Source organism: Bombyx mori, chromosome 15 (genome assembly GCF_030269925.1).
Source record: "Bombyx mori chromosome 15, ASM3026992v2".
Classification (NCBI taxonomy): domain Eukaryota; kingdom Metazoa; phylum Arthropoda; class Insecta; order Lepidoptera; family Bombycidae; genus Bombyx; species Bombyx mori.
This window is the reverse complement of record NC_085121.1, coordinates 16,845,044-16,917,132: the sequence shown is the minus strand read 5'-3', so window position 1 is coordinate 16,917,132 and position 72,089 is coordinate 16,845,044. Positions and strand designations below refer to the sequence as shown.

Here is a 72,089-nt window from a genome sequence, read left to right as displayed (position 1 = left end):
ATAAAAACTAGCCTCCGTCCTGAGAAGAACTGGCAAGAAACTCAGCGGGCATGTCTTTTTTTTATTTATTAGTTTTTTTTTTTAAATATTAGAATTTTTTTTAAATATGCATTTTTACCATAAGTATTATAACGTAACAATTATTGCAATATTGAAATGCCCGGAGCGAGCAACTCATTCCCACTTTGTGCAATCTTCTAGGTCAGTATGGCTTTAACTCAAAAAACTTGTCTATTTCTAGTGATTGTCATTTCTTCGGCGTATACCGTAGACTAATCCCAGTTCGATACGAACAACGCTCATCCTATAGCCTCATTAGGCAACTTGGAAATGATGGATTTATTTTGCGATGCCACATGTCGGCACCGTAGTTGGTTTTTGTAGAGCTGAGAAGTTTCGATGTAAAATATCCTATTTATAACTATACCAGTTTCAAAATATGGTTTCAAGATTTGCCTACCGATGCCAACTCCTCAGTTATCGGCGTTCCTCCAACCACCGCAGGCTTGGCCCCATTTAGCAGCTTGTTCCTTGCATACAGCACTCTTTCTGCAAAGATAAAATTTTGCTTAGATATGCACATTCTATACTGAGGACCATGCTTAACGCCGTGGAATTTGGAGGGCCTCTGTCCAGCAATGGACTACTAGGTATAGGCTAATGATGACGATACAAAATTTAGTAACTTTAATATTTCAATGAAATTTTAGACGGGCATAATCCGACATCAAGTGGTTACTGTTGGTCAAGGATTTTTTTTTATTGCTTAGATGGGTGGACATGCTCACAGCCCACCTCGTGTTAAATGGTTACTGGAGCCCATACACAAGTACAACGTAAATGCGTCACCGTCAAAAATTGGTACCCGCCTGCGGGATTCGAACACCGTTGCATCGCTAAATACGACCGGACGTCTTTCTACGACCAGACGTCGTCCTTTAGGCCATGATGACTACAAATGTAAAATGCCATGGACCGTGTTAAATCAAATGGTGTTTGAAGACGACGGTAAGATCCTAAAAATACTGTAAAAGCATTTTATTCTAAGCTTGATAAAGTCACAAATACATAAAAAAGGCAAAAGCTATTTTACACCAAACCATATTTGCATGGCATCTACACTTATATTCCATACCAATTTTTTTTACAGATGTATCGTTTGTAACAATCACAGCCAATCCCCTGGAACTCCTTCTCTAATTAAGTTAGTACCAATGAAACGTTACAAACATATCCCCTAAGGTCCTACAAAGATACCCCATGTCTTGACAAATCCTTGCCATCATACGGTACCCGTACAATCCCCTTAGTGACCCATTGTTGGGGTCACAATACCTTCCAATTAGGAAGGTCTCAAGAAAACCTTGCGCCAGTAAAGTTCGGGATAAAATGTGAAGCGGTTATGATCTAATTTGATGTGTTCGTATTTTACGAGGTGCGAATTTCATCCTTTTGCACCGTTTTGTGGTCTTTTTGTTGAGTAAACGGGACTCATGAGCAAGAAATAGTTTTTTGTTTTATTTGCATTAAAAATAGACCTAATGATAGAACAAATATTATCCATAATCGTTTGTATTTGGATATAAACTAATTACAGTACGACTTAATATTATAATTTAATAGCACTTTTGTAGATACGCTATATCTCGACTCACCGTAAACTTCTTCCTGGGAAGTACCTAAAAAACTTTTTCTTGGCATGACATTCATTTTTGTTAAACAATACACAAGGAGACTATTATTCAAATAATTTTAATATTTTTCGAGGACTAAATGTTTAAAGGCAGAGAACAAATTTTCAATCTGGTGGTAGGACGTCTTGTGAGCCCGCATAGGTAGGTACCACAACTCTGACTATTTCTGCCGCGAAGCTGTCGTTGCGTTCTGGTTTGAGGAGTGGGGCAGCCGTTGTACTATAACACTTATCTCTCGAGACGGGTGGTGGTTTTTACTTGTTATTAATACTTGTGATGGTAGTACCAGACGCGAAGTCGTTCATCAACGAAGAACGTTAAAGGAAAAAAAAATATGTGTGGTATCCTGGGACACCGGATAGGAACGAAGTTCTTTATTATAAAAAATAATAATTTTAAGTTCTATTGGAGGTATAAAGAAAATAAAACTGGAGGTTTCGCATCAACCCACGGTCATTCGGTAACTTACGAACTTATTGTGGTACACTTCATTCACGGTTGTTTGCATAAGAGTTAGTGTATTGCGCAAACGAACGCTCTAAGATTGTGGCAATAAATGATAAAAAAATATGTTATTTTTGTACGTTATTACAAAGTTAAGTCATACACTGTGTGTATTATGTACTAATTTATACGTTTTTACAAAGTTAAGTCGTACACTGTGTGCATTACTAATGAAAATCTTACGTTACGGACGTTTTTTCCTGGTTAGGGTACCCCTCCGCATCGTCCCATAAGGAATTTGGTTCCAAAATCCCGTTCTTCGTTAAAAAAGCATAGTTTTCTTTCCAAATCATCTAGATTAATTTATTTCTTAGAGGTATTTTTCAACGTAACATTCATCTATCTTTTAAGATTAATCCCAAATTGAACAGACAGCTAGACCTTTAGATAGAAACTGTTACTTTGCTCTGTGTTCAAAGAAATAAAATGAAGTTGAGTTTCTTAAATGCGTAAGGCCGGCAGACGCTCTTTCAAATAATTTTACAAAGAAATAAGTAAGATTGAAATTATGCTCATGATTTTATGAGTAAAAATTTAAAATTTCACTAGCTCACACAGCTGCAAAATAAATAAAATGAACTTAAATAAAATATGTTTTCCATTTCAGGATTGACGTAAAGAAAAACAAGGTAACCACATTTTATTTTAATCCGCGGAAAAAGGCAGCGTCGTAGATTTTGTCCATATTTCTGAAACTCCAAAACAGAGGAGTCACTTACATTTGTCTAAGTCACTCGGTGGTGCAGTACTTAGCGACCCGGACTGTGGCACTGAAAGTCGTAAGTTCGATTCTCACCTCGGGCAAACATTGTGTGATGAATACATAAATATATTTATTATTATATTAAACATACATAAATATATTTATCAGTCTCTGGTGCACAACACACAGGGAATCATAAATTGGGGCCGGATGACAGTGCAATTTGTTTCCAGTTACTATTATTATTATATTATTACTAAGTGTGTTTTTTTTAAGTTTTAACAGTTTTTTTACAGTTTGTATCTTACATATTATTACACATTAGATCTTATAACTGTACGTTAATCATGAAAAAGTTGGATTAACACTATGGACAGAACGATTCACTTGTCATTTACATAATTAATGTTACTGTGATATTAATTGAATTTGTATTTCTAAATAGGCTTTTTTTTAAATGTACCTGTTAGAAAACACACTACGATCAACGAAATTTGTTGCCGTATCAGTCAAATTTATAGGTAGCACAAGTATACATACAGATTTTACTTCTTACTCTTTTGACTTATAAAATTTGTTTAGCAAGAAAATATCATTTACTATGTTTCTTTTGAACACAGTGAAGTCCAGAGTCCGATAACGACGACCCAAAGTGTACTTGTAACGAGGGAAGTGAGTTTGGGCCTTGTTCCGTCGTAAATTGAACCTCCTAACAAGGTTACACGGAAAGAACTAAGATGTGTAAAGAAATGTGAGCTTTACTTGTAATTGTGTTAAGACTAAAATTTGGATAATACACACGACGAAAGTTAATGAATGATTTTTTCGATGACTAATCGTATCCACAAGAAATATGACATATTACATTAATATTATATTATTATATATTTTATGGTGGTATCATATACCCAGTATTACTAGTCTGCTGGGTATATCTCGATAACTTTTCTTTAGTGCGAAACTTTCGTGTGTATAGGCCTGAAGAGTAAAACAACAGTATAAACCTAATTTAGAAATTTTACTTTTTGTCTTAAACTAGGAGGCAAGCACAATTAGGTAAAACATGAATTTGTCGGTAAAGATAATAATAATAATAAAACTGTCTTTACGGTTTAATATCGAGTTCGTTATTTCCGATATTTCGAATACTTTATTTAGACTTTTCATGGTCATGTTCAATGTTGTGCTAACTACCGTCATTTTATTTATAAAAAAATTAATCTTGATATTTACCTTTCTTTTCGCACAGAAAAAAACTAGCAGTATGTCTAAAGAAATTATTATTACTAGTGGTCCCGCAGTAGTCGAAATTCGACTATAATTAATTGAAATTATAAGTTTGAACGTTATTATGGTTCTAGTGACAAAGACTTATTATACTTCTATAATAATATAATCACAGATTTCGCCAAGACTACACTATAGACAAATAAAAAATATTAACCTATTCTCAATTTGATCACAGACTAACAGAGCAACAAAAGTTTGACAATAAACATAGAGAACTCATATGCGTGTGTGTCAAACATATGGTAGTGTGTGTAATGTTTTCTTTATTGATTTAAAATATTTTTGATGCATTATTTAAAAAAATATTAGCATTGTGCACTCCTTCTCTATATTCTCTATAAGTGTGAGAAATTTCATACTCCTCCGTCCGCGCAATTTTGGTAAAAAGGGGTACAAAGTTTTGCTTCACGTATTAATATATAGATTTATGCGCCCAAATTATCAAATGACGTACAAACTACCCATGCGAACAAACCGTTTCAATACTATATAAAGAATCGTTTCGTACAAATGCATCAGTTTTAAGAGAGCTGTCGAGAGTGAAAAATGATATAGATAGTCTAGATAGTCAACCGTATGCCTACTTCGTGCTCTGCAAGATTTCCGCAAAAGCCCTGATTACCTGGAAAGCTCATCTTTACTAGCAAGCTAGGCGGGAAAAGGCCTAGAAGCCGAAGCCCAATTCGGTGGTCTGATCACATGACTCAGAAGCCAGGAATGCCCGTCAAAGAAGCACAAAGGCAAGTGCATGGTATCAGTAGTTATAAATATTTTTTGAACTGATATGAGTAGAAGGGTTATTTTGATAATATTCTGAAAAGCACCCCACGCTTTTTTACAATAAAATCATTTTTTCTTACACTATTTTTAATTCAAATTTATTAAAATTTATTTTGTATTTTTTAGTTGGATTTTCTATAAAAGCGTATTTTGTTTGTTTTTTTAAATTATTATTTATTTTTAACTTTTTAATTGAATTTAATTTTTTTTATTTTTTTTTTAATATTTTAGATTAGTGGTTAAAGTTTTAATTATATTGGGCAGCTCTCTTCTAAGCAACCTCACAACACGTCCAACCAGGAATGTCATAAGCAAAAATATAACGAATTAATCTTACTTAGCTTACTATCGTAATCTCAAAGATGCAAATTACTTTTTCTTTAATATGCATCACAAACAAATTCTAAAGCTCAGGAAGCTACTGACAAAACCACTTCTAAGAATAACCGGCTCTGCACTTTGCAAAACCGGGCGTGACTGTTACTTCGCCGTGCAGAACCGGGCGTGACTGTCACTGCACACAAAACCGGGTGTGAATTGCTCGTGTCCATAACTTCCTATTCACATTTTGCGTAGGGTTGACACTTTGTATGTTTTTTTATTTATTTATTTAAATAAAAATTTGCTTTCATCAAACGAACACGATGTGCGTAAGAAGGGTAATAATGAGCCTCTTAAGTAATGGATTACTTTACTTTAGACAAACATCTCTCAATGTTTTACAATTTTTCATTCATATTACCATGAAATACGATTAAAGATTCAAGTTTGAAAATGAAGAAGAGGCAAGATGAATGTTTTTTCTCGAAAGGTGTTTCTGCTCAATAGACCAACGGTCCAAATGCTAGCAACTTGTACAGTTATAATATTGTAATAACTTTGTATGGGCTTGAATTGTTTAAGACCCATATGAGAATTTATGAAGTACCAAACAAAAGGTTTTTTTGTTATTAAATTTTGGAAGCTCTAGGCTTGTGTGTGATCGATAGTTAACAAAATAATAATTATATACATATACTAGCTGTACCCGTCCGCTTCGCTGGACATTTAAAATTAACATTATTACTTCTCACCCCCACAAAAGTTCTCATTATTAACGCCCCCGCAACTGGTGTAGGGAGTCCAACACTCATATAAATATTAGCCTATCCATTAAATAGATGTATTTTCTATATGGAGACCAAGTTTTAAGTCAATCGGATGCATGGTTCAGTAGTTATAACGGAACATCCATAAAAACCATTGTAAATTTATATATTAGTATAGATATATCGAGGGGTGAAAGGCTCAATTTGGTTTAAGGGACATCTTTGCAACTCTACGGGAGAGTCATTTAAAGTTTAAAAGTTGGAAAAGAAATCATAACAAAAAACTTGTTCAGCTATTACAATGTATTAAACGTAATTGAAGTTCAATTAAAAACATCGAACTGTTAATGTTAATCACTACATAGTAAAAAACAAAGTCGCTTTCTCTGTCCCTATATCTGTCTGTCCCTATGTATGCTTAAATCTTTAGAACTACGCAACGGATTTTGATGCGGTTTGTTTAATAAATAGAGTGATAGAAGAGGAAGGTTTAAATGTATAATAACATCCATTAAATAGTGGAGAATTCAATAATAAATTACAGTTTCCGAAGCGAAGCGAGGGTGGGTCGCTAGTACCAAATAAAACGCACCTTTAATTACAAAGATAAATGTCGCGTATTAAGCAAAATGGCGCTTAAGCCAAATAGATTTTCACCTTTCGGCACAGACTGTCATGAAAATGTTTTTAACGTGGTTCAGGTTTTTGTTGGACTTAATATATCATGTGATAACTTCTACTGAGCTGCAGATTGGGACTTGGTGGTAAAATTATTTGTGCCTAAAAATAGCCTGTGCTTCTTTGAAACTACGCTGCTAAAAGTGCTCCTGACAAGGAAACTTTACAAATTATAATATTAGATCATAACATTTACATATAAACAATTTCTGACGTCAAACAAGAATCCTAAATAATAATTTAAGGCAAAGTAAAAATAAAAGTCTGAAGTATCAGCCCTAGTTGAATCAAATCTACAAAACAAGCAATAGTTCAATAGAACTGCATCGAATCTACGACTTTGATAGGGTCATTTACTTCATCCATGCGATGTTTCAATTTACTAGCTTTTGAAGATTGCCAGAGTTTCACAGTGGGTTTGCTTAAATGAAGATGTCATGTTTTTTTTGGAGTTTACTCCTTAAGAATCGATTTACATATATAGGCCCGGGGTATGAAAATTATGGGGACCAAAATCGTACTAGAGAGTATAGCATGTCACACGAAATGCGTTATGCGCCTGATTGGCCATGGTGATGCGTGCGCGCGCCAATTAGGAGCCAACGCGCGGCCGCGTTATCGCAGGTGACGCCGGGCTGCTGCGCCGGCAGTCCGCCACAAAGCCTCGTACTGATCGCGCGTTTCTCTCATTATTGTATTTTCATATATTTGTTAGTCGTTTGTTTTGTGTCTCGTTAATTTGTTAATAATCTGTAGTGTATCGTGTTGTCGTAATATAGAACTATTTCTCGTATTGTTTCGTTTAATTTACCGACATCGTTTTGCTTGTGGCCGGACGCCGTTCGGGTTCGATTCCTGAACGTATCAACTGTTAGTGGGTTGATACCCGAATATAACCCGCTACAAATCATTTATTAATAAAGCTTTTTTAATAAATGCATATTTTACTGTATTCAACTGACACAAATTTATATTTATATCCAGTAAACTCCAGTCGTGCGTCGGAGCGGACACACACACTTTTTTTTTTATCTCAATGTCGTTTTGGTGTGGTTGGAAAGGTGAGTTGATAAGTGCACATCTCGGTATGCGGTACTGTGATGTTATTTGCAAATAATATTCACAAGCATCTAACCGGATAGCAGTTTGTCAAGCTTAATGACACAATGGAATGACCTCGCGGTCTTACTATACGTACTGCCAGTACTAGTAGTAGTACCTAGTACCCAGTATCCAGTGCCTAGTACCCAGTACCTAGTACCTAGTACCTAGTACCCAGTACCCAGTACCCAGTACCCAGTACCCAGTACCCAGTACCCAGTACCCAGTACCCAGTACCCAGTACCCAGTACCCAGTACCCAGTACCCAGTACCCAGTACCCAGTACCCAGTACCCAGTACCCAGTACCCAGTACCCAGTACCCAGTACCCAGTACCCAGTACCCAGTACCCAGTACCCAGTACCCAGTACCCAGTACCCAGTACCTAGTACCCAGTACCTAGTACCCAGTACCTAGTACCCAGTACCCAGTACCTAGTACCCAGTACCTAGTACCCAGGACCCAGGACCCAGTACCCAGTACCTAGTACCTAGTACCCAGTACCTAGTACCCAGTACCTAGTACCCAGTACCTAGTACCCAGTACCTTGTACTTATTAGCTAGTACTTAGTACCTAGTACTTAGTATCTAGCACCTAGTATCTAGGTAGTTACGAATATCGGATTTTCATTTTTATGTAATTGTTAATATGATTTAAAAGGTATGTTGTATTTGATGTTTACAGGAGCAACGGTGACCATTCCCTATCAGATAGACCTAATACATCCTTCCTAAAACTGATAAGTTGATGACGCGGTTCATAAAAGTGAGCCATGAAAAAAATAACATAGGAAGCTTAACATTGTACAGCAATATTTACTGTAAAAAAAAAATTAAGACGCAATGGACACTGAGATTTACCTTCAAAAATAGAAGAAACGGTATCACAGGGCGAATGATGCATTTCTTTGATTTCTATAAAACAAAAAATAATCAAAAATAATTTAACATCTTATTCATTTTTATCACGATTCGAAGTATCAAAACCATTTACTATGTAGTTTACTTTATTGCTTCTATGTGTCAATAAAATAGTTATTTTTATTTATTGAATGTTTTTTAACAATCTCCTTCCTATAACTGGCTATAGTTCTAGTATTTTTTATTCATTTAATTAGACATACGAGTTTATAGTGTGCCTGGTTGTGGTTATAGGAGACCATGGACATCATAACGTAAATGCCATCACTCGTATTGAGACATGAGGTCGGAAATTTGATTGCATATAAACGATCTTTAGAACTGGCTACTTCACACCAGATTGACAGATTGACAGACAGATTGGTTGCATTGAATCGTGTGTGCTAAAATTTCACTAAATAAATTTTGCGGACTTATCACTATACAACGCTATTCCGTCATTGTCATTCGTGGGCATATAAAGCATACATTGAAATTGCTAACCCCAATACCCTTGACAGTAAAATCAGTTCTGACACCGACACGAATCACACCCAATCAATGTGTCACAGCAATCATTTTCCTGTGATTCGGAAATCACTCATAACACATCACTCAAATCAAATTATGCTTATTTACAACATCGGCGGAATAGTAGTGCTTATTACTTACGCGGTAAAGGTGTTTGGGGTTGCACTTCGCAAATCGGCGGCACGTCAAGCTCACGTAGATGATTGTTTGAAAATGCTAGCTCTAAACTTTAAAGTAACGAAAGCGAATGTGTTTGAACTTTATAATGTTAACATGAATTTTGAATTCCGCATTTTTAATTTTGGACGAGGCAATCTAAATGACTTGATAATTAACTTTAATTTCACTAGCCTTGCACGCTCGCAATTTTCGAAATTCTACAATTTCAATTTTTTTTTGTTTTGGTGGAAAAACGAATTGACTGGCCGCCGAATTTCAAGTGACTTGAACAAAAAGAAACCATGAATAAAACGTACCAAAAAAGCATTTTTTTTTTATTGCTTAGGTGAGTGGATGAGCTCACAGCCCACCTGGTGCTAAGTGGTTACTGGAGCCCATAGACATCTACGACGTAAATGCGCCACCCACCTTGAGATATAAGTTCTAAGGTCTCAGGTATAGTTACAACGGCTGCCCCACCCTTCAAACCGAAACATATTACTGCTTCACGGCAGACATTGCAACTCACCATCAAATCATTCAATCAGTCAGTCAGTCAGAGATCAAAATACAAGTTTTATTTGAAGGATGGGATCGGCGTGGTCCTATATAAATAAGACCAATATCTCTCAGTGTGGTAAGCGACATTATTATAACAAAAAAATGCTCCACGTTAAGATGTTTTAAGATACATAGATGATCGGGGATCGGATGTCCGTCCACTCTCGAATTTCTTTCATAACGATCTGTGACGTCATATCTACTTATAATTATTATATACTAGCGACCCACCCTCGCATCGCTTCGGAAACTGTAATTTATTATTGATTTCTCCACTATTTAATGGATGTTATTATACATATAAACCTTCCTCTTCAATCACTCTATCTATTTAAAAAAAACCGCATCAAAATCCGTAGCGTAGTTTTAAAGATTTAATGATTTAAGCATACATAGGGATACAGGGACAGAGAAAGCGACTTTGATTTAAACTAGGTAGTGATCTGTTTAATTAATATAATAGAATACAAAATGCCACATCGCAGTTTTATAGCTCGTATATCGCACTACCACAATACCGATAGCAAATACGTATGGAAAGATTGCAGTCCCGCCACATGGCGACCTTAAAGGAAATTAAGCTTTTATTTTTAGTTCCCATACGTGTTGTTCGTGAGTTATTGCAATAATGCACGGGCGATATTCAAAATGGCAGCTTAATGGCGTAGGATAGACATAAAAAGTAGAAGGTTTTTATTTTTTTAATGTGTCTATTTTTGAGCTTCGGTGTTGAAAATTTCTACGTTGAACGTTTGCTAAGTAATGTTTTTAAAAATGAGAGCGCATCTTACAGTTTTGTATGTTATTTGTTTCACTAGATTTTTGTTACGTTGAAACTATTTTATCTTTATAATTGAAGTGAAACTTCCTTATCGGCGTTGGAAAAAAATTTACCGTCACATTTTTCGGTTACGCGTCACATTTTTCCGTTACGCGCCATCTTTTTTGTATTCATGTCTATGATAATAAAATCCTTTTGTTTAAACTTTATCTAATTTAACTTTTTTGTATTCATGTCTATGATAATAAAATCCTTTTGTTTAAACTTTATCTAATTTAACTTTATTTAACCAATTTCTAGAAAGTTGCATGTAGATCATTTTTCGAAAAATAAGGCCATAAAGAAGTTTCACTTCTTACGTGTGTACACTAGTACACGCACACATTTTTTTTATAAAAACACGTGTGGCACTCGGGCACTGTCGCGGTAAAGCTATTACATAGCATTTTTTATCAACTTATGCAATTATGCATAAGTTGATAAAAAATGGTATGTAATTAATTAGACAATAATAATTTAATTTTAAAACAATAATAAAATAATACCACGCTATATTTATAAACATTGACAAAAGCAAAACATTAACTGTCCCCTTCACACTCATAAGCTAGACTGCGCGAGAGAGAGAGATGGACAGACTTTTCATGACGCGAATGCAGTGCGTCGTCATGCCACGCGCTTATTCACAAACACTACACAAGCACAACGTGTGAATGTGTTGAACGCGAGGTACATGGTAGGCGGAGTGGGGGGGTGTTAGGTTTTATTTTGGTTACGGAATTTCTTAATTCGGTCGCCGCGCTCAAAGCCCGCGATAAAAGCTATGCAATAGTTTAATAAGTTTGGCCACAATAGTATGTTAGGAATAAAAAAAAAATGTGTGCGTGTACTAGTGTACACACGTAAGAAGTGAAACTTGTTTATGGCCTTATTTTTCGAAAAATGATCTACATGCAACTTTCTAGAAATTGGTTAAATAAAGTTAAATTAGATAAAGTTTAAACAAAAGGATTTTATTATCATAGACATGAATACAAAAAAGTTAAATTAGATAAAGTTTAAACAAAAGGATTTTATTATCATAGACATGAATACAAAACAGATGGCGCGTAACGGAAAAAAGTGACGCGTAACCGAAAAATGTGACGGTAAATTTTTTTCCAACGCCGATAAGGAAGTTTCACTTCAAAATTTTATTAAGAATGGTTTTTAGGGGTACTAGTACGCAAGATTGCAACAAAGACGCTTATAGACGATAATGACTAAGAAACATTGAATTGAATTCTGAAAGTGTTTAAATACTTACCTTTTTGCATTGTAATACAAAACTGTTTTCTTCCGTAGGTGCGGTTTGAAGCTCTTTCAAAAACTGCAACGCCTCGGAAGGGAACTAACGAAGTAAGCTTTCCGTACTTGAACTTCATAGAAAATGATGTGGTGAAATTCACGAACTTACAGCTTTTGGTTAAGAGAGACGAGAGTATTTGAATACTAGTACGAGTCGAGTAACTGCGTTGCGCTCTGATGGGCGGAAAAGCCGGTATACTAATTCAATAGATATTTCCGTCGTGTTTCTCAGAATTGGCATCGGTATTTCTTTTGACACCTATAGATATTTGGTAGCTGATAAACTGGCAACCTAGCAATATGATCGCCTGAAATGCACAGGAAAAATAGACGATACAGAGAAAAAAAAGATTTTAAATCGCGTGACTCCATATATTTGAACTTGAAAAAAAAAAAGATGACAATGTGTGGTGTCGTGGGACACCGGATAGGAACGGAGTCCCTTATTATAAAAAATATTAATTTTAAGTTCTATTCGAGATATAAAAAAATATAATTATTATATTTTTTTACTACGATTTTTTTATTGATAAAAACAAAAAAGTACTTTACAAAGTAATCAACTTTATTTTATTCACAATGATTTATAAAAAGTATATTATAATAATATACAAAGAAACAGCTATTTATATCTATACTAATATTATAAAGAGGAAAGATTTGTTTGTTTGTTTGTTTCGAATAGGCTCCGAAACTACTGGACCGATTTGAAAAATTATTTTTCCATTAGAAGCCGACATTGTCTCTGATGAACATAGGCTACTTTTTTTAATTTTTTTTAATTTTATTTTTTTGGTTTCATGTGTGTTTTAATGTTTCCGAAGCGAAGCGAGGGCGGGTCGCTAGTGAATAATAATAATAATAATAACCGTCATCACGTAGACTATACTTACTGTATAGCCACCATACTAAGACTATATATAAATAATAATAAATCTTACGTTACGGACGTTTTTCTCGGTTAGGGTACCCCTCCGCATCGTCCCATAAGGAACTTTGTTTCAAAAAAACAGATATCCCCTACTATTTTTTTTTTTAATCGAAAAAAACAAGTTATCGTATTTATATTATTATACTCGAGATGTGTCTCTCGCGTCTTGCGTTGTAAGACCTCGAACGAACGCTGTTATGCTTTCATCAAAGTAATCGACAAGATAAACACGAACTTCGCGCTACGTGAGATCGAGATATCGCAGTATTGCTTTGAATACAAACCTAACGTTTGAATATTCAGCGGAGAATTTGTAATTTAGTCTACTTTATCAAAATATTACGGATCAGAGCATACCAAACGATAGTATCACTGTCTATTTATCACTGGCTACGGATAAGCTACCACGGTGTCAATCGCTTCACGCCTATTTTTTACCTCCAAGTTCCTAAGTATGCTTAGTGCGAATTTTTAACTTCTCGAACGCGTAAAAGTTTTTTTTTTGTTGCTTAGATGCGTGGACGAGCTCACAGCCCACCTGGTGTTAAGTGGTTACTGGAGCCCATAGACATCCACAACGTAAATGCGCCACCCACCTTGAGATATAAGTTCTCAGGTCTCAGTATAGTTACAACGGCTGCCCCACCCTTCAAACCGAAACGCATTAAAAGTTAACTCAAATTTGTATGGAGTTGGAACAACTTCCCTTCGTTTGCCGCTAGGGGCGCTGTTCCAACTCCATACAAATTCGAGTTAACTTTTACGTGATCGAGAAGTTAAAAAATTCTCACTAAGCACTCAGTATTTGACAAGGCTTATCGCGAGCCGTCTGCTCTCTCAATCTTGCACTCTTGTTTAAACAGCGGTTGTACTAATATTTGAAAAGAATGAGCCACATTATTGACGCCGTTGTGTTTAAGGTATGATCTTTTTTGCCTAATAATTTGCTAGTCGTCTCAAAAGGCTATTCAGGCGATACGACGATACTTGTCTTAATAATGTCTTAGCAAGAGCAGTGCTTCACCGAATTGTAACCCGCTGAGAACATCCAGCGAGAAGCTTAGTTATGTATGGATGGTAACCGCTCTTCATAAAGTAACTCGTGACGTCATATGGTCATAAATATATTTGGTTATTTACGCGCCAACCCTTAAAAGCGTGGGCAAGCTCACGGCCCACCTGTTGTTAAGTGGTCACTGGAACATAGATATCTACAACATAAATGCCACCACCCACCTTGAGATATGAGTTTTAAGGTCTCAGTATAGTTACTACGACTGCCCTTCAAACCGAAACGCATTACTGCTTCACGGCAGAAATATTCAGGGCGATGGTACCTACCCATGTGTGCTCACCAGGTTCCCTACCGAATACTGCCTCAGCAAATCATGATAGCTCGAAAAATTAAAGAACTTTTTAATTAAAGAAAATTCAGGGTTTCTAGTCTTTAAAAGATCAATAAGTTAATCTAGAGTTTCAACAGTATTGTACAGTATTGTTAAAAAAAGGTCAGTAATTATTAAACAAAAAAAGTGACAAAACCCATCGGTCCGCAAATTTTCTTTTGTTTATATAAACCTTTTTTCTGTTTACTTTTTTCGCGTTAAAGTATCACAATCGTTTTGCTAGAGTAACGAAACAACAGGCCCTAAACGAAAGTCGTGATTGTAGGAAAGTCGAGAATCATCGAGACGTTATTAAATTTTCGAATGAAAATCGATAATTGAACGCTAATAGTTTCATTGTACTATTCACAACTTACTTCCGCGATGAAGTGGTATTGAGGGTAGCCAGAAATTAGATTAAATTCCCTTTTTTTCCTACCTTTTTTTTTATTGCCCTTGTAGGCAGACGAACATACGGCCTACCTGATGGTGAGTGGTTACTGTCGCCCATGGACTTCAGCAATGCCAGGGGCAGAGCCAAGCCGCTGCCTACCTATGCTGATAGCCTTGAGAGGCTATTTCAGCTTCGCACTAACGTGTGTAGGTGAGCTCACGGGGCTCAAACCGGAGGTGTTGCTAACACTGGCCCAAACGAGAGCAGTGTTTCACAGATTCTACCACCAGATCGGAAACGCGACCCACTGAGAAGATCCGACGAGAAACTTAATGAACTGTGTCTGTGGGTTAATTTACTAGTCGAGCCCTTCATCGCAAGCGACGGGTTCGACAAGAACGATGGCCGGTGCTTGAGGTATCTAAAAGCACCGTTGGATCGTGAGGATCTGAAATGACGTGAGAATTAAATTCACAGTGAAATAGAAGATGACTGGATTGGATTGAACGTTCGATATACACCAGAACCGCAACACAAAACATCTTACCTTCGCTATTTCCAAGATCAGGTGACAAAAGAAGTAATCTCTTATCCAATACTAGTTCTGGTTCGTTACTATCTTTCTTCTTGTCCTCATTTTTTTGGGCCCTTACCGCATCATAGTCCATAGCATGTTTATTTTTGGGCGTCCTATTGTAAACTAGGTATTTCGTTAGTTGATCCATTCTCGATAACAAAAGCGTAAAGCTTATTTTAACAAGCTTATTCTAAAATGCTATGTACTTGATGATGTCGAAGAGATAATCTAAAAAGTTGATAAAATATTTTTAATGCCATTTGCTAAATTTTTAGCTCATCTGATTCGCCCCCATTTCTTTTATTAACAATTAATATTTGTGTTATCATTTATTGCCTCTCATGGAATTAAAAAAATACAGCAAATGCAAAGGCAGCTGATGCCTTCCGAGGTGGTGGCATGGAACAGCGCTGATTGGAGTCAGAGATATTATAGTCATAGAAATATTGTACATAATTACAAATATATTTTCTATAGTTCAAGTTTTTAGATGATATTTTTATGATTTTCTGCACTGTCTTGAAACTAGAGGAACTCGTTTGAATACTTATTGACATCATTGCAAAACACAGCCACACTTATTACAACAGACCATTTCTGAATATCGAATGGCAGTGACGTTACGAGCTGCCATAGTATATATGGTACCAATAATAACCATGGCAAAACATTATATAATATAATTAGTATTAAAAGCACGAATACTTAAACGCATCACGTAAACAGGTAACGCGCAACGCTTGCACCCGTTGAGCTTTAAGCTCCTATAATCCATGCAGCGACGCGGAACTTAGAGATTATGCAGAGCTTTGTTTGTACATCATTTATCGCTTGATATAAATCTGATTTTAATTACAAAATAAATATTTTATCAATTATTGCGATAGTAGCTTACTGTTAATAATATTTACAGGCTGCAGATATGAGACTTGTAAGAGCCGAACTAGTAATCTATATACATATTATATATAAATGAATTGCTGTTCGTTAGTCTCACTAAAACTCGAAAACAGCTCTACCGCTTTGGCTAATTTTGATCTTGAATTATTTGTGGAGGTCCAGAGAAGGTTAAAAAGGTAGATAAATATGAACATGCTCGGAATTAAATAAAAATCACAATTTTGTTTTTCCATTGATGTGTCGTCCCCGTCGGACGGATTCCTTTTGTTTGTTTTAAGTTTATTTTACACAAAAGTTTAGGTCTTTTATTTATCGATTGAGGTACTACGAAGTCTGCCGGGTCAGCTAATTTTAATAATATTTAAGGCTCTTGTTTGCCTCTGTAATGTGGTAAGGCATGAAATACATAAGCATATTTTTTTTTTATGTTAATTTATTACATTTAATACCTCCTGTATTTTACTGTTCTTTTTTCCCAATCTATTAATTGGTAGCCCAAACCAGATTTTACTGGTGGTATCAGTCTTCACAAGGTGGTACCGCAGTCCTGGTTATTTTTACCGCATACGTGCATTCGGTTCTGAGTTACTATTCACAGACAACGACATAAGATATGCAATACTATTCAGACTTTTAGCTCATTCATTAAGGTAGGTGGCAGCATTTATTTTGTAGGTTTCTATGGGCTCCGGTAACCCTTTAACACCCGTTGGGCTGTGACTTCGCCCACCCACTAAATTATAAATAAAAATACGCAAAATTGGTAATCTCGCTTGCTTATAAGCGAGCTACATAAACCATAATATGGTGCTCCCGCATGGAATCAATCTGAAGTATTTTCGAAAGACAGAACTGAATTGAACTCACAAAGCTGAAGACTCACAGTTTATAAAGGAAGCTGATGAATCTTCATATCTTTGAATACCGCATACATTCCACATAAAACTATACAAAGGTATTGTCGATTCGCGCAAGTATTTTTAAAGAAACCTCAGAGATAAGCCTCTTAAGCATTATGCGTTATGCGCCAGATCTAACTGAAATGCATGACAAGATATAAGCACTAAAGCTTCTCATAGATATAGCCCACTGAGTTTCTCGGATTTTCTCAGTAGGTCGCGATTCCGATCCGGTGGTAGACTTTGCCAATCACTGGTCTTGCTAGGGCTAGTGTTAGTAAATACTCTCAGGTAGAGCCTGTGAGCTCACCTACCCGTCCGGGCGTAGTTGGAATAGCCTCTTAGGCTACCAGCGAATAGGTAGGAAAAAAAAAACTAAAACTTCCATACGATTATTACTGGTCGTAGGACCTCTTCATTACTGGTGGTAGGACCTCTTGTGAGTCTGCGCGGGTAGGTACCACCACCCTGCCTATTTCTGCGTTAAGCAGTAATGCGTTTCGGTTTGAAGGGTGGGCAGCCGTTGTAACTATACTGAGACTTTAGAACTTCTATCTCAAGGTGGGTGGCGCATTTACGTCGTAGATGTCTATGGGCTCCAGTCCACACCAGGTGGCCTGTGAGCTCGTCTATAAGCAATAAAAAAAAAAAAAAAATACGATATCATAATATTATTATCTCTTTTTACGAAGAGCCCTGTGGTGATTCAGAATGCAGGAGTTAAGCTTTATGTAACCACGTAAGCCACTGTTAATTTCATACTATCTAATTAACATTGAAATTTAATCGGCGTGCAAACTGAACAGCTACACCGCTTATCGCAGCGCAACCCTGGGCCTTTTGGCAGTGACGGTTTTATACTGCAAATACCTGGTTTTGATACTTGCATAAAAAGCTTAAATTAATAGTGGAACTCAAAATGAAATTTATTTATTTAATTCATTAATCTATATATATAAAAATGAATTGCTGTTCGTTAGTTTCGCTAAAACTCGAGAACGGCTGGACCGATTTGGCTAATTTTGGTCTTGAATTATTTGTGGAAGTCTAGAGAAGGTTTAAAAGGCGAATAAATATGAAAATGCTCGGAATTAAATAAAAATAAAAATTTTGTTTTTCCTTTGACGTGTCCCCCGCTGGACGGATTTCTTTTGTTTGTTTTTAATTTATTTTATACAAAAGCTTAGGTCTTCTGTGTATCGATTGGGGCAGTACGAAATCTGCCAGGTCATCTAGTGTAATATAATTAATTATTGAAGTAGTTTATTTATTATTAATCTATATATTTATTGCTGAGACGGCTCAGCGAATTCACGTACCACAGACATCATCACAACAAGAATATCATCACACGCCTTGATACTTTTATTCTACGTATCTCAATTGTATAGTAGTTACGTAAGATAAAAAAGTCCGGGTTTGATTCTTCCTTCATCGTGTACTTTCATCCTAAATGCCATTCGTTTACTGGTATAGTCGCATGGTTGACCGACCATGAGCCTAATCGTTTAGGCCCGGACAACTTTAAATGTTCAGCGTAAGTTTCGTGAGACCAATTGAATAATAATAAAATACCTCTTCTTTAATAGAGAAAATGGTTGACGCTTATTTAACACCTGGAATCCTCCAAGCATAAAAATTAAGATCTAATTAAAATAAACTGTCGCACCTCAAGATACCATCAGTTTCTGTGCGCAAAGTAATATATTTCACAAGATTAGACAAAAATAGACGGTGGTTGGCACAATATTAGTAAACGTAAAAATCAAGTATCAAGATTTTTTGACATTATCTTAAAATTAGAATGATTTGTAATTACCCCGTACCTAACAAAGCCTAGCATCCGCTAAAGCTGTATTTATAAACCTAGTATACTATATGGTAGTGTACACAATAACTAGGATGTTTATAATTTTGAGCTTACAGTTTGAACACGCAAAGCCACTGGACATATTTTGTTGTAAATTTCTGTGCGATAAATGTAAGCTTACGCTGAAACTTGAAAACGCATACACAATATCTTGCATCGGGACAGTGATAGAAATGCTCTTGTAGTAAAAATTTTGCATCTGTTCAGATTGGATGTTTTCTTATTCTTTGGAATATATTTGAATAGATTTCTTTAAATTGTATATTTTACTGGTAGTAGAGCGTCTTGTGAGCTCGTACGGGTAAGTACCACTACCCTTTTTTTTTTTTTTTTTTTTAACGCTGGGGAATCCATTTACGGATACCCGGTCCGGGGGGTAACGAACCGGGTTATGTCGGACTCCGGCGCCTCCTGAGAGGAAGAGGGGGACGAGAAGGTCCTCCACCTCCCCGAATCCCTCGCAAGAGACTACGCCTTGAAAAAGGCGCGCGAAGCACTTGCCCCGCAGAACGACTACCGACTAAACCCCATCGAGCTCCACCACACCGGCTACACCAGACCTACGGTACCGCAGTGCGCGCCGAAAGTCCGCCTTCGCCGGTACCCGTCCTGATGATAAGACGGGATTTCATCTCCGGGAAAATCCCAAAGGACGTCATTTCGGGAGATACACCGTGAGCGGCGCACAGGAGCCACCTTGCACCGCCCCACCACCGGACCGACAGTCGAGTACCGGGCGCCCCCGCACCCGCCACCTGACAGTCCCTACGGGGGCTGAGCGGGAGCTTCACGCCCGCGCCGGCCATCCCGCCTTCTGCGCTGAGGTGCTGAAGAGGGATCCCACTCCCTTTCACGCTCCTTAGCCTCACGGGACGCCATTACCAGGTCACAAAACCTGGCCATGGCCTCCCACGAGCCCTGATCCTCTAACATGCGGGCGACGACAGCCCGCAGGGAGAGGTTTCTCCCCAGCACCGCGACGAGATCTCGCCGCGAGTGCTCCCAACGCGGGCACGTTTCGAGCGCGTGCTGCGCGTCATCGTCCGGGTGCCCGCACTGGTGGCAGCCCGGATGTGGCTCTCTCCCGCAGACCTTCCACAGGTACCTCCCGAAACAGCCATGTCCCGAGAGGACCTGCGCAAGGTGAAAGGAGAGTACGCCGTGACGCCGATCCGACCATGCCTCCAGCACGGGCACCAGGGCCTCGAGGGTGCGACGGCGGGTGGCTGAAGTTTGGCCAAGTTCCTTCAGCAATCGCTCTCTCCACTTAGCGTATGCTACATGACGCGCAGCACGCTTCCACCGACCGACAGCCGACGGGCCGGGCGACCGTCCCCGACTCAAGGCCTGCGCCTTACGCCGATATACCGCAGCCAAGATTTCGGCCTCGAGGTCCCAGGGTAGGGATCCGGCGAGAGCGCAGGCCACATCTTGAGAGATGGTGCGGTACCCCCTGATGACCCTCACCGCGAGCGCCCGCTGAGCTCTGAGCAGCAGAGACGCGTTTCTCGCGGAGAGTGCGGGCGACCACACGGGAGCACCGTACAGGGCCATACTGCGCACCACCCCAAGGTACAGTCGCCGAGTACCGGCGCTGCATCCTCCGACGTTGGGAAGAAGACGGGTCAGCGCACCCGCCGCCCCCATGAGCCTCGGAACCAGCGCTTTAAAATGGTGGTCGAATCTCCATTTGCTGTCCAGCACGAGGCCCAAATACTTGAGCTTCGGCTGGACAGCAATGGTGACACCCCCGACTACGAGATTCGCGCCTTTAGGTGGCCCTTTCCGAGCTGAGTGGAAGCACACTGCTTCGGATTTTTGGAGGGCCACCTCGAGGCCGAGTCTCTTTATTCGTCTTACCACAGTTGCCACTGCAGCCACAACCAGGACGGCTGCTGACCGGTAGTCGTCTCCGCAAGCCGTCACCAGCGTGTCGTCAGCGTAGCAAACCACTTCGACGCCAGGCAGGTTAGCCCCGCGGAGGACCCAGTCAAAGCCTATATTCCAAAGGAGTGGACCCAGTACCGACCCTTGTGGAACCCCACGCGACACTGTTTTTCGTCCCCACCCACTCCGCTCGGGGAAGATCACCGCCCGCCCTGAGAGATAATCCTCAATCAGATTACGGAGACCGGTGGGGACGCGGTGAAACCGTAATGACTCCACAATCGTGCTCCAGGGGATCGTGTTGAAGGCGTTGGCAATATCAATCGACACAGCCAACAGTACACCTCCCCCAGAGCACGCCTGGTCGGAAAGATCGCGGACCCGTAAGACCGCGTCCACGGTCGACCGACCTCTCCGGAAGCCATATTGGCTGGACGCGAGATCCGGCCCAATGTTCTCGAGGTGCTGAACAAGATGCCCGGCAACCACACGCTCAAGGAGCTTACCGGCCTCGTCCAACACTACTATCGGGCGATATCCGGAGGGCTCGTCTCTAGGGCGACCGTCCTTCGGGATAAGCACCAGCCGGCCCGTGCGCCACGGCTCCGGGAACCTGCCCTCGCGGAGGCACCTGCTAAACAGCGTTCGAAGTGCAGGTCCCAAACCATCCTCAGTTAAAGCGAGAGCCCATGCTCGACTCGACAGGCCGTCGGGGCCTGGTGCTGTACGCTTCACGCGCATCCTCGCCACTGCCGCCTCAAATTCCGCCTGGGACACACCTTCCAGCTCTCCGCCGTCAGCGACCTGCGCCGTTGCCATTACAGGGGGGATGAAGGCCGTTCGGGATGAGTCCGGAAATAGACCCCCGACCACCCGGTGCAATGTCTCGGGTGGCAGTGTGCTGGTCGTAGGGGGAGCCCATGGGCGAAGCGCATTGCGCGCTAGCCTGTAGGGCCGCCCCCACGGATCACGATCGAGCGAGGCGAGCAGATCATTCCAAGCGGCTTCCTTCGCCTCTCTGATGGCTATGCAAAGGGCCCTCACCTCCGTCCTGTACACCTCATAAAGGTGGTCCTCCTCCTCAGGGTCCCGATGCGTCCTTCGACGTCGGCTTCGTTGGTACGCACGTCGACTGACGTTGCAGGACTGGCGCAGGCTGGCGATCTCATCAGTCCACCAGTATACGCGGCGCTTAGGAGCAAGAGTTCTGACGCGAGGCATAGCGGCATCGCATACCCGCGACATTGCCTCGCGCATACGCTCCGCCCCCACGCTTACATTCATCGGCTCGCCGAGGGAATCGAGGCGCCAGGCCTGGACGACAGCCGCCTCATTCAGCCGTTCGACATCGAGGCGCTTCTGGGCCCAACGAGGACCCTCCACGCCGCCGCCGCAGAATAAAGGAGTTGATGTCACTTCTGGGGCTACAGCAATGCTGAAACGGATGTAGCGATGGTCGGAAAGCGTCTCCTCACCAACCATCACCGTCCAACCACGGATGCGACTCGCGACATCGGGAGATGCGAACGTGACGTCCACCACGGACCCGCCTAATCGTCTCACGCACGTAAGTTCCGTGCCACGGTTGAGAATAACGAGGCCGCCTCCGACCAGCCACTCCTCCACCGCCGTTCCTCTGGGGCACGTCCTCGAGGAACCCCAAGCCAATGACTTGGCATTGAGGTCCCCAAGGACGAGAATCCGACGGGAATGTGACCTCCCAATGACGCGACCGAGCTCAAGGAGGAGGCCCTCAAACTCGGCGAGCGTCCTGTTGGGGGAGAAGTATACTCCCACCACGATCATCTCGGCCCAGAGGACGGCGACGAAGCCGCGACCCCTTTCAACGAGGTCGAATCCGGGCGGAGCACCCACACAGCCACGCCTGACAATGGCAACCCGGCCGTCAAGGTCACCTGCCCAATCGGGACCCAAAAGGACCCGGTACGGCTCTGCGACCACCGCAAGGTGAGTCAACCCCTCCGCCATGCTCTGAACCAAAAGATCTTGAGCTCTGGCGGAGTGATTGAGGTTCCCCTGGAGGAAACGAAGGACGTCTGTCATATCTGAGCATCCATCGGTGTCACCGAGGCCATACCGGGCCGATTACGCACGCCCTCAAGCGACGCGAGATCCTGCCGACGTTGTCTCTGTCTCGGGGGCTTGGCACAGGCCTTGCCCCAAGTACCACTACCCTGCCTATTTCTACCGTGGAGCAGTAATGGTTTAACGTGTGGAGCAGCCGTCTTACTGTAAAAACGGAGACCTTAGAACTCATTTATCTCAAGGTAGGTGGCGGCATTAACATTGGCGGTTTTGGGCTCCAGTAACCATTCAACACCAGGTTAGCCGTGATATCGGCCACTCATCTAAGCATTAAATAAGTAAAAAGTGTATATCGGTGAATTAGCTGGTGTTACATGTCATTGTCATGATTATAAAAAAATGAGTTTGCAATTTGAGTGCATTTTGCAAATAGAACTTTAAGAAACACATGGCTGAATCAGGATAGATAGATTTTTTTTTGATACTTCACTGCATAATAATGAGATCCATGCTGAACCCAATTGTCAATACTTTACACTTACAAGACTATTCTTAAACTAATGATCTTTACTTGCTAGTGCTATTAAGGACTGGGCCTTTGCTGTTGATCTCCCAATGAAATTATATTAAATGTTGTATTTAACAAGCTTTAGTTTATCTCTTCTCACTACCCTAACCTTTTTATCCGACTTCGAAAATATGCAGCCTCTCCATTCTTTTTAATACACTTTTTTATTAGCTTGACATTTATCGATCTAAAGAAATTTTTCAAATGAATTTTCACCAACTTCGTTACGTCCAGCTAACTTAAAAGCACACGTATCAAGTACCGTCGACAATGCAATAATTACACTCCTTATATCTAATACCCTGACAACGACAAAATATTTTTTAATTTCACTTTTAATTAAAACGCGTTGCTTCAGATGTTTTAGATGCCGCCAAAAAAAAATTCATACCGATATTAAAAACAAAAAAGATTTCACTTGAGAACCAGCTTGATTAAAAGATAATAGTGGATGGGTAGTCTTACCGCTTAATATAACCGGGAACATTTCTGATTCAAAATCGTAGATAAATGCCTTCAACATCTTTTTTTTTTGTGTTAGACAATAAAAGAAATTCTCGAAATTTGTATTCGCGCGCTGTAACACAGGCTAAGAAAACTGCTTTCAGAAATTCGGATTCCCGAGTCGGAATTCGGGTCTGTACTAAAAGCCTAGGTTGCGTAGCTACCTTAAACTATCAAAATTTGGATACGTCAAGATAGATATTCATGATTTTTTACATAGTCTATGATGAAAATTCATATTGGAACGGATGATGCAACTTTATATGAGATATCGCACGCTTAATAATAAACCGACCTAACTCAAAAAAGCTGTTTTGTGAAATCGCAAAAAACGTTTTGTCATTTACGAGTTATCCCATATCCCATAACTCGATAAAACGTTGTGATAGTAACAAATTATGTATTTTATTGGTAGTTAATCAAGTGATTAATGGCATTTAAATGTTATTTTGAAGAAATTTTATTATTTATTATATTAAATATTAGTTTAAAAATTATGGCTCCGATAGAAGATAGAAGAAGATATTTTCTTTCCGAACTGTACTGACTATAAACATTACACATTTAGATTTTAAGCTCACATCAATTTTAATCTTTGAAGTTATGCACGGTGCAAAGAGTCTATCGCCAAAGTTGAAACACATTACTGTTAGCCTAATGAGAACGTTAAACATTATTCATTGACGAAATAATGACAAACATCTATTTTTATAATGTTCAGAACCGCAAATGGATTGCTAATTCTATTAGATTTTCGTGCGTGCAGCCGGCTCCATCGAATTATAAGACGTTGTCACGTCAATATGTACTTATTACTGTGCAATATAAATTATTGTATAAAATTTTTCTTTAGAACATTTTTGATTATATCATGTCATGGCCAATTGTTTTCATCTCCAAGATCACTTTTGCTACGGCTTATGCGAAAATTTTAACAGCTTTCACACAAGATCATAATTTCGTTGTCATAATAATATACACAAGTTGTAGGTTCGGCGAGATCAATATCCTAGTTCCAAGAAAATACTACTCAACATTGTGAGCTTGCTTAGTTAAAAAAAAAAATCGTATTTATTTCAGAATATTTATTAATAAGTTCAATCCATAACTTGGATTCTACTTTTAATTTAAGTAAAATTAAGTACCTTAGTGCTTATTAAAGTTTCATTTTTTGTTTTATTTATATTAATAACAGCGTTACCTTTATTGCATTTAAGTTGAAATAAAAATTAGTAAACGTTTCAAATTCTATTAGCACCAAAAATTGAGATTCCCTTAATTTCAATGTACCATTAATTTCAACCTACCAGACCCGACATAATTATAATATATTCTGATTTTATTTAAAAACACATATGCCGTATCAAATTTCATAATCATTCCACATACAGACCCAGACGATCATATAATTTTGTATGTTGGTTATTATTTAAATATTTTATAGGTGGGAAATGCTTATAGGACGTGCCGACACGAACGAACCTAAATACAGCATATAATATTTCTATTTTCGAGTCACCTACAGGTATCATTGACTCTTTTACCGGTTCGAAACGTTGCTATAATATATTTCCGAAAGTTTCCGGGAAGGTGTCTTGTTTGTTTTGCTGGAGTTTGGACTTAATTATGTGAGTTTATTGTCTTTGAAAGTAGAAAAAGTAAGCACCTAATATTAAAGAGCGCTCATAGAATAGACAGTTTTTTTTAAATAGACAGACGAGCTCACGTAATGGTGAATGGTCATTGGTGCTCATGGACATCAGCAATGCCAGGGACATAACCGAATTGCTTCCAATTTTTTTAGGACTCGTTACAAAGCTCGGTTGAAGGAAGAAAGCACTGCGGAGTGAAGGTTTTATTAGTCCAGATGGTAAATGGACAAAAAAATATCTCTGAAAAAGTAATGTGGATGAATGCAGTGTTCCCAGATACTTTATTTGCAGTAAGCTTTACTTCAGTGGCTAGTATTGCGATGGTACAATGGAGATCATTAGATCATCTCAAACAGATACTCAATGCAAAACAATTCCCAAAGGAACGTATTGCTTAAGTGGTAAAAAGAACAAAAAAATCGTGCGTACACTCAGAACCTCTGAAAGATCCATGGAAATAGGATTATCGACAATCCAAGGGGCCCTCTTCTATATTGAGTAAAATAAAAGTATCTGGTATTTAGATGCCCTGGCCCAAAGAAAGGACCAAATCTCCAATAAAGGCCGTAACTTTGATTAACAAAACTTAAGTATTTATATCGTTACGTAACGTATGGCTTTGCTCTATTAATGATACTCAAACAATTTAGAAGACAGCCTGCGGCTACCTTTCATATGACTCGTAATGAACGTGCAAACCGGTGTCTCTAATAGGTTGAAACGAACTAAATTTCAGTTCCCCCATCCTAAGATCCATCCCAGAGAGCTCTCGGCTTCAGGTATAAATTTCGATCGTCTATTCTAAATCTTGTTCCAAGAAAATTCATTAAGATCAAGTCCCCTTGGACAGGTGCTATTTTTTCTGCATAGTTATGGCCGTCACTGAGCTTAGTGTACTTGCTTAAGTTATTTGGGTGGTTAAAATAGAATTGGATTTAAATTTTTAAACAGAATTGTCAACGTACCATCTAAATGTCATCTACGTGAAACGTCTTACCTTCATGTTTATCTATCTTCCGGCCCACAGACGCCCACTTCTGGACATAAGCCTCTCTCAAGCTTCGCCACAAGGACCGGTTCTACTGGGCCTGCATAGGTCAACAGGTCATCGATTCAATTCGTAGGTGGCCCACCCATGCTACGTCTTCCAGTACGCATTTAAAGAATATGTATTTTTTAGTTAAAGTATGCTATCTATTTTTACTAATTCTCTCTCAAGTCTAAAGTTAAAGAGGATCTTTTATGCCGTAGTGTAAATTTGCTCCAATACATAACCCAATTTGCATTACATAAGTTGGTAGACATTAAACAAATCAGACTACTAACCTTTGTCCTTGCTTATGCTGACGATTTTATTCAAGCACGATGGCTCTTCAGTCACTAAGCTATGTTTCTCTTTATGACTCAAACTCCTAGTGGCGGTCTTCCAAAGGCTAGTAGCGTTTCTATTCATTTTGCTGAAGAAGAAGCGGTCTCTTTATCATATAAATAAGTTCGCTTGTGTCTACTGCGATCTTCATTAGGCCATATTAATCTGTTTCTAAGCATCTTGCTTATTTACACTTACCACTGCGTTCTCCACCTCAGAATCCTTCTTCATGTATAGCCGTCAATTGTTCGCGAAATATGTTACGTTTTAAAACCTAAATATTTCGTTTCTTTGGACTGGCACCGTTTCTCGTCTCATAAATTTCTCAAACTCGTGTTGTTAACTGGATATTTAACAACTGAATGAAAATGTTCTGTCGATCGTTGCTTTATTGAAGTGGATTTTTCTATGAAGTGTTAAGCGATTTTCATTTATATAGCGTATCTAAAGAGTTTTGATACTTAGTTATTTTTGCATTATAGTTAATGTAATTTTAGGGGCCGCAGAATAAATATCTTTAGGTTTTTTATAATGTTCGAAGGCAGCTGAGTGTTTCGTCCAACTGGTAATGAGTTATTGCTATCGCTCATGGACATCAATGATACCAGGAAAATAATTAAGTAAGATAATCAGCACCCTTCAGAGCTCCTTTGAATCCTCATTGTAAGACGGACATTATAACTTTTAAGATATATAATGGAGGAAGCTTTATTCCAGAGCTAGATAGTATGTGGTAGAAGCAATCACTGAAAATCACTGTGGATTGGTGCACTAATCCCATTTAGTATAGATGAACTCATCTTCCAGTGGCTGATGCTATGCTAAAAAGGAGATGACAAGTTCCTCTCAAACAAAACCTCGGAAACTTCAAATGATAGAGGGGCACGTGGCCCACCTAACTCTAACTCTGCGCGTCCACAGCAATTACAAAAACTACACCAAAAGGCTTCTTGATAAACAAAACATTTCAACTTGACACACTGAGAAACGCTAACTCGATGAACAAAATTGGTCCGATAATCAACTTTCCTTCATAAAGTATCAATTTTTTCGATTCAACTCTTTCAAGTGTCGTACAGTACGGTATTTTTGCATACAAAGGTCACGATCCGAAGCCATTATGGGCAACACGAATTGTATGCATCGGAAAGCTTAGAAAACTATTATTCGTCTTTAACAATGAGCTTCGTTTCTTGTAAAGGGCTACCCTCATTTGTACGCGTCGGAACGATATCGAGATTCTTTTAAAGTGTAGTTTATTGGTGATTTGAATCGTGTTTTCGCCTAAAATGTTTTTTTTTTTATTGCTAGATGGGCGGACGAACTCACGGCCCACCTGGTGTTAAGTGGTTACTGGAGCCCATAGACATCCACAACGTAAATGCGCCACCCACCTTGAGATGTAAGTTCTAAGGTCTCATTATAGTTACAACGGCTGCCCCACCCTTCAAACCGAAATGCATTACTGCTTCACGGCAGAAATAGGCAGGGCGGTGGTACCTACCCGCGCGGACTCAGAAGAGATCGTACCACCAGTAACAAGTAACTAGAAAATCTATAATGTTCTAGATCTGTATCCTTCTCCTTGCGTAGATGATCCTCAATGTTGAGGGTTTTGGCCTCCTCTAACAACTTTCTCCTGTATTATCCTGTGCCATTCCTGCCTATCCTCGGCTGTGTGGATAGCAATGTTGACTAAAGTATTGAGAGTGGAGCGTATGTGGTCCGACCAGCGCATTGGACTACTGCCTCTGGGCTTTTTTCCGCATATCTTCCCTTTTACCAGAAGCTTTTCCAAATTGTCACCTCTCTCCTCTCATCATACACACTATAATAATAGGAAATAACCTCCCAAGGCTCAAGGCTCAAGAGAATGCTGTACTCGTTCTCCGGTAAATCTCTTAGTCGTCTTTCGGAAACCCACGTGAAGAGATGAGGTAGTGCCATTTATCTTATATCTCACAGCCAGCATCTATTTGCGACTATTCATAAGGCGTCTGTACACACATATTTTGTACCTTTTGTCTTTCATGTATTTTAGTTAATTTCTATATTCAAGACAGACGTGATAGTATATTATGAAGAAGAAAAGGTGAGTTCAAAAAGTTTATCTGAGTTGTACTGCTATAAGCCTCAAAGGCCCTCGCGGGTCGATACCACTATTCCGTCTACATCTGCCGGGAAGCAATCATGCATTCTAGTTTAAAGGGTCGTTCGTCAAGACTATAGAGATTACAATCTTACGTCTTATTGACTGAAATGGTGGTGCTTTTGCGCCTAGGTTAGTAGGTTCAATTTTCTGATCGGGCAAACATTGTTTGATGAACAGGTTTGTTTGCGTGTTTTTTTGTTTAAAAACAAGCATTTATAAGCATGACTATCAGTATGCTTACCTCTGTGCAGAGTGGCTGGCTGGAGGTGGATGAGGGAAACCGAGGATTGTGCTCAGTGGCGAGAAATTGGAGAGGCCTATCTCCAGCAGTGGACTGCTGTAGGCTGATGATGATGATGATGATGATGATGTTTATCCATAGCAAAGGAAATCCCAAATTGAAGCCGGATGATTGGATTTTCTTCCTAGTTATTATTATTATTATCAGATAAGCTTTCACTAAAATTAAAGACTGTCACTTCAATTAAAATGTATGTTTACGTAAAATTATTATTGTTTTTATTGCTTAGATGAGCGGACGAGCTCACAGCCCACCTGGTGCTAAGTGGTTACTGGAGCCCATAGACATCTACAACGTAAATGCGCCTTCAAACCTTGTAGGCAGACAAGCATATGGCCCACCTGATGGTGAGTGGTTATCGTCGCCCATTGACTTCAGCAATGCCAGGGGCAGAACCAAGCCACTGCCTACCAGATCAGCTGCTTATCAGATAAGCTTTCCCTAAAATCAAAGACTGTAAAATGTATGTTTATGTATTAGTTCTATTTAATCCAGACTAAGAAATTGCCTCGTTAAAATGAATGTGCATTGTCCCTAAGTAGACTTTAAAAAGCTTACTAACAACAAAACTTGTAGCAGAGCTACTATAGACCCTTACTTTTTCTGCAAGTACAATAGATGAAAAATAAAGTCTTTACTCACACTAATGATTACGTAGTGATTAGACGAAAACTTTGCTTAGGGCTTTTGTAGGTTTCTTTTTTCAGCGAATTCTGAAAAATACAATCGTATTTTTCCACATTTGCTAGCTGTTAATTTTTTACGATTACTTAGAAGTAGATTTTAATGAAGCGGATATCAGTATTTGGTCTGAATCTGATGAAAATATAATTAGCCATAACGATATTGAAATAGTTCAAAGTTCCATTATCGATGGCCCCAAGCTAGAACCATTTATTGGTATCTCAATCCTATTGTACTAACTAATATCGTAGCCACAAGGAACATGAAACCATAATATAGACTGAAGTCATCGTGGCCTAAGGGATAAGACGCCCGGTGTAATCGTATTAAGCAATTAATCTCAAGCCCCGAATATCTATAGGCTTCGGTGACCGCTTAAAACCAAGTGGGCCGTGCGCTGGTCCACACATTCAAGTAATACAAAAAATAACCGGTGCTTCCATTTTTACGCGATATGATGTCCACTGCATTCTTATTCCACCGTAATTATCTTAATATACACGTTGTTGCGAGAAAAAAGGGTGACAATCTCGAAAGAATTCTCATCACCGGCAAAGTGGAAGGAAAGAGGCCAGGGCGTAGTCCCATGCGCTGGTCCGATCAGATTAAGACGACTTTGGACTCCAGCATTAATGTCGCTATCCACTGCGCGGAGGATAGGAATGAATGGAGGAACATAGTCCTAACAAAAGTGCTCCGTAAAGGTCACGGCCCACAGCACTAAGGAATACGACGCAAGGAGGGAGGACACCTTGGCTTAAAGCTCGCAATCCTTCAAGTTCAATCAATCCTTAGGATTGCGAGCAAGTTCAATCAATCCTTACTGGTGGTAGGACCTCTTGTGAGTCCGGACGGGTAGGTACCACCACCCCGCCTATTTCTGCCGTGAAGCAGTAATGCGTTTCGGTCTGAAGGGTGGGGTAGCCGTTGTAACTATACTGAGACCTTACAACTTATATCTCAAGGTGGGTGGCGCATTTACATTGTAGATGTCTATGGGCTCCAGTAACCACTCAACACCAGGTGGGCTGTGAGCTCGTCCACCCATCTAAGCAATAAAAAAAAAAAAAAAAAAAAAAAGAGTATAGGTGATTATAGTATCCAGATTCAGTCTATTTGCAACGTACCGGAGCTCTGGGGAAAACCACCCAATACTTACTGGTGGTAGGACTTACTTAGAATAGTTTACTGGTGGTAGGACCTCTTGTGAGTCCGCACGGTAGGTACCACCGCCCTGCCCGTTTCTGCCGTGAAGCAGTAATGCGTTTAGGGTTGAAGGGTGGGGCAGCCGTTGTAACTATACTGAGACCTTAGAACTTATATCTCAAGCTGGGTGGCGCATTTATGTTATAGATGTCTATGGGCTTCAGTAACCACTTAACACCAGGTGGGCTGTGAGCTCATCCAACCACTATGCAATAAAAAAAAATAAAAAAAAAACCGTCAAAAGAGACAAAAATCTGCTGCAACTTTTGATAAGGATTAATTTCAAACTATTCCCATTAGACGTGTGCGTCAACTTGAAAAATCCAACCTGTACATCTTTAATTCTTCCAGGTGAGTAATAAGCTACGATCGGCTCCCGAACTCCGCTCATTCGTGTCCCGACAAATGCTTTAGTTCGATCAATGTCTTTTAACGCCGTGCAAGGATTTGTTATACGATGCTTTGTTAAAGCTCCGTCGAAGTATATTGCTGGAGTTTCACAGGTAATAAGGTGTTCTATTAAGAGTAACTAATACATTTTGTGTGTGAAAAGATATACCATAAAAAAACACGTCTGGTACTGCCGCGGTAAATCTATTGCATAGCATTTTTTTATCAACTTATACAATTATAATTAGACAATTATAATTTAATAAGACCACGCTATATTTATAAAAGTTAGTGAAAGCAAAACATTAACCCGTGCGCTTATTCCTAAACACTACACAAGCGCAACGTGTGAATGTCTTGAACGCGAGCTACATGGTAGGCGGCTTGGTGTTGTTAGGTTTTATTTTCGTTACGAAATTTCTTTATTTGGTCGCCTTGCTCAAAGCTCTAATCTAATCTAATCTAAAATAAATCTATCGCATGAACAGTTAAAAAAATAAAATAAAAAGCAGACTATCGCGGACCGCACCGCGCGCATTGGACATGCACTAACCGCTGATTTTTCATCTCAATACCTTTTGGACTTTTGTTACTGTTTTATTATGAACTCTAACGGACGATCATTCTCGTCGATGCGCGAGTAGTAACCCTGTTTTCTGAACACAAGAGGAGTGCCGTCAAGTCGTCAGGCCGAGCGCCGCCATTACGCTTCGTTTACCAGTCACGTTCCTCGAATTCTGTAGCCTGCAAGAAGCTAGCGACGGGATAGCAGTTACGTCTACTTCTCATTACCTAACCTCAGCCTGTTCCTCTTTTTGTTCACTTTTCGGCGATACTTGCTCAAGTATAGTTACAACGGCTGCCCCACCCTTCAAGCCGAAACGCATTATTGATTCACGGCAGAAATAGGCAGGGCGGTGGTACCTACCCGCGCGGACTCACAAGAGGTCCTACCAGCAGTAATTACGCAAATCATAATTTTGCGGGTTTCATTTTTATTACACGATGTTATTCCTTCACCGTGGAAGTCAATCGTGAATATTTTTTGTGTACGTATTTCATTAGAAAAATTGGTACCCGCCTGAGATTCGAATACCGGTGCATCGCTCGACACGAATGCACCGGACGTCTTATCCCTTAGGCCACGATGACTTCAAAATTACTAAAGACTTCGTGTTTTCCCACTATATAGCATGCAATAAATAAATACAAATCAGAATCGAAACACGTTGCGAGTTCTTTACGACAACATAAAGTATCGATGTACGATGTTCTAATAAAATTCAGTGCATCAACTGAATACCGAACCGTTTAGATATCTAGAGGAAATAAATAAATGGGATAGCAGCAGTGTTATTAGGTGGTGTGTTTATGTTGTCTACGTATAATATTGTAGGCCCGTGTGGGTAGACTTTTTTTATTGACCTTGTAGGCAGTTTTGGCAGTGGGCAGGGCACATTGCTCGTAGAACGGATGGCCGCTGAGGCCAAAAAGTTCTCGAGTGGCGACCGCGTACTGGAAGAAGTAGCGTGGATCTATCGAGGTTCGCGGGGATCCACTGGATGCAGGCAGGGCATGACCGGTCTTTGTGGCGAGGCTTGGGGAGGCCTATGTCCAGCAGTGGGCGTCTGTGGGTTGATATGAAGAAGGCAGATTTGAGAATCTCCTCCTTTTTGAAGTTGGTTAAAAATACAATTAATCAGTAAAAAAATCCATTACACATACGAGGGCTGCACTAAAAGTATCGGGAATGGAATATTTCCACTGTTCCTGTCATATTAAAATCTTTTTAATTGAAAACTCCTTGGTTTTAAAAATCGAATCCCATTCATTTATTTAAAAAAAGATTCTCCGTCTTGTCACGAGGTTTTGTCAAACTTGTTTAGTCGTTGAGAAAATGGAATTGACTCGAGAAAATTCAAGAGCGATGATTTATTATGACTTTCGAAGTGGTTTAACACAAAAACAGTGTGTTGACCGGATGATTTCTGCATTTGGTGATGAAGCCCCATCCAAAACCACAATTTATGGCTGGTTTGCTGAGTTTCAACGTGGACGTGTCAAGCTCAGTGATGATCCCCGTCAAGGTCGTCCAAAAACTGCAGTCACCCAAGAAAACGTTGATGCTGTGCGTAAGCTGATTGAGGAAGATCGACATGTGACATACCGCGAAATTCAGGCAACTTTAGACATTGACATGAGTCAAATACAATTAATCTTGCATGAACAATTAGGTGTAAAAAAGTTGTTTTCCCGATGGATACCGCATTCGCTCTGTGAAGAGCAAAAAGCGGCTCGCGTTACTTGGTGCGTCAGAACTCTCGAAAGATTCCACGCAGGATCCTCAAATGCTGTATACAACATTGTATCAGGTGACGAATCCTGGATATACGCGTACGAACCCGAAACAAAAAACCAGTCACGAGTTTGGGTGTTCGAAAATGAGTTAAAGCCAACAAAAATTGTTCGTTCACGGAGTGTTGCAAAAAAAATGGTGGCCACGTTTGTCTCCAAAACCGGCCATGTTACGACTATTCCTGTTGAGGGACAAAGAACGGTTAATGCAGAATGGTATGCTAGCATTTGTTTGCCAATAGCATTACATTTAGCATTTGTTTCTATACTTTCCCTAAAATAAAGAATAAATTGCGTGAACAGAGATTTTCATCACCTGAAGAAGCTGTGGACGCCTACAAAACGGTCATTTTGGAGACCCCAACTTCCGAATGGAATGGTTGCTTCAATGATTGGTTTCATCGTATGGAAAAATGTGTCAAATTTTGCGGAGAACACTTCAAAAAGCAATAAATACATTTTTAAATAGTAATGTTGTGTCACTTCGTTAATTCCCGAAATTTTCAGTGCCGCCTATGTAGTACTATCATAAGTTTGATACACACACGCATATATAATACACTTTTGTTTATTGTTAAAGTCTGTGGTCTATATTAGAATACACTAATATTATTTGTCTATAGTTTTCTTATAGTTAAATCTGTGATTATAGAAGTATAGAACTTTTGACAATAGAACCATAATAATGTTCAAACTTATAATTTAAATCAATAATTATAGATAGCCGAATTTCGACTACTGAGGAACCATTAGCTTAAATAGAATTATTTTAACTAAAAAGTAGTGAACTTTTTTGTTTTTTTTTATTTTCATTTATTTTTTTTTTTGTTTCATGTGTCTTTTAATGTTTCCGAAGCGAAGCGAGGGCGGGTCGCTAGTAGATAAATAACTCAATATCACGCCAAATGATTTCGATGATTATTGTTTTTAGTGTTTATTAATTTGTTTTGGAATATCTTTTTTTTATCAATATAAAAAGTGTGCTCGAATAATTGTTTTCTTTATACCTCGAATAGAACTTAAAATTAATATTTTTATAATAACGAACTTCGTACCTATCCGGCGTCCCACGACACCACACATCGTTTTTTTTTTTAATCAGAGCACCAAAAACAAGTTCTAGCGTTAAAATATGAAAAAATATATATTCGTTCGAGTAAATTCAACTGTTTTAATATCTGACCGCTTCCCGTAGTTGCTGATGCGGCATTCCAATGAAATATAGTTCGGGTTGAACGTTTTATGTCGTCGTTCTAGTATTTTTGCTGAGTTTAGGGTACTATTTTGTGAAATACCATGACCTCCGACATATCTGACCGTTAGAGCATTTTAGCAAAATTGTAGAGCCGAAAAAGTTGAGGTTGCAGTGGTAGCTTACTAATTTTTTTACTGGTTTTTTTTTTTTTTTTTTTTTTATTGCCCTTGTGGGCAGACGAACATACGGCCCACCTGATGGTGAGTGGTTACCGTCGCCCATGGACTTCAGCAATGCCAGGGGCAGAGCCAAGCCGCTGCCTACCGCTTAATACTCTCCATAAGTCTCGTTTGAAGAAGGACATGTCATAGCGCTCGGGAAACACCGTGGAGGGGAGTTCATTCCATAGCCGGATGGTGCGTGGCAAAAAAGATCTCTGGAAGCGCACTGTGGATGACCGCAGTGGCTACAGGTAGTATGGATGAACTCTACTCCGGTGGCGGGTGGTGCGATGGTAAAAACGAGATGCTGGTATCATCTCGAACAATTCCTCAGAGCACTCCCCATGGAACATACGGTACAAAATACAGAGGGAACCGAAGTCCCTCCGCAGACCCAGAGGCTCCAAACGATCCGAGAGAATGGGATTATCGATAATCCGAACGGCCCTCCTCTGTAGGACGTCTTGTGAGTCCGCACGGGCAGGCACCACCACCCTGCCTATTTCTATCGTGAAGCAGTAATGCGTTTCGGTTTGAAGGCTGGGGCAGCCGTTGTACTGTAAAAATGGAGATCTTAAAATTCGTATCTCAACGCAGGTGGCGGCATTTACATTGTAGATGTCTGTGGGCTCGTCAACCCAACTAAGCAATGAAAAAAAACTTAGCATTGATAGTAGAGGTAATTTAAATATACAAAATTATTACGCTACCGATACCAAAAAATAATGGATTGAGATTTAAAAGTATGGATTATCGAAGAAAGCGTTTTCCAAAAGCAATTTATCCGAAGCCGACCGAGCATTTTACAATCGTTAGATAACAATCGTTTCGCCGCACTTACCGTCTAGTGGACGAGCCAACCGAGCGTACAGACAGCACGCGATACTCGTACAATAAGCGAGATTGAAAATTGAGTCTTAGATCCAACGAAAGCGCGCTTTGGGTTGTTACGACTGCGACTTCGTGGTTAACGTGAGAATTAAAAAAACACGTGTGGCACTCGGGGACTGCCGCGGTGAAGCTATTGCCATAGCATTTTTTATTAAGTTATGCAATTATAATTAGACAATAATAATTTAATATTAAAACAATAATAATAAAATAAGACCACGCTGTATTTATAAACATTAATAAAAGCAAAACATTAAATGTCCCCTTCACACTCACAAACTAGACCGCGCGAGAGAGAGATAAGCAGATTTTTCATGATGCGCATGCAGTACGACGTCACGTCGCGCGCTTATTCACAAACACTACACAAGCGCAACGTGTCGATGTGTTAAACGCGAGTTACATGGTAGGTGGAGTGGGGATGTTAGGTTTTATTTTCGTTACGGATTTTCTTGATTCGGTCGCCGCGCTCAAAACCTGCGATAAAAGCTATGCGATAGCTTAAATAGTGCGCGTACAACTTGGTGCACGTGAATGAAGTGAAACTTCTTTTTCGATGTTGTAGTATTGTGGTTTTCTTTATTTTTATCCATAAATCAGCTTGCTCTTGTTAGAGGAAATGCTGTGTATAAGAGACACCACATCTTCTACATTTATACTCGTGTTATATATATTTTAAATTAGAAATAGAATTATAAATATATTTTTTTAAATACTTCATTAAAATATTGCACGCTACTCGTTGCTAACGTTTACGCTGCGTCACAGCAAACCGGTTTTGGATGCGTGTGTCCAATGTAGTCGACTAGTGTGCATCGACACGGCTGAAATTTGTGTCTGAATAAATGTAACGTGGTGTATGTAAATGCATACCAGTTGTGTGTAAGTGTTTATGTGGGAGTAGCCCACAGCCCCATTTTTTTTCCTGCCTAAGCTGATAGCCTTGAGAGGCTATTTCAGCGTAACCTTAACTAGTAGGTGAGCTCACGGGGCTCAACACGCCAGCACGAACCCTAGCAAGAGTCGTGTTTCGCAGAATCTACCACCGGATCGGAAACGCGACCCACTGAGAAGATCCGGCGAGAAACTCAGTGGGCTGTGTCTGTGGATAGCCCCTTAGTTTACCAACCATTAGGTAGAGGAAAAAAGTTTAATTTTAACCACGTCTTATCCTTATACTTAACCACGTTTAATCGTAGAAGGCAAGTTCGAAACAGCATCTTAACGCACATTGGGATTACAACTAAAGCAAACATCGTTGTCGGAGACTAAGTGGATATGATACGAGAAAGATGAAGCGGAAATATAATAGATTGGTTTCAACAGATATTTAGACGTAGTCTTTGTTAAGATATTTTCAGCAGAGCGTTTTTGGCGAAATTGTTTTTATTGTTTATAAAATGTTCTGTAAAGTAAAAAAGTTTGGTGTAATTAAATTTGTACCTTCCAATATAGTTAATATAAATAGTACGGAGTAGTAATAGAGTACGAAGAAGAGTAATTATCTCTTGAAGTTTCTAACGAGTGAACTAAGTTCTAAATTTTGTAACTTGACTGATGCGTTATTCAAGTCGTTGAGACCATGCAAGTACACATATTATGTATTATATACACATATTTTTCACAAAACATAAATATATAAATTTAATTTTATTAAGTGACTTCAAACAAAAGACGAGACTCCTCATTGTATTGTATTTTTTATGTGCACCCTTGACTTTTTTTTTTTTTTCTAGGTGAATCCATTTTTATGCTTTTTTGACATTCGAGCATACGACAGACGAGCATAGGGCCCACGCTTAAATTTATCAAGATCTGGTATTTGAGTTATCCTTAATAATGCTTCCAAGACTTCGGCTACATCGATGGTATTCATTATATTTACTAGAAATCATTTTTGTTTCATTATAAATAAAAAAATGTCTTTCGGTAAAATGTTCCTCCTTCTTATAGCCAGTGTTTCTGAGACATATTAATCGCAGTTCTTGGCTATATTTCTGTGGAACTGAGTCTTAAAAAAAATCCACTCATTTTCAATAAAAAGTTTATTTTCCCGGGTTTTTTAATTTTAAACATTAAGATAAGTGGTTTTTAAACATTAAGTATGAGCCACCCACATACCGCAGATATATATTTTTCCCTCTCTCTCATTAATTCTCCCCTTTCACACATCGCCCACAACCCAGCGGCAGCGGTCTATGTTTCGTACGGTGCTATTTAAAATTGTACTTTACCTAAATTTTTTTTTTTTTTTTTAATAATAATAAATAAATATTTACTAACAATCACGCCACGTTAACTGGTCCCGTGATAAGTTCGTAAAGAACTTGTGTTACAGGTACCAGATAACGGAAATAAATGTAAGATTTTTATTATACACATACATATATTTAATATACATCCATAACCCTGGAAAAGACATTTATATTTTTTTTTTATTTTTTTTATTGCTTACATGAATGGACGAGCTCCCAGCCCACCTGGTGTTAAGTGGTTACTAGAGCCCATAGACATCTACAACGTAAATGCGCCACCCACCTCGAGATATAAGTTCTAAGGTCTCAGTATAGTTACAACGGCTACCCCACCCTTCGAACCGAAACGCATTACTGCTTCACGGCGGAAATAGGCGGGATGGTGGTACCTACCCGTGCGGACTCACAAGAGGTCCTACCACCAGTGATTACGCAAATTATAATTTTGCGGGTTTGGTTTTTTATTACACGATGTTATTCCTTCACCGTGGAAGTCAATCGTGAACATTTGTTGAGTACGTATTTCATTAGAAAAATTGGTACCCGCCTGCGGGGTTCGAACACCGGTGCATCGCTACATACGAATGCACCGGACGTCTTATCCTTTAGGCCACGACAACTAAATTTATCATACAAATATCTTCCCTTGGCGGGATTCGAACCCGCGACCCCCTTGTGTAGCGACCATGTCACTTACCAATACACCAGACAGCCGTTAAACAGTTTGTATTTACAATGTATATTATTCAGACTGACATTAATATATTGTCATATTCGCTTGTGCATTAAGGTACTACTTCTACTGCTACTACGCTTGCACTTATGTATGTTGCGTAAATAGTTGAATTTGTTCAAACTTGTTTACTGGTGGTAGGACCTCTTGTGAGTCCGCACGGGTAGGTACCACCACCCTGCCTCTCTACCGTGAAGCAGTAATGCGTTTCGCTTTGAAGGGTGGGGCAGCCGTCGTAGCTATACTGAGACCTTAGATTTTATATCTCAAGGTGGGTGGCGCATTTACGTCGTAGATGTCTATGGGCTCCAGTTACAACTTAACACCAGGTGGACTGTGAGCTTGTCCACCAAACTGAGCAATAAAAAAAAACCTATTAATGAGCAGGTGAGCCTTCGACTAAAGCTGCCAATGACGCTTTTAGTTTTGATATGACCGGTAATAGGACTAGATAGGCCGTAAGTGTGTTTCTTATCTCTATTCTGCATCATTAAAAAAAACACATCAGTCATTGTTTGACTTATGGCTTATCGCAACTTTATAACCAAACCTTAAGGTTGGAAAAAATAATCTTAAAAAATAAACTTACGTACCACTAAGTGCGTAACGACCTTATATCCTTACTCAAATTAAATTCGAAAAGATAACTTCAATTAAAACAGCATCTCCGGATTTGGTATTTTTGGTCCATAAGTATACCGTAAGCTCTAGTTTACGTGAAGAGTTTCGTGGCCAATATTTAAAAAAAAAAATATTGCATAGATGATTGGGCGAGCTCACATTCCACCTGATGTTAAGTGGATTCTTGTGGGAACCCACCTTGAGACATGAGTTGTAACTTTTAACAGTACAACGGCTGCCCCGCCCTTCAAACCGAAACGCTTCTTCACGACAGAAATAGGTAGGGCGGTGGTACCTACCCGTGCGGACTCACAAGACGTCCTACCACCAGTAAAATAGCTAAGAAGGATTTTTTTCTTAGTACAATACACATGCACAGCACAATTTCTGGCCTATTTCTGCCGTGAAGTAGTAATGCGTTTCGGTTTGAAGGATGGGGTAGCCGTTGTATCTATACTTGAGACCTTAGAACTTATATCTCAAGGTGGGTGGCGCATTTACGTTGTAGATGTCTATGGGCTCCAGTGAACACTTAACACTAGGTGGGCTGTGAGCTCATCCACCCATCTGGGCAATAAAAAAATAAAAAATACTCCGTAGCCTGAAATCACATTAGAAATAATAACAACACGAATAACTAAAATATATTACGAGCAATGCTAAAATAATCGAACCTCCAACTAAAGTACCCTCAAGATGCCCACAGAATCCTCTATTCACACGGCACATAAAATATTAACTCATCCCGTGTGAGCTGATTCAGAAAAACCACTACTACAGAGCCAAATAGCGTTAATAGTTCATTTCGATACAACAATCATATTATCGAGTTTGCGGTCGTCATGGCCTAAAGGATAAGGCGCCTCATGTGTTCGTATTGAGCGATGCAACTGTTCCCGAGTTCAAAACCCACCAAACAGGTACCAATTTTTCTGATAAAATACCTACTAATAGCATAGTCACATATTACTTCTACGATGAACGGAAATAGAAATGAAACCTGCAAAAATTATAATTTGTGTATATTACTATACAATTCAGACATAGACCAATTGACCCGAAGTGGTTACGTTGTGATTTCTATGGGCTTAGGTAAACTTAACACCAACTGAGTCGTGATTTCATCCATCTAAGCAAAAAATAATAATATTGCATAACATTTTTTGTTGGGTCATAAATAAGAATACTAGCCACATCATATCGGTAGGCAGCGGCTTGGCTCTGCTCTTGGCATTGCTGAAGTCCATGGGCGACGGTAACCACACTCCACGTTGTCTAAATATCAATTGTGTTATGCAACTGTATCCTTCACTTCAAAATATAACACACTTGCTTTACGGAAGAAACAGCCAGGGCGATCGGAGCTACGCCCGCTTACAATCGATGCCACAGCCACCAATATCTTAATAAATGCTAAGTGCGTATTTTCAAACAACTTAGAACCGACATATCGTGATGCGTAAGGATGTATTGTCTTTAGGCCACGATCGTTTTTACAACTAAAGTCATTAGTGAATTTAACACGAAAAGTAAATTATTTTCTAAAATGTCTGCTTCCGTCCAAGGTGTAAACCACACTGCAGCCAATGCACTGTCATTTGTACTCAAAACCACCAGTACCATTTGTAATTTAGCCGAAGTCGATAGTTTCGAGATACCGCCTAAATCATCACAACAGCATCATTTCACCTGAATTCGAGAACCGATCGTAGAATTATTACCCATTCCACGTCACGGGGGATCCGAAAGCGTTGTGTTATTAACGAGGGCACTTCATCACGCGGAATGACGATCTCAATCGTTCTGTGATGTAGCACGTTTATTAAATGCGACGCAATAGTCTGAAAGTTTCATGAATTCCCTCGGTAAAGTACAATAACAATGTTAAAGGCACATTCTGTGTTCGTTCGCACTCCATTTTCTTCTTTTTGGGCTGGGGGCTGAATCCTTGCACTAGGTCCCCGCACTGAGACTGGACTAGCCCACTGAGTTAGTCACTGGATTTTCTCAGTGGGTCACGATTCCGATCCGGTCGTAGATTCTGCAAGCACTGCTCTTACTAGGGCTGGTGTTAGGGAATTCTCTCAGGTTAAACCCATGAGCTCACTTACTCGTCCAGGCGTAGCTAAAATAGCCCTTAGCCTACCAGCGAATAGGTATGAAAAAAGCGCGTGTAGGATGTGGGACTGCCAAGATTTTCTAATGTCACTAATAAACGATTGCAATCTCGCCCGACCTCCGATCTCCGCCGGAGAACATGAAAGAAGTAGGGATGTTACCACGGTCAAACTATAAACATATGCGTGGCCTAGTCAATGAGTAGGCACGTTAACAATGGTCGATACGGTACGGCAACTGACAGGTTCCACTTGGAGTGACAAAATACCCCGCTAGACCAGAACTAGTCTGCCGGGCTAGAACGCGATACACTTTTTTTTATTTTTTTTATTGCTTAGATGTGTGGACGAGCTCACAGCCCACCTGGTGTTAAGTGGTTACTGGAGCCCATAGACATCTACAACGTAAATGCGCCACACACCTTGAGATATAGTTCCAAGGTCTCAGTATTAGTCACAACGGCTGCCCCACCCTTCAAACCGAAACGCATTACTGCTTCACGGCAGAAATAGGCGGGGCGGTGGTACCTACCCGTGCGAACTCACAAGAGGTCCTACCACCAGTAAAACACACTGCCAACAGGTCGCTCATGAATTGGTTGGTTGGTAACGTTGGTTGGTAACGTTGGTTGGTAACGCGCCGAAAAAAGAAGAAGAACTAACTAGAAGAAGAACTAGACCCAGTGCGACACTCCACTCACTTGTGAAAAGTTTTTTTTTTAAACGCTTTTAAGACCAAAAATGCATCGGAGCTGTTGACTGCCAACTATTCAACTGCAAATAAAGTTTATTAGTGTCGAAGAAGATTAACTATTTTTCTAATAGATTTAATATCTTATACCTTTGAACGAGCAATTATTGTATATATATAATCTGAATCTCGGAAACGGTTCCAACGATTTTCATAAAATTTAGTATACAGGGGATTTCGGGGGCGATAAATCGATCTAACTACGATAATCAACTCTTCCCGACATCTATTGGCGAATAATAATACTGTTTTTCTTAATTGGGGGCAACTGACCATGACTGGTTATCATCTAGTTATACTAAATAACAAATGGGATGGCGGTGTTGCTGTTTCCGTTTTCTTTCCTAGGAATGCGTGGCTAAAGCAAGACCGATAAAAAAACGAATCATACATTACCATTATATTGCCGATGCGAAAATATTTTTTCTCGATATCACAGTGCTTTTAAGCTGACAAAACTTGAAAACGCTGTCTAATTACAGTACAACAATAGAAAAATCATAGTATTTTATCTGGAAATACTCGTATGTTATCTTACCACCAGTACATATGTAAACCTTACTAAGCGTGCCATTAGTGAAAATTCTTAGTAAACGTAATGAGCGTTTATTATATTGGGCCTTAAAAATAGCACGACGAAAAAAAATTCGCGGCATCAACACGAGAAGAAAATTCAGGTAAAGAACATAAATTTCATTACGAAAACGTTAGGAGCATGAAATATTTTAGCACAGAATTAGTGAACATGATATTTTTGTAATTTAAGGATTTTTTTTTATATATGTCGACGGCAGCGCCACCAGGGATGGCTAAGCGGTAGTTTCCGTCATCACTCGTATTCGATTGAACGTCAATAAAACTTTTTGAATAATAGTTATTGAAACTCAACACACACAACTTTCACAATGACAGGATAAACCGACAGTTTCGTTGCACATACCGACAGACCGACTGACTGACTGACTGACTCACTGACTGAGACGAACCGACCGTCTGATACGGACTGAATGACTGTCTGACACGGAATGCCACGACTCTGTCCACGTACCGCCATTTTATACTGTGGCGCCACGTAGTGTACCCTACATTTTGTGACATTTATCAAAACAACATTTCATCATTTAAAATAATAGTCAAAACAACTTCTTAATATTACTAAAAGTCGTTATCCACGACACGGCCATTCTGACACGTCACACGTCCTCGTGTGATTGTTAACCTACAATCAAAAACATCCACGGAAACACTTATTCCGCTCGATCACTCCTGACTACACTTTACGACTTATCGGAAAATTTAAAAGTCATCAAATAATTTTTATTCTAAACACAAATTCTATAACGACATTGAAAGATTACACAAACGAAAATAAGTGATTTACTACTGCTGCAAGTTCTCCCCGTACAATTCATGTACACAGTAACTAAGTCATTCCTGTGACTACAAGTGTTCAATGATAGTCATCCCTGTGACTACAAGTGTTCAATGATAGTCATTCCTGTGATTACAAGTGTTCAATGATAGTCATCCCTGTGACTACAAGTGTTCAATGATAGTCATCCCTGTGACTACAAGTGTTCAATGATAGTCATCCCTGTGACTACAAGTGTTCAATGATAGTCATCCCTGTGACTACAAGTGTTCAATGATAGTCATCCCTGTGACTACAAGTGTTCAATGATAGTCATCCCTGTGACTACAAGTGTTCAATGATAGTCATCCCTGTGACTACAAGTGTTCAATGATAGTCATCCCTGTGACTACAAGTGTTCAATGATAGTCATCCCTGTGACTACAAGTGTTCAATGATAGTCATCCCTGTGACTCTAATCAACAGTCATCCCTGTGACTCTAATCAACAGTCATCCCTGTGACTCTAATCAACAGTCATCCCTGTGACTCTAACAACAGTCATCCCTGTGACTAATCGACAGTCAATCAACATTCATTGTTCTAGAGTACTTGCAGCAATGTCAGTTTGAAGGTTCTGAAACTTTTTCAGTATCACATATCGGTAAAAATCTTTGGGGGTATGGCACGCGAACTATTAAAAGCTCAAGAGGGCTCACCCTTTTTATACGTTGGATAAAACAATTTAAAAAAAGATTTGCTTCTAGCACTTCTTGTCAAGAACAATTCCATGAGCTCATCGCGAGCTTGGTCATCAATAACGCAAGTCTGGGCTTTGATTAAGGACACTAGATTTAAGTGTTCTATTTCGCTGAATGCTCAATCTCATTGAACCGATTAAAACAACTATCAGGTAGTACATGACATACAATAGGTAAGTAATAAACCATCGCATAGGATTTGTTCTGTACAGTTTTGGGTCAAAACAACAGAAACCTTTTATGAGAACCATCGTATAAAGATTTCTCGACAAGAGAACATTCGGTACCAGATTCCAAATAAAAATAAAAACGACTCACCAGATTTTCTCATTTACCAAAATACCAGATGTTACGCAGCTACCGGCACGTCACGGCGTTGCTCCGCTGCTGCGTTGCTCGCGGCCGTCGATGACATCGCGCCATCAATTTGCCTCGGCGGCAACTCGTGGCAATGTTTTTGCTTAGATGCTTGGACTATGCACGAGCTCACAGCCCACCTGGTGCCATGTAGTTATTGGGCCCCACAGACATCCACAACGCAAACGCGTCATCCACCCCGAGACACAAGTTCCAAGGTCTTAGCACAGCTACAACCGCTGCCCCACCATTCAAACCGAAATACACACTGCTTCACGGCAGAAATAGGCATGGTGATGGTACCCGTGCGGTCGATGGCACTATACGGAGCACCCGTCTGGTGCCACGTCCTTACCCATGAGAAAGTCGCCGCGCTGCGACGCCGGCAGCGCGCGATCGTAGTCAGAGTCATTCAAGGATACCTCACAGTCTCCTACGAGGTGGCGCGCCCTAGCGCAAGTGTAGCCGGAGCGCGGGGGCTCCAATCTCGGCAGTCCGTGCTAGAGGCGTGGTCTCGTCGTTTGGCGGACCCGTCGGCCGGCCTCCGTACCGTCGAGGCGATCTGCCTGGTTCTCGCGGACTGGGTAGGCCGCGACCGCGGAAGACTCACCTCCGGCTACCTGTGCAGACTCACAAGACTTTTTACCACCACGCAAACTTTTTACCACAGCAAATCTTACCAGCCACCACGCAAACTACAATTTTGCGGGTTCCACCTCTCCTACACGATGTTACTCCCACACTGCGGAAGCCAACCGCAAACACTTGTCAAGCACGCACAAGCACGCACTTCACCAAAAAAACTTGCATCCGCCAGCGGGACCCGAACCCCGCCGCATCGCCAGACACGAACGCACCGGACGTCTTATCTTACAGGTCACGACGACTTCAGATGTGTCAATTTTTCTTCCCCACGGAAACTTGCTTGCTTTCTTGTTTGCTTGCTTGCTGGAGCCCGAAGTCATCGAACGTGTAGTGTTATTGGTATTGAATCTAGTAGATTCTAAAGTTTCAGCGAAAAGTCAGTCTTATGTCCTGATTTACTGCACTAGTGCCATGTAACTCTAGCAGTAGTCATTGGCTTAAAAACGATTCGTGTCGGAACTACCCACTCGTCATGACAGATCCATTATTGCGATCGAAGTTTCACTTGAGATTTGCACTTGCCTTAATTTCTTGCAATAGCTTGTTACGTGTCGTATTTCCGCTAGTAAATGCCATGTGATAAGTCGAGAGTCAACTGGGCAACATGAGCCAGAACGTAATATGTGACGATTTCTTCGTGGCTCAGATCTTCCATCGCGGTAGCAGACGTGCAGACGTTATTACAAGACTTGCGTATGCTGCATTCACGCTTTTGTGGCTTACCATTGCTTAAATTGATAAGCGTCGCAGCAAGAATTTTGCATAACGAGCGAGAAATAAGTCGCAAATGCCTCCATGTGACACTTACTTGTGAAATCCGCGACAATGAGCTATGCACCATCCAGTAGACGTTCATCGAGGTACATATCAACCGTAGCGCACCAAACACGTGGATCGGCATCTGTCTGTTCCCGATGAATTTCCGACCCGTGATCTCAGATACCGTTACTGGTATTCTGATCTGCATCATGTTTTTTCGCTGTACTTCGAACATGTTCAAACACGTCACGCCAGTGAGAGTAGAGTCCTGATCCCGCTTCTGATGTCGACGGCAGCGCCACCAGGGATGGCTAAGCGGTAGTTTCCGTCATCACTCGTATTCGATTGAACGTCAATAAAACTTTTTGAATAATAGTTATTGAAACTCAACACACACAACTTTCACAATGACAGGATAAACCGACAGTTTCGTTGCACATACCGACAGACCGACTGACTGACTGACTGACTCACTGACTGAGACGAACCGACCGTCTGATACGGACTGAATGACTGTCTGACACGGAATGCCACGACTCTGTCCACGTACCGCCATTTTATACTGTGGCGCCACGTAGTGTACCCTACATTTTGTGACATTTATCAAAACAACATTTCATCATTTAAAATAATAGTCAAAACAACTTCTTAATATTACTAAAAGTCGTTATCCACGACATATATTTTACTTTAATGAATTCGAAAAAGATGTAAATTTTTAGAGCTGACGTCCTTTTTGTGCGTAGCGTTTTTCATAATGGACAGAGAGGCTTACAGGCTATCCCGCGTTAAGCCGATGTCGCATGTATTGAAATAGTGATTTTAGCGGTCTGTAAGCTGCAATACACATTAACGTAGCCTTTGGCTTTGGTTTTGGCCCCAAAGTCTCCATTAAATCTCAGTTACTGAGTAAAAAGTGTAGTCTAATTTTGTCAGATAATAAGAGTTTTTTTTTAATTGCTTATATGGGTGGACGAGCTCACAGCCCACCTGGTATTAAGTGGTTACTGGAGCCCAAAGACATTTACAACGTAAATGCGCCACCCACCTTGAGATATAAGTTGTAAGGTCTCAGTATAGTTACAACGGCTGCCCCGCCCGTCAAACCGAAACGCATTACTTTTTTCTTTTTTTTTTTATTATTGAGAGATTACTGGTGGCCCGAAGGCCTTTCCAGCTTCACCAGGACAGGTGGGCGAGCAAAGGCTCAGCCAGGAGGGGTGGGATTTGCTAACAGCTACCCGAGCGCCTCCGAAGGAGACCTAACAGCTCAAGAGCAGCTGCTTCGCGAATGAATCTACTACCGGATCGGAATCGCGACCCGCTGAGAAGATCCGGCGAGAAACTCAGCGAGCTGATTCATGGGTTAGGTTGCACGGCGAACTCTTTGTCGAGTTCGACGAGTACGGTTACCGGGGTCCCTAAGCCTGCTCCTAGTGTTAGAGCTGAAGGCGTCTAATGCAAAGGTTATTGGATCTGATGGATCCGTAAGGACGTGTCTAGGGCGTCGACGGTGACTGGCTCCTGCGTGATCAGGATTCGGGGAGTAGTCAGCGGCGGCAACGATAAGGCGATTATCATGACGCATAGCCTTATCGAAGTACCGTTCCGACACTGACTTCATGTATTTCTGGATAGATTCGAGGCCCAGGTCGTCGTGTAGGTCAACGTTCCTCACGAACCACGGAGCTCCGACGGCTAACCTGCAAAAGCGGGATTGTAGAGATTGGAGGGTATCTATGTGTGTGCGGGCCGCGTGAGCGAACACCACACTCGCGTAAGTTATGACGGGCCTTATGCAAGTTTTGTAAAGTGTCACCTTGTTCCGAAGGGACATTTTACTCCGCTTACATATCATGGGGTAAAGTCTACCGAGAATAAACGCGGCACGGTCACGGACTGATTTTATATGCGGGCGGAATGTCATGGATGCATCCAGGGTGACTCCCAGGTACTTAACCTTCCTGACCCAGGGTGTAGGTTGGCCGAAGAGGGTGATCGGGGGTGAAACGCATTACTGCTTCACGGCAGAAATAGACGGGGTGGTGGTACCTACCCGTGCGGACTCTCATGAGGTCCTACCACCAAAATTAAATGCTTAAAATGCTTAAATCCTGGAGGAAAGTACGTAGCGATTTTAATCAACGATTTTAGAGTATACATTTTTTGCATACATAACAAGTCCGTTTTCAAACGACATTTGAATACTGAGAAAGTGGCATAAGCAACTAAAACCAACAGATTTACAGAACGCACAGCTTCTAATTTACGAAAACCCTTTTTTACCACACATTAAAACAGATTTACAGCAGAAAGCCGTTTTAAATTAAAAACTTTTCCTTTACATCTTTCTGGAAGGGACAAGGCGTTTATCTAGAGTGGAGTAGGACGACTTTAATTAAGAATAATTTCTGCGCCCCTAATGGAGTAGGGACGAGATACATTTGTTGCCTGATGTCTAATTGCCTTTTCCTGTTGCGTTTCGCTATACAGGATTGGATACAGAAATTTATAAATGTTTTATTAAGTGCTTTTTTTTTCAAGCTCGACTGATTCACGACGCCAATTAAATGTTGGAGAGCTTCGTAAATGTTACGCCTGAATGAATTTAAATATGACGTTCTTGGATGTTTTTTTTTTCTTTTGATCGCAATTTATTTTATTTTCATTCACACTTTTCTGAAGAAACAATGTTTATCATTATTTTAATGCTTAGAGGTGTGAATTAATTCACAGCCTATCTAATATTAAGTAGCTACCAGCGTCCATAGACATAATGACACTTTAAGGCGAACTTTAGTTGTCGTCGTGGCCTAAAGGATAAGACGTCCCGTGTATTCGTATTTAGCGATGTAATTGTGTTCGAATCCCGCAGGCAAGTACCAATTTTCTATTAAATACGTACGTAATGAATGTTCACGATCGACTTCCACAATGAAAAAATAATAACATCGTGTAATAAATTATAATTTGCGTAATTACTGGTGGTAGGATATCTTGTGAGTCTGCATGTGTAGGTACCGTGCGTCCTCACAAGATGTCCTACCACCAGTAAAAACCAGTTCGCCATCAGCTTGATCTTAAACTGGTCTGATTGTAAAGGAAAATATGATTATTTAAAAAACAAAATATTTTAGTTGAACAAAATGAGCCAAACAGTATTTCAAAACACACACATACACAATACAATCGTGATTACGTATTCATAAGTCCCGTTTCAGCTCATTCGCGGAAGCGTTATGGAGCTTTCGAGCTTTTCACAAGAACTTATTGTTACGAGTTTTTTATGTTCTAAGGTGTGCTTAATTTACTTAAGTAAGTCCACGGGAATAGCGAGTTATATGGGTCTCGCTTTAGTTGAAGGGAGCTACCGTTGGATTACTTTTACAGCCGTGTACAGCTGTAGGAACGAGGTCTTATTAAACATTGGATTTACATAGAAATAGTTATATAGCTTCATAATACGAGTCGGAAAATAGTTTTTTTTTAATCATAAAAAGGATTATGATAGCATATGAAACGTGACGGTTACCTTCACATGCAAATCGTCTCGCATCTGTACCCGGGACTTCTTTGACTTGGCTATTCTCTGCGTTCAAAAAAATCGGTACGCTAGAGTAAGGAGACCTGAGTTCGGAGAAGCTCTTATATAATCTATCAAGGAACACCTTACAGATATTTCCGGTCACCGTCCTCGTCGAACCCGTCCCTTACGACGAAGGGCTCGACGAGTGAATTAACACATAGACACAGCCACCTGAATTTCTCTCTCGGTCGTGTTTCCGATCCGGTGGTAGATTCTGCGAAGCACTGCTCTTGCTAGGGCCAGTGATAGCAACACACCCGGTTTGAGCCCCGTGAGCTCATTTACACGTCAAGGACAAGTTGAAATAGCCTCTTAAGGCTATCAGCTTAGGTAGGAAAAAGAACGGATATTTCTTTTGAGCCTTCGATAATATTATATGGGTAGTTTAGGTGCTTGATTGTCGGATTGATTGTCGGAATGACTAGCGTTGAGGATTTTAGGATCAATTTATATTTTCATAGCCTTTATTGACGTTTCCTTTGTGTAACACGCCAGATTAAGGCGAATGATATCTATTTTTTTTTGTCCACTTGACACTTTGAGTTCCATACGTCATGACAGTGATAGTTGAACACTGACCTGTAAATTTGGGTGCCACTTACTAACAAACATAAAACATATTTTTAAGAACAAACAGGTTGGCGATTGGGTGAGTTGTATTAAGTGTCTTATGAATTTCAATATTCATGTAAATGAGTGATAATCTATACTAATATATAAATCCACAGTGGTTTTTACGGATGTTCCGTTATAACTACTGAACCGTGCATCCGATTGACTTGAAACTTGGTATCCATGTAGAAAATACATAATGGGTAGGCTAATATTTATATAAGTGTTGGACTCCCTTCACCAGTTGTAGGGGCGTTAATCATGAGAAACTTTGTGAGGGTGACAAATAATGATGTTAATTTTAAATGCCCAGCGAAGCGGACGGGTACAGCTAGTTATGTAATAAATTGTTGTACATGAGTATTTTCCTTAGAACAGTGTACATTCAAAATCAGTAGTACGGTACGATATTTATCGAAGATATATACCGAAAAATCACCTTAAGAGGTTAAAGGTATCATTTCAGTTTCGATGTGTGACGTCATAAGTTGCAATAAAACTGTACTGCTACTACTTTCACTACCACTTTCTAGTAACGCTGTTCTTCGTACTGCTAGTCCACAGCTGCACAGTGAAAAATTAAACTCAAAATTGAGGCACCGAGTCGCCGCAGTAAAATATTAACTCTACAATTTCATTTTTGTGTATCCAGCCAGCTGTATAAGCCTAAATAAATAAGGCAACTTCCGCGTCGTGTTCCCTCCCAAAACTAATATCTTTGCATAGCAAACACACAGCACTGAAATTGCTGGAATTGCGCTTGGGGCACTACTTTTGCACCGGAGTGTACGAGAATCGTATTGCTTCTAAGTTTTTCTTTGAATTTTTAAGGCTGACTTGCCTTGAGTTATGTTTTGTGGGATTATTCAAAGCAGACGGGATTTCTCGAAATCAAATCTAAATTGCTGGTGGTAGGACCTCTTGTGAGTCCGTATGGGTAGGTACCACCACCCTGCCTACTTCTGCCAAGAAGCAGTAATGCGTTTCGGTTTGAAGGGTGGGGTAGCCGTTGTAACTATTCTGAGACCTTATAACTCTTATCTGGTGGGTGGCGGCATTTACATTGTAGATGGGCTTCAGTAACAGTCGCAAAGATATCTGGCATTCTGGCTTAAAAGGTAAGCTGTCATAGCTTTTATTCAAAGCTATTGAGACTTATATTCTGTCTCAAGGTGTCATAGATAACGCCTTAAATGAGGTCAGCCATGAACATGATATGACTTGTATACACAAAGCATTAAGTAAGTCATGTTAATAATAAAAGAAAAAGTTCGACAAAGTTACTAAAGTAAAAAAAACAAAACTGTATATTTTTTTTAGTTTAAGAAAAAACCCACCCAACCAAATCACATTGACCACATCATCCACGAAATGATGACACACAATATTCTATAGAATCAATAACTCATAACGATCATTATAAGTGATTGGGCATGTATTAAGCGGAGTCATCACTTTGATGGATTGCTGCTATACCAATTGCTTCCTGAAGGGACTATCGAATGTTCGGATCGGTCTTTCTGTAGGCTGCAATGTGTACTCGTATGTATATTGTAGAGGTAAATCGTCCGAGCTTTGTTAAGAAATATTTGAAGTCGATTTTAGCCTGCATTTACTGATTTGGTATTTTGCGATCTCCAATAATGTGGACGACAATATTCTATACCAAGAAGTTTTTTTTTTTATTGCCCTTCTAGGCAAACGAGCATACGGCCCAGCTGATGGTGAGTGGTCACCGTCGCCCAAGGACTTCAGCAATGCCAGGGGCAGAGCCAAGCCGCTGCCTAAAAAGTTTGTCTGATAGCATATCTAGAAGCTAAATCTTTGAATAAATATTAGTAAACTCATTCAGCTTGGGATCTAAGGCGTGTTTTATTAGTTTTGTACTTCCCTCATTTGTTGCTGTCATTTTAATAGGTCGATTTAAACGGCTGAATCAACATGCAGCTGTTTGCAATTATCACCATCCTCTGGTACTTACCATTTGATGGTATTTAATGTCCTACTCACCAAACGAATTCCTTGCGTTCTCGCCCAAGCGTCCGGTCCTCTCTGAGGCCAGAGCCCCAACCAGACACGCGGTTCACCACAATGACGCCCAGTCGGCTCCGCCTTTGAGGCAAAGGAAGACTCTGGAATGTCAGCAGTCTCGGTACGGTAGCATATCAGGCAGCCTAGGGGGTGCGCTGGTGTCTTGGTATACCCCGCTGGGTGCCAGCCTGCCGAGTCGAGACGCGATATACCACCGATCGGTCGTTCTTAGAATGTCATTCCTGAGCGGCGTGCTAGAGTGGTCGATGCTGGACCTGGCTACAGGTATTACCACTCTTAATGAATTAAAACAAAAAATAAGACCCCAGCGTTACAAAGCCCCGTCAGTTGAAACTCTTCCATCCTCAAATGAGTCACATAATAAATATAATTATTATTGTTTTCTATTTGCTTATTATTGTTACGCCGGTAAGAGTAACGCCATCTAGTAGAAACGAATATCAAAAGAACTAGTAAAATCCAGAACGCTCGAGAAGTGCAACGCCCTCTACCACCAAATAGCGGAAACACACATCGAAACGTCTGGTCTTACCTAGAATGTTCTCGATAATTCTAGAGATGTCGTATCGGCTATAAAAAAACGTTGCGGAGGTGACACGAAGGCAGTTAGTAATCGGATCTACTCGAAGCGAAACAGCGAACGGATCCCCCGTAGCGAAGCGGAAGAAGTGAATTGAGTATTTTAAAGTGTTCCTTAAGCGTTCTAAGTGCTTAATAGAGCTTTAATTTGTACTTCGGTGGAAGCCTTATTTATCTCGGACCCCAGTACGTAACATTAACAGCACTATATTACTATTTATTGTTACACATTAACCACAAGCAATACAAGAACGAAGCATGCTTCCATAGGACTCAATTAAGTAAATGCGATAGAGTTTAGTTTATCGTGTTCCTATTCTCATGGTCAGATGCTCGTAATGCGCGAATAGATAGTACGAAGTCTAGAGAGGACCAGATATAAAAGAAAACCGCCTGTCAAAGTATTCGAGATGTAACTTTATCGATATAAATATGAAATTCACAATATAAAATAGAGCAAATGAATGCTTGTGTTGGTAGTCTATTTCAATTTTTTATTGCTGTGAATTCATTGATTAGGTCGGTAAATATTTTTAAGCCAATTTCATTTTCTAAATCTATGATAATATTTGATAGCTTTCAGTCAAAATTTAGGATATGTAGGTATAAAATCAGTGAACAGTCATCAAACTAGATGCGACCTTCAGACAATTAAGATTCCGACTTAGAAGAAGATGTATATCTAGGAGCCCTGAAATAAATTATTTAGGTTTGGGTCAGATTTCTTAATTTGTCACTTAAATATATTGAACTATTGGGCTTCTTGACCCACTGGTGAATCTAGATCATTTTAGGGAAACTTTAAGAATGGATTCCAAATGTATTTCAAGAAGAATTTTTTGTAGAGCGGCTAATCATTTTAGAGCAGCAAAGGCAAGTCTTCATAACTCATCTATCCGTCTTGTTTATATCGATAATTCAAACACGTACTTTCGAAACATCGATAAACGCATCACCTCCATTACTATCTTCATTGGGGACATTTTCTGTAATCCTTATTTATTTTATGTAGTAACTAAGTAGGAATGATGGGGTAGAATAGGGGAGGCACACAACAGTCGTATAGGTATTCACGTTAACGCCAACGTTTTGGAGACGGCTAATTAAATGTGGATTATACCGTTTACTCAATCGTAAATTGTTTTTGAATAAAATCTACTCTAATCTTTTTTACTTTCTTTTTAATCTAATTCTTTTGAAACTAATGTTTTTATTGGTAGTAGGACTTCTTGTGAGTCTGCACGGGTACCGTGAAGCAGTAATGCGTTTCGGCTTGAAGGGTGGGGCAGCCGTTGTAACTATACTTGAGACCTTAGAACTCAAGGTGGGTGGCGCATTTACGTTGTAGATGTCTATGGGCTCTAGTAACCACTTAACACCAGTTAAAAAAAATCTAGTCACTTTATTCTGTTTTTGTAATTTTGGGAGTGTGAAAGTCATTTGATGCGCCCCAGCGCTCTTTAGTTTTAACGTTTCATCAGCTCCTTTCGTAAAGCTATCTACTATTGACAACCTTTCTGATGCTTCAAGACTAACTACCTCTAATGCCTGCATCGGTTTGTGTATCTACGGACTTCGATGAGCTTGGCTGTTTTCAAACGGACTTGCCGTTCCATTTCAGGATGGTGTTAGACGAATTCTTGTCGCCCAAAAAATAGGGACGTGATTGTATCCCTGTTAAAGCCATGCGCTATGTAGCATTTAGGCTTTACATAACATACAACACTACGGTACTAAGCTGGAATGGGCGTCATTTAGGTTTTATATTAAGCGGGACACGTAAATGCGAACAAGGCGTTTAATAACGAAAAATACTAACAGGAGCTTCGATTGAACTACTCTAATTTTTGATAAAAACGTAAGAGAGAGAAAATACATGTATTATCATAAGGGCTTATGTATGACCGCCTCTTTAAAATATGTTTAAGTTTTATTTTTTATTTTGGCATCTGCGCAACGTTGTGACCAATTTCCATCAGGTTGACTGCACCCTCATCTGACTATTAAGGCATCAATAGTAACGTAATAATCTAATAGAATGTTTATCTACAGTTAAATAAACGAAATCACACGAGAAAATTACAAACAAAATTGGAAAGGATTTTGAAGTGTCTCGAATGCTAAATTTGCTGTATCTTATTAAGGGGTTCCGATGGTACGTAATACGAACTGAAAAATGTACAGCCGGGACCGTTGGAGGGAAATTAAAATTCTTATTTACGACTGTCGTGATTTAATTCAGTCTGGATAAAGTATTTAGCACATGGAAAGCGTGACCACCGAAGAATGAATACGGGTAGCATTCAAAAGTTTGGCATTCAAGTTAGTGATTTTTTTGCGTTTCCGAAATTAGTCTTCTTGACTTTCTTCTGGTTGTAAAACGGATTTATAGGCTTCCATAGCCACCTGCCAATGGGTTTTTGCCTTTGATAGGCTTTAATTTCAGACATTATAAGCGTACGGCCCGCCACGGTGGTGAATGTTCACCATCGATCATGGACGTCAGCAATGCCAGGTATAGCCAAGTCGTTGCCTAAAATCCCTGAATGTTGAATCAGTGGGTGCGCTATAAGTAATCACTACCTTGTCAATCATTAGATCGTCAATATATTAAGACGCGTGCGATAATGTTTAATTTACGTCGCCCTAAACACGTCATTAAGGATCCTCCCGATCCATTAAGGGTGCTTTTAGGTGCCTCAAGCACCGGTCACCGTCCTTGTCGAAATCGTCACTTGCGACGAAGGGCTCGGCGAGTAAATTAACCCACAGATACAGTCTACCTACTGAGTTTCTCGCCGGATCTTCTCAGTGGGTCGCGTTTCCGATCCGGTGGTAGATCCTGCGAAGCACTGTTCTTGCTAGGGCCAGTGCTAGCAACACCTTCTTGTTTGAGCCCCAAGAGCTCACCTACACCTACATACCTACACCTACCTATTAATGTATTGTCAATATTATACCGCAACATACCTGCTATGTTTTTATATTTTCTAGAATTCTTCTAAATTGAACGCTTGTCTAAAAGAGCTCGCTTATTAGCGAGAGACCGCTATGTACAAATATATCTGCTTTTTGACTTCTTTTGAATGTAAATTGTGTTTTGGTGTGTAATAAAGTGTATTCTCTCTCTCTCTCTCTTCCTCTGTCTATTAGCATAGGTAGAAAAATAAAAAATAATTTAAGAGCTTCCAATAATGTAGCTTCCTCTGTCAAACGAACCTTAAAAGTCGGACAACGCCTCTGAATTATTAACATCACTTTTTGCTGTTTCACTTTCGTATAAAGAAGTTAACGAATAAATTCTGTCAAGTGTAACTTATTAATTTGGATTTACAGGGTAATTCTCGGACGCCTCATTGTTTTCGAGATGAATTATACATTTTTTGTGGCCACATTCGGGGCGACATGGATTGGTTGACAAAATAAAAATCTTTGTTCCGTTAATAGCAATATCCGAAAACCTTGTTCGAATATCAAATATGCAAATGCTCCTGATTCTTAATTACAATATTTGTTGTGATTGTTTGTTGAGAGTGTGTTGGCAGTCGGCATTTTTTATTTATTGCATAGATGATTGGACGAGCTCACAGGCCACCTGGTGTTAAGTGGTTACCGGAGCCCATAGACATGTACAACGTAAATTCTGCCACCTACCTAAATACATGAGCTCAAAGTCTGAATAGTATTGCATATCTTATGTCGCTATCTGTGAATAGTAATTCAGAACTGAATGCACGTATGCGGTGAAAATAACCAGGACCAGGTACCCCCTTGTGAGAACTCATATCTCAAGGTGGGTACCTTGAGATATGAGTTCTAAGGTCTCAGTATACTTAGTCTGGCCATAAATACTGTTACAATTAAAAATAAAACAAATTCTATTGCAAATAACATTTATTACTTTTACAGTGTGTTAGTTTAATACATAAATATAAAAAAATTTAAAGTATAAAAAGCTTATTTGAAGTGGTCTCCATTGGCTGAAATACAGTCCTTTAAACGTTGAGGCCAGTTATCAATAGAAGCACGCACTCTTTCCATGGGAAAAATTTTCACTGCCAATCGTACGGATTGTTTTAGGAACTCCAAATTATCATGGCGTTTAGAGCAAGCCGTACTCTCTAAAACTGACCATAAATCATAATCCAGCGGATTAAGATCGGGACTAGACGACGGCCAGTCTTCAGCTCTGATGAAGTCCGAAACGTTCGTTTCCAACCAAGACTGCGTAGACCGAACTTTATGACCTGGCGCTGAGCCTTGCTGAAAGGACCATTCTTGATTATTGAACATGGTGTTGTTAAGGGGCTTCACTACCTTCTCAAGAATGGTATCTTGATACACTTGTGCCGATGTTTTGATACCTTTTTCACAAAAGTATGGCTCAGTCACTCCTTCATAGCTAATACCCCACCAAACCATCACTGAAGTCGGATAGTGCCCACGTTGCACTCTGTCGACTAATTGGGAAGCTTTCTTAGGGCTTTGAGCATAAATACGGTCATTTTGTTTGTTAAAATGTTGCTCAATTGTAAAAAAATTCTCATCCGTAAACTAATTTTTTCTATGACCTCCCTTTGCGTACCGCTTCAGTAGTTGTTTCGATTTTACCACCCTATTCTCTTTTAAATTATCAGTTAAGAAATGACCAGTACGTCTCTTATAGGCTGCAAGTCCTAAGTCATCTTTTAAAATCTTTTAAATAAAATCTTTTGCTTTCGGACAGGATTTCTTCGAATTCTTTCCCTTACTGCTTTGACCACCTTTTTCGTACGAACACTAAGTGGACGGCCAGATCTTTTTCTGTTAGAAGCAGAGGAGGTTTCATTGCACCTACTAATAGCCCGGTACACAAACATTTTACTAATACCAAGCGTATGGAGAGTTTTAAAAATTGATTTTGGCTCCATACCTACTTTGTGTAATGCAATCACAGCGATTCGGTTCTCTTTATCACCCCACTCCATTTTAATATCGCAAAATATTGTAAAATGTATTGGCGCCAAAATGAGAAAACTCAATGAGCAATCATATAAAAATGACAGATTCCAAATTCAAATGTAATTATATGTTTATTTCTAATTGTAACGGTATTTATGGCCAGACTAAGTAGTTCCAACGCTGCCCCACCCTTCAAATCGAAACGCATTACTGCTTCACGTCAGAAATAGTCAGAGCGTTGGTACCTACCCGTGCGGACTCACAAGAGGTCCTACCACCAATAATTACGCAAATTATAAATTTTACGGGTTTGATTTTTATTACACGATGTTATTCCTTCACCGTGGAAGTCAATCGTGAACATTTGTTGAGTACGTATTTTCATTAGAAAAATTGGTACCCGCCTGGGATTCGAACACTCTCCAACAGGTAGGTCGTAAGCTCGTCAACGTATTGAGGCAACAAAAAATAGCTAACAAAAGCCTCACACTACTTCTTCCGAGCTTAATCTGTATTTTCATCCACACCTATTGCAATAAGGCGTTTTAACTGAAAGCTCTAAAAGTTTATGGCTAGTACTTTTCCAATAAAGCCCAGTATATAGACACAGCGTGTAAGCATTCACGGAGCTGAAACTATGGTTTAACGTGTTCTTATTGCCTATAAGAGAACACGTTTTTGTTAACTTGTTATGTATGCGTTTTTTTTATTTTTATTTTTTTTTATAGCTTAGATGGATGGACGAGCTCACAGCCCACCTGGTGTTAAGTGGTTACTGGAGCCCATAGACATCACAGTATTTGTTTGTAAGTAGTGTAATTTTTGAACATCCGCACGGGTAGGTACCACCGCCCTGCCTATTTCTGCCGTGAAGCAGTAATGCGTTTCGGTTTGGAGGGTGGGGCAGCCGTTGTAACTGTACTGAGACCTTAGAACTTATATCTCAAGATGGGTGGCGCATTTACGTTGTAGATGTCCATGGGCTCCATTAACCACTTAATACCATGTGGGCTGTGAGCTCATCCACCCATCTAAGCTATAAATACAATAAAATAAAGTTCTATTGTAAAATTTGAACACGCATCATGGACCGATCACTATTCACTCTAATAACCAAACCGGCATCAACAGAATAGAAACAAAAGGTGATATCAATTGTTGGCTTGATTTCCTATTTACGATAGTCTGTTTTTAGGTTTTAAAATATTTGGCAAAAAGTTTTACTTTCCGGCTTAGATGGTTGGACCTACGCTATGCAATTCGATTGAAACTACGACCGATGAGACTTGGGGTCCGAGTCTCAATTGTACCATTAATTTGGTAGAATAAGATGGAATCAACCGTTCTCAGGTGCTCTTTTCAATCAAACGAAAAATCACACATATTCTTTATTTTATTTTAGTATTTTATTTAGGTTTAGGTTTTTTTTTTTTATTATTGCTTAGATGTGTGGACGAGCTCACAGCCCACCTGGTGTTAAGTGGTTACTGGAGCCCATGGACATCTACAACGTAAATGCGCCACACACCTTGAGATATAGTTCTAAGGTCTCAGTATAGTCACAACGGCTGCCCCACCCTTCAAACCGAAACGCATTACTGCTTCACGGCAGAAATAGGCAGGGTGGTGATACCTACCCGCGCGGACTCACAGAGGTCCTACCACCAGTAAAAACAACAAAATTGTTATTTTTATTTAATTCCGAGTATTTTCATATTTATCTACCTTTTAAACCTTCTCTGGACTTCCACAAATAATTCAAGACCAAAATTAGCCAAATCGGTCTAGCCGTTCTCGAGTTTTAGCGAGACTAACGAATAGCAATTCATTTTTATATATATAGATATCGGAAATAATGAATATACAATGACTATAATAAACGCGCGATTGAAACCATAAAAGTGTGTAGATTTAATTACGACCAAATATATATTTTCTTTTAAGCCGCCGGATTCCTTTACTGTATACTTAGAAGGTTTTATAGATAAAACCCCTGGGATCTTTTCGTAGATTCTTAGACAAAGCTCCACGTGGCGAATAAACAACCTACATAGCCCGCATTCACTCACATAAAGGCGAGATAAAGTGAAACCCTTCTACCCCTGGCCGCGTCTAATTTAGTGAAAAGATAACGATCGTTCTAATCTTGGTACAGTTTATGAGATCTGAGCGATTGACGGTAAAACTGGTCATCGTGACTTTGTAAATGAAATAAAGGCTTGTAAAACGAATATTTGTGTTTATTCTTATCTTTATTTAAATATTTCTTCTTTGCGTGTGTTTGTCACTGAACTCCTCCTAAACGGCTCGACCGATTTGAATGTTTTTTTTTGTATGCCCTTGGGTGGACGGACCCTGGATGGCTTAGATTCACAAATCAGCCCAGCAGATGGTGCTGCAGTCGGTATCTAGGTTAATTATCTATACTACAACTAAACGGCTGGATCAACTTGAATGAATTTTTGCAGGACAACGTCTGTCGGGTCCGCTAGTTAATAATAATTCAATTAAAATTTGCCATGCACGAGCATTTATTATTAAAAAAAAATACAAAACGGTCATTAGATCTGTCGTGCTGTATGGATCTGAGTGTTGGGCGACGAGAGTAAAGCATGAAAGAGGAGTTCATGCGGCAGAGATGCGAATGTTAAGATGAATGTGTGGAGTGACAAGAATGGACAAGATAAGGAATGAGTATATCAGAGGGAGTGTGAAAGTAGCCTCGGTAATCAACAAATTAAAGAGCCGACGGTTAGCGTGGTAAGGACATGTGATGCGTAGAGAGAAGATGCATGTGACTAGGAGATGTATGGAAATGGTAGTGCAAGGTAGAGCGGGAAGAGGTCGACTGAAGAAATGGATGGAGTGTGTGAATGACGATATGAGAGACAGAGAAGTGAGTGTTGAGAAGACGGCTGATACAAGAATATGGAATAGAAAAAATCGTTGTGCCAACCCCACCTAGGGTGGGCTCATAAGGTGGAGAAAAAGAAGAAGATGCTAAAAGGGAGGAACGGAAGAGAGGGTTGCCATGAGCAAATCTTAAAATTTGCTAATTAAGTAAGGAATTAGGTGTCACAATTACAATTTTACAATAAAATTCAAATGTTCATGTTTTGATTTAACAGTGGCCTAAATAATAAGGAGTGTATTCGTATCGCGAGTTGATTACACCGGTATTAAAATTCATACTTAACGCATGTTAGCAAATGGCTTCCAGAATGAAGGAATAACATCGTGTAATGAAACCGTAATCCGGAATATTATAATTTGCGGTAGTAGGGCGGCTTGTGAGCTCGCACGGGCGGTATATATATGAGCTTTTGATGAGCATCATATTATGCTGTTTTCACATTTTCTAAACTGCATTGCTCAGTACGAGTTTTACAGCTAGCCTGGTTCGTATTTGTAGGTGTTTTCTAGTGAATTTCGTAACGACAATTTTTGTTATTTTTTCTTTAATTGCTTAGATGGGTGGCCGAGTTCACGACTCACCTGATGTTGACTGGTTGCTGAGCCCATAGACATCTACAATATCAATGCCACCACCCACCTTGAAATATGAGTTCTCAGGACTCAGTATAATACAAGGGCTGCTTCACCTTTCAAACCGAAACGCATTACTTCTTCACGGCAGAAATAGACAGGGTGGTGGTACCAAACCGTGCTTAAGGTGAGTAACGACATTTACTACGTTGATGTCTATGAGCTCGGGTAGCCATTTATCATCAGGTGGGTCATGAGCTCGATAACATGTCTAAGCGATAAAAAAAGACGGTAGTTATTTAAATTTCATTAAATGATAGATTTTGCGAAAGCAAAAAATATCCAACAAACAATTATTTAAAGCACTGCCTTGTAGAAGACATAAATATTAGTAAAATCTCTTGTTACTTGCACCAAAAATATTTCGGTTCAACAGAAAGTCAGAGATGCTGTAAAACCACAACGCAGAGCGTAATTACTGTCCCACTTAAGATACCCAAGGAATTTTAACCATTGTTTTTATGTTTGGACTTATTAAACACAAGATTTGTTATTTAATTTTACTAGTAGACAAAGCCGTTTTTTATTAATTCGCGGTCATTGGTGAGCGAGCTAATTTTGATCACGTATGAAGAAAAAAATTATTTTTAAATGAGAGTAATGATATGAGATAAGAATATTGACGAATTGACGAAGCATGTTGCTGATAACTTTATTTCTGTAATCTGACGAAGCATGTTGCGGATAATAACATGTACTTTTAAGTTAGGAATATTGTAATCTTAATTTATATTAACTCAATTTCTCACGCTGAATAAGATAAGAATATTGTGATAGAGGTTCACGAACTATTTATACGATGAAGGAAAAACATTCTCGAAAAAAAATCTAAAATGAAAATAAAAACAGTAAAATTTATGTATTTGCGTAATTGCTATACAAGATTTCATTCTTAAATTTATCTTAATACCTAGTTTAAATTAGCTGTAAATATTTCCTGCAAAATTTGTATGCCAACAGGCAGAATGTAGTGGGATTGAATATATTTTATACTAAGACCATACTTGTACCTGCATTCTATACAAATAAATGAATTATTATTATTAAGACCTCCGCTCCGATAGACTCCGATAACCACTAAACAATAGGTGAGCTGTGAACTAGTTTACTAGTCGAAGCTAACTAGTTGCTTTTTTACTGGTGGTAGGACCTCTTGTGAGTCCGCGCGGGTAGGTAACACCGCCCTGCCTATTTCTGCCGTGAAGCAGTATGCGTTTCGGTTTGAAGGGTGGGGCAGCCATTGTAACTATACTTGAGACCTTAGAGCTTATATCTCAAGGTGGGTGACGCATTTACGTTGTAGATGTCTATGGGCTCCAGTAACCCCACCAGGTGGGCTGTGAGCTCGTCCACCCATTTAAGTCACAAAATTTAAGGAAAAGCATTTTAAAATGGCTATAGCTAACGCATTAGCATAATCTTCGACATTCTTCTCTAGAATGCTGTCAGACAAAATTAGTCTCTTGATGTGCAGAACTAGAAACTAATTTCAATTCACTTCGAATAACCTACCAACTGATTTTAAAGCTTCCTACAGCGACAGCCTCAATACCGCAATGTTAAAAATAAATAATTCCGTACACGAACAAAATTTACATTATAATGATGATTACAATAATTTTTGATGAATGGTTTGATCGGTTCAAACAGAAAAGTGTCAAGCAAAATTTTTGATTTCGAATAAAATTTAATTTAATATTGGAAACCCAAAATAATAATTTTCATATATTACACGTTTTTTATTTTTTATTGTCCTTGTAGGCAGACGAGCACACCGCCCACCTGATGGTGAGTGGTTACCGTCGCCCATGGACTTCAGCAATGCCAGGGGCAGAGACAAGCCGCTGCCTACCGTGAAATTGCGAAATTTCATGAAATCGCACATTTGTATATGATTTATTACTTTCATATAGCCTATTATTGACTTACAAGTGGGGCGTGAGCTCACTGCCGCTCTTTGACAGCAGCTGTGCAGAGAAGCTAACTCCGGAGTCAAATGGAACGTGATAAAAATTATATTTGGGTTTGCATTGTAGTTGAGAATAGCACTTCAGACGGGTGGTGTGATTGTAAAAAAGATAAGATAATAAAATTAACATAAAATGGTATACGATTTGAATTAACGTCTGGATTATCAATCTGGCTTATTAATACGCTTTTATTAGCTTCAGACGTATGTATGGTAGTATGTAACGGAATCTTTGAACATGATTTTGACCCCCTTCAAAACGTCGGATTAACTCGAAATTTGGTATACTTATTAAGGACCGATGATGATACAATATTTAAAAAAAATTGAAAAAAAAATCTTGAAATTCAACTAAAAAATTAAAAATTAAAAAAAGCGTGAGGTGCATGGTATCGGTAGTTATAAATATTTTAGGAACAGATATGAGTAGAAGGGTTATTTTGATAATATCTTGAAAAGCACCCCACGCTTTTACAATGAAATAATTTTTTCTTACACAATTTTTAATTCAAGTTTATTAAAATTTGTTTTCTATTTTCAAGTTGGATTTTCTATAAAAGCGTATTTTGTTAGTTTTTTTTTAAACTATAATTTATTTTTATAAATATGGATCATTATTGCATTACAAGTTTCAATTAATGTAACTGCCGAAATAGCCTTTTAACTTTAGTGGGCGAAGCAAACAGCTTTTAGCTCGCATTTTGCGGTCAATCATCAAACGAACGTGGCTGAAATTTATAATGAAATTTTCATATTCGCGATACGATTATAAGCTATTTGTTAAGCTTAATCAGACAATTTATATTTCGCATTTATTAGCTTAAAACATAAATATTTATTTATCATTGCAATGGAATCTTATTTATGTGTGTTTTCAAAATTAAAGAATTCTTTTTAGTTATTACGAGTCCTAGCTATAGTTAATGCTACTTTTACCAACTAAAATAAGGTTTCTTGAGATCTGAAATAGTTGTATAACTAATGGTACTATGTAGTAGAACTTGAATAGTAGTGAAGTAGAATTTGAAGTCGTCGTGGCCTAACGGATAAGACGTCCAGTGCATTCGTGTTGAGCGATGCACCGGTGTTCGAATCCCGCAGGCGGGTACCAATTTTTCTAATGAAATACGTACTCAACAAATGTTCACGATTGATTTCCACGGTGAAGGAATAACATCGTGTAATAAAAATGAAACCCGCAAAATTATAATTTGCGTAATTACTGGTGGTAGGACCTCTTGTGAGTCCGCACGGGTAGGTACCACCACCCCGCCTATTTCTGCCGTGAAGCAGTAATGCGTTTCGGTTTGAAGGGTGGGACAGCCGTTGTAACTATACTTGAGACCTTAGAACTTATATTTCAAGGTGGGTGGCGCATTTACGTTGTGGATGTCTATGGGCTTTTTTTTTTTTTTTTTTTTTTTTTTTTTTTTTTTTTTTTTTTTTTTTTTTTTTTTTTTTTTTTTTTTTTTTTTCGGGCCTGGGGCCGAACCTCCTACGAGGTCCCCGCGCCTAGGGGGCGCGCGGGGTATGTGAGACTCAACGATCTGCAGGTGTTGAGAGCAGATCGCGGCCCAAGGATTTTAGGGCCCACCCACTAAACGACTCCCCTGCACTCTTACACCCGACGTCCGATCTCCGTCCGGGGTCAGAACCCGTTCAGAGTAGGGGGGTTCCCGCGGTCAACACTACAACCAGACACGCGGCGCCACCCCGAGGACGCCCGACTGACGGGTCGTCGAGGCGATAGTCGATGACCAACGACGTCAGTCTCCGCGGTACGGCGGCCCTTCAGGCCGCCCGGGCGATGCCGCTGGTGTTCCGGGATACCCCGCTGGGCCAGAACCAACCTGCCGGGTCGGAACGCGATACACCGCCGACCAGGTTGCTCTTCAACAGTATGTTCGGCGACGACAGCGACGACGAAAATGCGGACCGCATCGCAGTCCGCAGCCGCCGACGCGCCGTCCCGTCCTCCTGGTGCCAGCGCGCTAGAGTGACGGTAGCGTGCGGCGCAGCCTCAACCCCCTTAGGTCGCCCCGTGACCATCACCGGGAGGAGACTGCCTCCTCATAGGGGCTGGAGCTGGACAAACGCCCTCCTCCGGCCCCCGGCCCGACGGCGGCGGCACGGCGCCGAGAGGGAAGAAGAGCTCTCCCTCTCCCGTTCCGCCGCCTCCTTCTGCGAGATGGTGGACTCGCAGAAGTCGAGCATCGCCTGCCAGGACTCGTCGCTGCCGAGCATCGTAGCCACGACGGTCGGAAGCGACAAGTCCGGTCCTATTTTTGCAACGAGGACGCGGCGCTGCTCCGCGAAAGCGGGGCAGTACGCGAGCGTGTGCTCCGCCGTGTCCTCGTTGCAGCCACTGCAGTGGTGGCACTTCGGAGTCGGCTCCCTCCGGGCGACGAGGTGCAGGTAGCGGCCGAAACAGCCGTGTCCCGTGAGCACCTGCGTCGCTCGGAAGGTGAGACGTCCTCGGTCGCGATTCACCCAGTCCGAGAGGACCGGGCGGATCGCCTCGACGGTCCGTCGCCCGTAGGCGGGGTCCGCCAGGCGGCGAGACCACGCCTCGAGCACGGAACGCCGAGATTGAAGCTTCCGCGCTCGAACTTCCGCCGCGCCAGGACGCGTGTCTATGGGCTCCAGTAACCACTTAACACCAGGTGGGCTGTGAGCTAGTCCACCCATATAAGCAATAAAAAAAAAACTGGATAAATTGTATAACTAATGGTACTATGTAGTAGAACTAATATTGTCTTTTTTATGAAAAAATAGAGGGTAGTTTACACACCATTCATTTATTGACAAATAATACCTTAGTCAAGCGTAACAACGATAACTGTAATGTTCTCTAAAGTTAGAAACGCTCACCCACAGTACATTACCAGAGGTCTTTTTCACCACGTACCATCCGGCTTTAGAATGACTGACCTCCACGGTGTTTCCCAAGCGCTATGCCATATCCTTCTTCAAGCGAGGGTTGTGGAGAATACTTAACGGTAGGCAGCGGCTTGGCTATGCCTCTGGCATTGCTGAAGTCCGTGGTGTTATAATGAACGCGCTGGAATGGAGCTTAACGTCAACTGTCAAACGATCACCTGTCAGGAAGCGTTCTTTTGTTTTGTACGCGTTTTCAGAGACACATAAAAATGTTTCAACATTACATTCAGTAGCATTTATTTAGTTATGTACTTGTGTGGTGTTAAAATAAAGGATTGACTAGTTGTGGTGTTTACTTACTATACTTTTACGCATGGGCGACGGTAACCACTCTCTATCAGGTGGACTGTATGCTCGTCTGCTTACAAGGGCAATAAGAATAATAATAATAATACAATAATAGTAAAAAAACTGAAGATTAAGCCGTAAAAGTGACTTTAATCATCCAGGCCTTTAATTGCAGTAAGAAGGTTAATAAATTATAATTTGCGTAATTACTGGTGGTAGGACCTCTTGTGAGTCCGCACGGGTAGGTACCACCGCCCCGCCTATTTCTGCCGTGAAGCAGTAATGCGTTTCGGTTTGAAGGGTGGGGCAGCCGTTGTGACTATACTGAGACCTTAGAACTATATCTCAAGGTGTGTGGCGCATTTATGTTGTAGATGTCTATGGGCTCCAGTAACCACTTAACACCAGGTGGGCTGTGAGCTCGTCCACACATCAAAGCAATAAAAAAAAATAAAAAAAATAAGAATCTAACCACTGTTAAGTGTTCATCTCATAAACCCTAGTTAACACTAGCTTAATTGTAATTATATCCTACACTTAAATTCGACCGTCTGACTCCTTCATAGCAGAAGTAAGGAAGATATTACTACCAATGCAAACTTACAACCGTTGAAATATGTTACGTTAAAATGGAAATCAATACAAATTGCACAATCACATATGTATTTAATTATATTATACATTATAATATGTATATCACAATGATTCACAATTATAATAAAATTTCATAGTATGATTGGTACGAATACATTTTTAAATCGATAAATAATATGTAACGAATGTAAGCAAATCGTGTCGGATTAAACATGTTTTATTAATAGAATTCTTACTTGCAAAGAACATATCCTATATAATAATAATAATATGACATTTAAATTACTGAGAATACATTCCATAGGACCATGCTGTAGTCTTCTGATTAAAGAATTAGCTTAAGATTTGGGCTTCCGAACTGAAATGAAAAAGAAAATATTAGCATTTTTTTTTTAATGCTAGATGGGTGGACGAGCTCACAGCCCACCTGGTGTTAAGTGGTTACTGGAGCCCATAAACATCTACGACGTAAATGCGCCAACCACCTCGAGATATAAGTTCTAAGGTCTCAAGTATAGCTACAACGGCTGCCCCACCTTTCAAACCGAAACGCATTACTGCTTCACGGCAGAAATAGGCAGGGCGGTGGTACCTACCCGCACGGACTCACAAGAGGTCCTACCACCAGTAATTACGCAAATTACGCATACATTTTCACAGTTTTTTTTTTATTGCCCTAGTAGGTAGACGAACATACGGCCCACCTGATGGTGATTGGTTACCGTCGCCCATGGACTTCAGCAATGCCAGGGACAGAGCAAAGCCGCTGCCTACCGCTATGTATTCTCTATCTATTTTTATCGAAAGTTAAGAGATTTACGTTTTTTTTTGTAGATGGGTACATAAATTTTGCTGTAGTGCCGCTAGTGGAGAGTAACATGGGAGAGTAACACAACATTCGCGTATCTAAAATGCAATAATACCCCGTGAATTTCGCTTAGTTATTAAAAAATCAATTCTATTAACATAGCGGTTACGTGCAGTTTCCAAATAAAAGAACAGACTAGACAATTTTCCCACGATCCGGATATCCCTTAAAACGTATTTCAACGATCATTTGGACACGTTCGACTCGTGAATTGTCACTTCATTTAATTGCAATGGCATAGACATCATTACGGATTAGATAAATTTAGTAGATAACAAGAAATAAGTATTTTTATAATTTGAATTTTTTTATTTTATTTTTTTTGCTTAGATGGGTGGACGATCTCACAGCCCACCTGATGTTAAGTGGTTACTGGAGCCCAAAGATATCTACAACGTAAATCGGCACCCATCTTGAGATGTAAGTTCTAAGGTCTCAGTATAGTTACAATGGCTGCCCCACCCTTCAAAACGAAACGCATTACTGCTTCACGGCAGAAATAGGCAGGGTGGTGGTACCTACCCGTGCGGACTCACAAGCTTAGTACGTGTTTCAATAGAGAAAGTAATACCCGCCTGCGGGATTCGAACACCGTTGCATCACTAGATACGAATGCACCAGACGTCTTATCCTTTAGGCCACGACGACTTCAAAAATCATTGCTGTTTTTTTAAATTTATTTATATTATTTTACATTTTTATCACGCGCCTGTTACACTAGAAATAGAAAAATATACCTATGACGTCGAGTATTATTTTTTCTTCTTCAATATATCTTCAATATTACGTATATCAAAAACCTCTGTAAAAAATAACCGGAGTACGAATCTTCTTGAGCTCCTATAGCTACCTGATACCCTATCTGATAATATCCTCACGCAGCATTCAACAGGGGTAATAGAGTTGTCTATACTAATATTATAAAGAGGAAAGATTTGTTTGTTTGTTTGTTTCGAATAGACTCCGAAACTAAAGGACCGATTTGAAAAATTCTTTTTCCATTAGAAGCCGACATTGTCCCTGATGAACATAGGCTACTTTTTTAATTTTTTTTTTTATATTTTTTTTTTTGGTTTCATGTGTGTTTTAATGTTTCCGAAGCGAAGCGAGGGCGGGTCGCTAGTTTGATATATAGAGAGTACTCTACATTCCAAGATAAGGTGGGTGACGCATTTACGTTGTGGATGTCTATGGGCTCCATTAACCAATTAACTTCAGGTGGACTGTGAGCTCGTCCACCTTCCTAAGCAATAAAAAAAACTAAAACGTAAAAAACTCACCGGACCGACAACATTCTACATCATCTAGTTGCTGTAAAGGACAAAGTCCTTTTATCGTGACTTCAGTTCCAGTTGGGCAATTACCGACCTTCCGGCAAACTCCTCCGGCATACGTCATACACGGTATCTCATTGTGTTCGGCGTCGCAACCTGTAGATCCATAATTGAGGCCGTCAGCGTAAAACTGGCCTAAGCTTATCACCATAGTTAGTATGGAGGCTATTAGGTTAGAATTTTCATGAATTTGAATTTGAGCAAGAAAAAAAAAACAATACGCGCAAAAATAATGTTTATAAAGCTATCTGTTGTCTATGGGTGAAACTATGGATAGGCCGGTTTTGCATCAAAATTTATTATGTCTATCTCTATATTATATAAAAATGAATTGCTGTTCGTTAGTCTCGCTGAAACTCGAGAACGGCTGGACCGATTTGGCTAATTTTGGTCTTGAATTATTGGTGGAAGTCCAGGGAAGGTTTAAAAGGTAAGATAAATATGAGAATGCTCGGAATTAAATAAAAATAACAATTTTGTTTTTCCTTTAGTGTCCCCCCCGTCGGACGGATTCCTTTTGTTCGCTTTAAGGTTAGTTTATACAAAAGTTTAGGTATTTTATTTATCGACTGAGGTACGGCGAAGTCTGCCGGGTCAGCTAGTTTTAAATAAATTCCAATATACGTCACGCATAGGCCACTTTTACCCTGGCCTCAATTACTGTCTTAATTTCATATTAAACGTTAAAAGCCTCCCTCAACGGTTCTAATTGCTTTGTTGTACCATTCGGAAGAATTTAAAATGAGGTAGGTTTTGGGCTGATATAACAGTATTGCTTGGCTTGGTTCTGCCCCTGATATTGCTGACGTCTACGCCCTTTAAGCCCTAAACCATTAGTGACGATGCCAACGGTAACAACCTTTCCCCGATATATATTTATTTATTTATTTATTTATTTGTGTAGAAAAATATAACCTCGACGATAGTATATTGCTGGTCTTAAGCTATTTCTGATAGCATTGTACAGTCTAAATGTCTAAGTCTAAACTTTGTCCTCATCAAAACTATGGCTCCCTTTAAAATTGGTGTTTGAATTTATCATGATTTCCTTATAAGTACATTCGGTAGTGGAAGGTAAGTTGACATCGAAATTTTAAAAACCTCTTTTGAATTCCAAAATCATAAAAAAAATTAATTAGTTTTTACTTACATTTTATCACAGCTAAACTGAAAATAACAGCAAGTAACAAGTTCGGTGACAGCATTTTCATTACTATTCCAAACGAATAAATACATTAAAAAATCCACATTTATACCTGCCGATTGAACAAGTTTCGCTAACGCTTTAATACTGACCTCGATAAAAAATCTTCGAGTGTATGCAGCGGTCGTCGAGTAAAAAGAATGTAACTTCAAATTGGTTAATATTCAATTCTCTCCGATTTTTATATCCGCAGTTCCTGGATCAAAAAAACCTGGTACAGAAATATACTGGTGGTAGGACCTCTTGGGAGTCCGCACGGGTAGGTACCACCACCCGCCTATTTCCGCCGTGAAGCAGTAATGCGTTTCGGTTCGAAGGGTGGGGTAGCCGTCGTAACTATGACTTAAGAACTTATATCTCGAGGTGGATGGCGCATTTACGTTGTAGATGTCTATGGGCTCCAGTAACCACTTAACATCAGGTGGGCTGTGAGTTCGTCCATCCATCGAAGCAATAAAAAAAAAACCACTAACACAAAAAAAAAACACACGATTTCTACTTCCGATTACAAGTGCATTAGGACAATGACTATTCAAACCGAAATTATCTTGTGATAGACATGGGTAAGACAAAGAAATCAACTCCTAAAAAGGCATGCTTTACTATCATTTAACCAAGATAGAATTTCTGTCAAGAAAAGACAACTAACGTAAAATTTATTTCGCATTTTAGATGTATTTCCTGAGTATACAAGCTACAAGTATGGTTGGTATAAGTGGTTACCTCTGAAACTC

General features: G+C 39.9%; 2 protein-coding genes across 5 annotated transcripts in view; one reads left to right on the top strand and one right to left on the bottom strand.

Annotated features, from left to right (window-relative positions):
• LOC101738732 (inactive ubiquitin carboxyl-terminal hydrolase MINDY-4B) overlaps positions 1 to 12,116 on the bottom strand; it is a 23,920-nt gene extending 11,804 nt beyond the window's left edge. For 2 of the 4 annotated variants that reach the window (XM_038016156.2, XM_038016157.2), the window contains exons 1-3: positions 9,410 to 9,477; positions 8,699 to 8,752; positions 461 to 549 (exon numbers count right to left, since the gene is read on the bottom strand). In XM_038016156.2, coding sequence (XP_037872084.1) covers positions 461 to 549; positions 8,699 to 8,741 — 132 coding nt within the window. In that variant the 5' untranslated portion in view covers positions 8,742 to 8,752; positions 9,410 to 9,477. Of the gene's footprint in view, positions 1 to 460; positions 550 to 8,698; positions 8,753 to 9,409; positions 9,478 to 12,075 lie in introns of those variants that run through there. The other 2 variants (XM_062672791.1, XM_062672792.1) reach the window with 2 other exon arrangements.
• Positions 12,117 to 45,557: 33,441 nt separating this feature from the next.
• On the top strand, positions 45,558 to 47,034 carry LOC134200250 (uncharacterized). The gene is made up of 2 exons (XM_062672794.1): positions 45,558 to 46,386; positions 46,892 to 47,034. The coding sequence occupies exons 1-2, from the start codon at positions 45,558 to 45,560 to the stop codon at positions 46,999 to 47,001; spliced, it is 939 nt and encodes a 312-aa protein (XP_062528778.1). The 3' UTR covers positions 47,002 to 47,034.
• The last annotated feature ends 25,055 nt before the right edge of the window (positions 47,035 to 72,089 follow it).

What these genes read in the sequence shown, in the direction of transcription:
- LOC134200250 (XM_062672794.1), top strand. Translation starts at nt 45,558, where the DNA reads ATGCACGAGCTCACAGCCCACCTGGTGCCATGTAGTTATTGGGCCCCA. An exon ending in CTTTCTTGTTTGCTTGCTTG is followed by an intron (nt 46,387 to 46,891) that starts CTGGAGCCCGAA and finishes TGTGACACTTAC; the next exon opens with TTGTGAAATCCGCGACAATG.